This window comes from Salmo trutta, chromosome 6 (assembly GCF_901001165.1).
Source record: "Salmo trutta chromosome 6, fSalTru1.1, whole genome shotgun sequence".
Taxonomy (NCBI): Eukaryota; Metazoa; Chordata; class Actinopteri; order Salmoniformes; family Salmonidae; genus Salmo; species Salmo trutta.
In genome coordinates this window covers 19,128,346-19,198,962 of record NC_042962.1, presented here as the reverse complement: position 1 = coordinate 19,198,962, position 70,617 = coordinate 19,128,346, and the positions used below count along the sequence as shown (strand labels likewise).

The following is a 70,617-nucleotide window of genomic DNA, read 5'->3' as shown; positions in this document are numbered from 1 at the left end:
ATATCAGTGGTAGTGTGGTAGAGTTCAGTGGTAGAGGTCAGTGGTAGTGGGGTAGAGATCAGTGGTAGTGTGGTAGAGTTCATTGGTAGTGGAGTAGAGATCGGTGGTAGTGTGGTAGAGTTCAGTGGTAGAGGTCAGTGGTAGTGGGGTAGAGATCAGTGGTAGTGTGGTAGAGTTCAATGGTAGAGGTCAGTGGTAGTGGGGTAGAGATCAGTGGTAGTGTGGTAGAGTTCAGTTGTAGTGTGGTTGATTTTAGTGGTACTGGGGTAGAGTTCAGTGGTATTGTGGTAGAGTTTAGTGGTATTGGGGTAGAGGTCAGTGGTAGTGTGGTATACTTTAGTGATTGTGGGTTAGAGATCAGTGGTAGTGTGGTAGAGTTCAGTGGTAGAGTTCAGTGGTAGTGGGGTAGAGATCAGTTGTAATGTGGTAGAGTTCAGTGGTAGTGGAGTAGAGATCGGTGGTAGTGTGGTAGAGTTCAGTGGTAGAGGTCAGTGGTAGTGGGGTAGAGATCAGTGGTAGTGTGGTAGAGTTCAATGGTAGAGGTCAGTGGTAGTGGGGTAGAGATCAGTGGTAGTGTGGTAGAGTTTAGTGGTAGTGGGGTAGAGGTCAGTGGTAGTGTGGTAGAGTTCAGTGGTAGAGGGTAGTGGGGTAGAGATCGGTGGTAGTGTGGTAGAGTTCAGTTGTAGTGTGGTTGATTTTAGTGGTACTGGGGTAGAGATCAGTGGTAGTGTGGTAGAGATCAGTGGTAGTGGGGTAGAGATCAGTGGTAGTGTGGTAGAGTTCAGTGGTAGTGTGGTTGATTTTAGTGGTACTGGGGTAGAGATCAGTGGTAGTGTGGTAGAGATCAGTGGGAGTGTGGTAGAGTTTAGTGGTAGTGTGGTATAGTTCAGTAGTAGTGGGGTAGCATTGTAGAGATCAGTGTTAGTGTGGTAGAGTTTAGTGTTAGTGTGGTAGAGTTCAGTGGTAGTGTGCTATAGTTTAGTGGTAGTGTGGTATAGTTCAGTGATAGTGTGGTAGAGTTCAGTGGTAGTGTGGTATAGTTTAGTGGTCGTGTGGTAGAGTTCAGTGGTAGTGTGGTAGAGATCAGTGGTAGAGATCAGTGGTAGTGTGTTAGAGTTCAGTGGTGGTGTGGTTGATGTGGGTAGTAGTTAGTGTGGTTAGAGTACAGTGGTAGTGTGGTAGAGTTCAGTGGTAGTGTGGTATAGTTTAGTGGTAGTGTGGTAGAGTCAGTGTAGTGGGTAGAGTTCAGTGTAGTGTGTAGAGTTCAGTGGTAGTGTGGTAGAGATCAGGTGGTAGTGTGGTAGAGTTCAGTGGTAGTGGGGTAGGTTCAATGGTAGTGTGTGTAGCGTGTGGTAGTGTGGTAGAGTTCAGTGTTAGTGGGTAGGTTAGTGTTAGTAGGGTAGAGATCAGTGGTAGTAGGATAGAGTTTAGTGGTGGTGTGGGGTAGTGATCAGTGGTAGGGTGCAAAGGTTAGTGTAGTGGGTTAGATTCAGTGGTAGTGAGTGGTAGTGGGTTAGAGTTCAGTGGTAGTGGGTTAGATAGGATCAGTGGTAGTGTGCTAGACTTTAGGTGTAGTGGGTTAGAGTTCAGTGGTAGTGTGGTAGAATTCAGTGGTAGTGTGGTAGAGTGAAAGGTGGTGGGGTAGAGTTCAGTGGTAATGTGGTTGACTTCAATGGTAGTGCTGTTGAGTTCAGTGGTAGTGTCGTTGACTTCAATGGTAGTGTGGTTGAGTTCAGTGGTGATGTGGTTGAGTTCAATGGTAGTGTGGTTGAGTTCAGTGGTCGTGTGGTAGAGTTCAGTGGTAGTGGGGTAGAGTTCAGTGGGAATGTGGTTGAGTTCAGTGGTAATGTGGTTGAGTTCAATGGTAGTGTGGTTGAGTTCATTGGTCTTGTGGTAGAGTTCAGTGGTAGTGTGGTATAGTTCAGTGGTAGTGTGGTAGAGTACAGTGGTAGTGTGGTAGAGTACAGTGGTAGTGTGGTAGTGGGGTAGAGTTCAGTGGTAGTGTTTTAGAGTACAGTGGTAGTGTGGTAGAGTTCAGTGATCGTGTGGTAGAGTTTAGTTGTAGTGTGATATAGTACAGTGTTAGTGTGTTAGAGTTCAGCTGTAGTGTGTTAGAGTTCAGTGGTAGTGTGGTAGAGATCAGTGGTAGTGTGGTAGAGTTTAGTGGTAGTGTGGTAGTGGGGTAGAGTTCAGTGGTAGTGTTTTAGAGTACAGTGGTAGTGTGGTAGAGTTCAGTGATCGTGTGGTAGAGTTTAGTTGCAGTGTGATATAGTACAGTGGTAGTGTGTTAGAGTACAATTGTAGTGTGGTAGAGTACAGTGGTAGTGAGTAAGACTACAGTGGTAGTGTGGTAGAGTTCAGTGGTAGTGTGGTAGAGTTCGGTGATAGTGTGGTAGAGTACAGTAGTAGTATGGTATAGTTTAGTGATAGTGTGGTAGAGCTTAGTGGGAGTGTGGTATAGTTTAGTGGTAGTGTGGCATAGTTTAGTGGTAGTGTGGTAGAGTTCAGTGCTAGTTGGGTAGAGTTTAGTGGTAATGGGGTAGAGATCAGTGGTAGTGTGGTAGAGTTCAGCTGTAGTGTCGTACTGGGTAGAGTTCAGTTGTAGTGTGGTAGAGTTCAGTGGGAGTGTGGTAGAGATCAGTGGTAGTGTGGTTGAGATCAGTGGTAGTGTGGTAGCGATCAGTGGTAGTGCGGTAGAGTTCAGTGGTAGTGGGGTAGAGTTTAGTGGTAGTGGGGTAGATATCAGTGGTAGTGTGGTAGAGATCAGTGGTATTGAGGTAGAGTTCAGTGGTACTGGGGTAGAGTTCAGTGGTAGTGTGGTAGAGTTCAGTGGTAGTGTGGTAGAGTTCAGTGCTAGTTGGGTAGAGTTTAGTAGTAATGGGGTAGAGATCAGTGGTAGTGTGGTAGAGTTCAGCTGTAGTGTGGTAGTGGGTAGAGATTAATGGTAGTGGGGTAGAGTTCAGTGGTAGTGTGGTAGAGTTCAGTGGTAGTGTGGTAGAGATCAGTGGTAGTGTGGTAGAGATCAGTGGTAGTGTGGTAGCGATCAGTGGTAGTGCGGTAGAGTTCAGTGGTAGTGGGGTAGAGTTTAGTGGTAGTGGGGTAGATATCAGTGGTAGTGTGGTAGAGATCAGTGGTAGTGTGGTAGAGTTCAGTGATAGTGAGGTAGAGTTCAGTGGTAGTGCGGTATAGTTTAGTGGTAGTGTGGTATAGTTTAGTGGTAGTGTGGTATAGTTTAGTGGTTGTGTGGTAGAGTTCAGTGGTAGTGTGGTAGAGTTCAGTGGTAGTGTGGTTGATTTTAGTGGTACTGGGGTAGAGTTCAGTGGAATTGTGGTAGAGTTTAGTGGTAGTGGGGTAGAGGTCAGTGGTAGTGTGGTAGAGTTCAGTGGTAGTGGGGTAGAGATCAGTGGTAGTGTGGTAGAGTTCAGTTGTAGTGTGGTTGATTTTAGTGGTACTGGGGTAGAGTTCAGTGGTAGTGTGGTAGAGTTCAGTGGTAGAGGTCAGTGGTAGTGGGGTAGAGATCAGTGGTAGTGTGGTAGAGTTCAATGGTAGAGGTCAGTGGTAGTGGGGTACAGATCAGTGGTAGTGTGGTAGAGTTCAGTTGTAGTGTGGTTGATTTTAGTGGTACTGGGGTAGAGTTCAGTGGTAGTGTGGTAGAGTTCAGTGGTAGTGTGGTAGAGTTCAGTGGTAGTGGGGTAGAGTTCAGTGGCAGAGTTCAGTGGTAGTGGGGTAGAGTTTAGTGGTAGTATGTTAGAGTTCAGTGATAGTGAGGTAGAGTTCAGTGTTAGTGCGGTATAGTTTAGTGGTAGTGTGGTATAGTTTAGTGGTAGTGTGGTATAGTTTAGTGGTTGTGTGGTAGAGTTCAGTGGTAGTGTGGTAGAGTTCAGTGGTAGTGTGGTTGATTTTAGTGGTACTGGGGTAGAGTTCAGTGGTAGTGTGGTAGAGTTCAGTGGTAGTGGGGTAGAGTTCAGTGGCAGAGTTCAGTGGTAGTGGGGTAGAGTTTAGTGGTAGTGTGGTAGAGTTCAGTGATAGTGAGGTAGAGTTCAGTGGTAGTGCGGTATAGTTTAGTGGTAGTGTGGTATAGTTTAGTGGTAGTGTGGTATAGTTTAGTGGTTGTGTGGTAGAGTTCAGTGGTAGTGTGGTAGAGTTCAGTGGTAGTGTGGTTGATTTTAGTGGTACTGGGGTAGAGTTCAGTGGAATTGTGGTAGAGTTTAGTGGTAGTGGGGTAGAGGTCAGTGGTAGTGTGGTAGAGTTCAGTGGTAGTGGGGTAGAGATCAGTGGTAGTGTGGTAGAGTTCAGTTGTAGTGTGGTTGATTTTAGTGGTACTGGGGTAGAGATCAGTGGTAGTGTGGTAGAGTTTGGTGGTAGTGTGGTAGAGTTTGGTGGTAGTGTGTTAGAGATCAGTGGGAGTGTGGTAGAGTTTAGTGGTAGTGTGGTATAGTTCAGTAGTAGTGGGGTAGCATTGTAGAGATCAGTGGTAGTGTGGTAGAGTTTAGTGGTAGTGTGCTATAGTTTAGTGGTAGTGTGGTAGAGTTCAGTGGTAGTGTGGTATAGTTCAGTAGTAGTGGGGTAGCGTTGTAGAGTTCAGTGGTAGTGTGGTATAGTTTAGTGGTCGTGTGGTAGAGTTCAGTGGTAGTGTGGTAGAGATCAGTGGTAGAGATCAGTGGTGGTGGGGTAGAGATCAGTGGTAGTGTGTTAGAGTTCAGTGGTAGTGTGGTTGATTTTAGTGGTAGTGTGTTAGAGTTCAGTGGTAGTGTGGTAGAGTTCAGTGGTAGTGTGGGAGAGTACAGTGGTAGTGTGGTAGTGGGGTAGAGTTCAGTGGTAGTGTTTTAGAGTACTGTGGTAGTGCGGTAGAGTTCAGTGGTAGTGTGGTAGAGTTTAGTGGTAGTGTGGTAGAGATCAGTGGTACTGGGGTAGAGTTCAGTGGTACTGGGGTAGAGTTCAGTGGTAGTGTGGTAGTGGGGTAGAGTTCAGTGGTAGTGGGGTAGAGTCAATGGTGGTGTGGTAGAGTTCAGTGGTAGTGTGGTAGAGTTCAGTGCTAGTAGGTTAGAGCTTAGTGGTAGTGTTTTAGAGTACAGTGGCAGTGTGGTAGAGTTCAGTGGTAGTGTGGTATAGTTTAGTGGTAGTGTGGTAGAGATCAGTGGTAGTGGTAGAGTTCAGTGGTAGTGTGGTATAGTTTAGTGGTAGTGGGGTGGAGATCAGTGGTAGTGTGGTAGAGTTCAGTGGTAGTTTGGTAGTGGATAGAGTACAGTGGTATTGGGGTAGAGATCAGTGGTAGTGTGGTAGAGATCAGCGGTAGTGTGGTTGATTTTAGTCGTCCTGGGGTAGAGTTCAGTGGTAGTGCGGTAGAGTTCAGTGGTAGTGGGGTAGAGTTCAGTGGCAGAGTTCAGTGGTAGTGGGGTAGAGTTTAGTGGTAGTGTGGTAGAGTTCAGTGATAGTGTGGTATTGTTCAGTGGTAGTGTGGTAGAGTTCAGTGATAGTGAGGTAGAGTTCAGTGGTAGTGCGGTATAGTTTAGTGGTATTGTAATATAGTTTAGTGGTAGTGTGGTATAGTTTAGTGGTTGTGTGGTACAGTTCAGTGGTAGTGTGGTATAGTTTAGTGGTTGTGTGGTACAGTTCAGTGGTAGTGTGGTTGAGTTCAGTGGTAGTGTGGTTGATTTTAGTGGTACTGGGGTAGAGTTCAGTGGTAGTGTGGTAGAGTTTAGTGGTAGTGGGGTAGAGGTCAGTGGTAGTGTGGTAGAGTTCAGTGGTAGAGGTCAGTGGTAGTGGGGTAGAGATCAGTGGTAGTGTGGTAGAGTTCAGTTGTAGTTGGTTGATTTTAGTGGTACTGGGGTAGAGATCAGTGGTAGTGTGGTAGAGTTTGGTGGTAGTGTGGTAGAGTTTGGTGGTAGTGTGTTAGAGATCAGTGGGAGTGTGGTAGAGTTTAGTGGTAGTGTGGTAGAGTTCAGTGGTAGTGTGGTATAGTTCAGTAGTAGTGGGGTAGCATTGTAGAGATCAGTGGTAGTGTGGTAGAGTTTAGTGTTAGTGTGGTAGAGTTCAGTGGTAGTGTGCTATAGTTTAGTGGTAGTGTCGTAGAGTTCAGTGGTAGTGTGGTATAGTTCAGTAGTAGTGGGGTAGCGTTGTAGAGTTCAGTGGTAGTGTGGTATAGTTTAGTGGTCGTGTGGTAGAGTTCAGTGGTAGTGTGGTAGAGATCAGTGGTAGAGATCAGTGGTGGTGGGGTAGAGATCAGTGGTAGTGTGTTAGAGTTCAGTGGTAGTGTGGTTGATTTTAGTGGTAGTGTGTTAGAGTTCAGTGGTAGTGTGGTAGAGTTCAGTGGTAGTGTGGTAGAGTACAGTGGTAGTATGGTAGTGGGGTAGAGTTCAGTGGTAGTGTTTTAGAGTACTGTGGTAGTGCGGTAGAGTTCAGTGATAGTGTGGTAGAGTTCAGTGGTAGTGTGGTAGAGTTTAGTGGTAGTGTGGTAGAGATCAGTGGTACTGGGGTAGAGTTCAGTGGTAGTGTGGTAGTGGGTTAGAGTTCAGTGGTAGTGGGGTAGAGTTTAGTGGTAGTGTGGTAGAGATTATTGGTAGTGTGGTAGAGATCAGTGGTACTGGGGTAGAGTTCAGTGGTACTGGGGTAGAGTTCAGTGGTAGTGGGGTAGAGTTTAGTGGTAGTGGGGTAGAGTTCAGTGATAGTAGAGTTCAGCTGTAGTGTGGTAGAGTTCAGTGGTAGTGCGGTAGAGTTCAGTGGTAGTGGGGTAGAGTTTAGTGGTAGTGCGGTAGAGTTCAGTGGTAGTGGGGTAGAGTTTAGTGGTAGTGGGGTAGAGTTCAGTGATAGTGTCGTAGAGTTCGGTGATAGTGTGGTATAGTTTAGTGGTAGTGTGGCATAGTTTAGTGGTAGTGTGGTAGAGTTCAGTGGTAGTGTGGTAGAGTTCAGTGGTAGTGTGGTAGAGTACAGTGGTAGTGTGGTAGTGGATAGAGTACGGTGGTAGTGTCGTAGTGTTGTGAAGATTAATGGTAGTGGGGTAGAGTTCAGTGGTAGTGTGGTAGAGTTCAGTGGTAGTGTGGTTGAGATCAGTGGTAGTGTGGTAGAGATCAGTGGTAGTGTGGTAGCGATCAGTGGTAGTGCGGTAGAGTTCAGTGGTAGTGGGGTAGAGTTTAGTGGTAGTGGGGTAGATATCAGTGGTAGTGTGGTAGATATCAGTGGTAGTGAGGTAGAGTTCAGTGGTACTGGGGTAGAGATCAGTGGTAGTGTGGTAGAGTTTAGTGGTAGTGTGGTAGTGGGGTAGAGTTCAGTGGTTGTGTTTTAGAATACAGTGGTAGTGTGGTAGAGTTCAGTGGTAGTGGGGTAGAGTTTAGTGGTTGTGTGGTAGAGTTCTGTGGTACTGGGGTAGAGTTCAATGGTACTGGGGTAGAGTTCAGTGGTAGTGTGGTAGAGTTCAGTGTTAGTTGGGTAGAGTTTAGTGGTAATGGGGTAGAGATCAGTGGTAGTGTGGTAGAGTTCAGCTGTAGTGTGGTAGTGGGTAGAGATTAATGGTAGTGAGGTAGAGTTCAGTGGTAGTGTGGTAGAGATCAGTGGTAGTGTGGTAGCGATCAGTGGTAGTGTGGTAGAGTTCAGTGGTAGTGGGGTAGAGTTTAGTGGTAGTGAGGTAGAGTTCAGTGATAGTAGAGTTCAGCTGTAGTGTGGTAGTGGGTAGAGATGAATGGTAATGGGGTAGAGTTCAGTGGTAGTGCGGTAGAGTTCAGTGGTAGTGGGGTAGAGTTCAGTGATAGTGTCGTAGAGTTCGGTGATAGTGTGGTATAGTTTAGTGGTAGTGTGGCATAGTTTAGTGGTAGTGTGGTAGAGTTCAGTGGTAGTGTGGTAGAGTTCAGTGGTAGTGTGGTAGAGTACAGTGGTAGTGTGGTAGTGGATAGAGTACGGTGGTAGTGTCGTAGTGTTGTGAAGATTAATGGTAGTGGGGTAGAGTTCAGTGGTAGTGTGGTAGAGTACAGTGGTAGTGTGGTAGTGGGGTAGAGTTCAGTGGTTGTGTTTTAGAATACAGTGGTAGTGTGGTAGAGTTCAGTGGTAGTTGGGTAGAGTTTAGTGGTTGTGTGGTAGAGTTCTGTGGTACTGGGGTAGAGTTCAATGGTACTGGGGTAGAGTTCAGTGGTAGTGTGGTAGAGTTCAGTGTTAGTTGGGTAGAGTTTAGTGGTAATGGGGTAGAGATCAGTGGTAGTGTGGTAGATTTCAGCTGTAGTGTGGTAGTGGGTAGAGGTTAATGGTAGTGAGGTAGATTTCAGTGGTAGTGTGGTAGAGATCAGTGGTAGTGTGGTAGCGATCAGTGGTAGTGCGGTAGAGTTCAGTGGTAGTGGGGTAGAGTTTAGTGGTAGTGTGGTAGAGATCAGTGGTAGTGAGGTAGAGTTCAGTGGTACTTGGGTAGAGTTCAGTGGTAGTGTGGTAGAGTACAGTGGTAGAGTGGTAGTGTGGTAGAGTTCAGTGGTAGTGTGGTAGAGTTCAGTGGTAGTGTGGTAGAGATCAGTGGTAGTGTCGTAGTGGGTAGAGTTCAGTGGTAGTGTGGTAGAGTTCAGCTGTAGTGTCGTAGTGGGTAGAGTTCAGTGGTAGTGTGGTAGAGTTCAGTGGTAGTGTGGTAGAGATCAGTGGTAGTGTGGTAGAGATCAGTGGTAGTGTGGTAGCGATCAGTGGTAGTGCGGTAGAGTTCAGTGGTAGTGGGGTAGAGTTTAGTGGTAGTGGGGTAGATATCAGTGGTAGTGTGGTAGAGATCAGTGGTATTGAGGTAGAGTTCAGTGGTACTGGGGTAGAGTTCAGTGGTAGTGTGGTAGAGTTCAGTGGTAGTGTGGTAGAGTTCAGTGCTAGTTGGGTAGAGTTTAGTAGTAATGGGGTAGAGATCAGTGGTAGTGTGGTAGAGTTCAGCTGTAGTGTGGTAGTGGGTAGAGATTAATGGTAGTGGGGTAGAGTTCAGTGGTAGTGTGGTAGAGTTCAGTGGTAGTGTGGTAGAGATCAGTGGTAGTGTGGTAGAGATCAGTGGTAGTGTGGTAGCGATCAGTGGTAGTGCGGTAGAGTTCAGTGGTAGTGGGGTAGAGTTTAGTGGTAGTGGGGTAGATATCAGTGGTAGTGTGGTAGAGATCAGTGGTAGTGAGTTAGAGTTCAGTGGTACTGGGGTAGAGTTCAGTGGTAGTGTGGTAGTGGGGTAGAGTTCAGTGGTAGTGTGGTAGTGGGGTAGAGTTCAGTGGTAGTGTGGTAGAGTACAGTGGTAGTGTGGTAGTGTGGTAGAGTTCAGTGGTAGTGAGGTAGAGTTCAGTGGTACTTGGGTAGAGTTCAGTGGTAGTGTGGTAGAGTTCAGTGGTAGTGTGGTAGTGGGGTAGAGTTCAGTGGTAGTGTGGTAGAGTACAGTGGTAGTGTGGTAGTGTGGTAGAGTTCAGTGGTAGTGTGTTAGAGTTCAGTGGTGGAGATCAGTGGTAGTGTGGTAGAGTTTAGTGGTTGTGTGGTAGTGGGGTAGAGTTCAGTGGTAGTGTTTTAGAGTACAATTGTAGTGTGGTAGAGTTTAGTGGTAGTGTGGTAGAGTACAGTGGTAGAGTGGTAGTGTGGTAGAGATCAGTGGTAGTGTGGTAGAGTTTAGTGGTAGTGTGGTAGTGGGATAGAGTTCAGTGGTAGTGTTTTAGAGTACAATTGTAGTGTGGTAGAGTACAGTGGTAGTGTGGTAGAGTTCAGTGGTAGTGTGGTAGAGTTCGGTGATAGTGTCGTAGAGTTCGGTGATAGTGTGGTATAGTTTAGTGGTAGTGTGGCATAGGTTAGTGGTAGTGTGGTAGAGTTCAGTGGTAGTGTGGTAGAGTTCAGTGGTAGTGTGGTAGAGTACAGTGGTAGTGTGGTAGAGTACAGTGGTAGTGTGGTAGTGGGGTAGAGTTCAGTGGTAGTGTTTTAGAGTACAGTGGTAGTGTGGTAGAGTTCAGTGATCGTGTGGTAGAGTTTAGTTGTAGTGTGATATAGTACAGTGTTAGTGTGTTAGAGTTCAGCTGTAGTGTGTTAGAGTTCAGTGGTAGTGTGGTAGAGATCAGTGGTAGTGTGGTAGAGTTTAGTGGTAGTGTGGTAGAGTTCAATGGTGGTGTTGTAGAGTTCAGTGGTAGTGTGGTAGAGTTCAGTGTTAGTAGGGTAGAGTTCAGTGCTAGTAGGGTAGAGTTCAGTGCTAGTAGGATAGAGTTTAGTGGTTGTGGGGTAGAGATCAGTGGTAGTGTGCAAGAGTTTAGTTGTAGTGGGTTAGAATTCAGTGGTAGTGTTGTAGAGTTTAGTGGTAGTGGGTTAGAGTTCAGTGGTAGTGGGTTAGAATTCAGTGGTAGTGTGCTAGACTTTAGGTGTAGTGGGTTAGAGTTCAGTGGTAGTGTGGTAGAATTCAGTGGTAGTGTGGTAGAGTGAAATGGTGGTGGGGTAGAGTTCAGTGGTAATGTGGTTGACTTCAATGGTAGTGCTGTTGAGTTCAGTGGTAGTGTCGTTGACTTCAATGGTAGTGTGGTTGAGTTCAGTGGTGATGTGGTTGAGTTCAATGGTAGTGTGGTTGAGTTCAGTGGTCGTGTGGTAGAGTTCAGTGGTAGTGGGGTAGAGTTCAGTGGGAATGTGGTTGAGTTCAGTGGTAATGTGGTTGAGTTCAATGGTAGTGTGGTTGAGTTCATTGGTCTTGTGGTAGAGTTCAGTGGTAGTGTGGTATAGTTCAGTGGTAGTGTGGTAGAGTACAGTGGTAGTGTGGTAGAGTACAGTGGTAGTGTGGTAGTGGGGTAGAGTTCAGTGGTAGTGTTTTAGAGTACAGTGGTAGTGTGGTAGAGTTCAGTGATCGTGTGGTAGAGTTTAGTTGTAGTGTGATATAGTACAGTGTTAGTGTGTTAGAGTTCAGCTGTAGTGTGTTAGAGTTCAGTGGTAGTGTGGTAGAGATCAGTGGTAGTGTGGTAGAGTTTAGTGGTAGTGTGGTAGTGGGGTAGAGTTCAGTGGTAGTGTTTTAGAGTACAGTGGTAGTGTGGTAGAGTTCAGTGATCGTGTGGTAGAGTTTAGTTGCAGTGTGATATAGTACAGTGGTAGTGTGTTAGAGTACAATTGTAGTGTGGTAGAGTACAGTGGTAGTGAGTAAGACTACAGTGGTAGTGTGGTAGAGTTCAGTGGTAGTGTGGTAGAGTTCGGTGATAGTGTGGTAGAGTACAGTAGTAGTATGGTATAGTTTAGTGATAGTGTGGTAGAGCTTAGTGGGAGTGTGGTATAGTTTAGTGGTAGTGTGGCATAGTTTAGTGGTAGTGTGGTAGAGTTCAGTGCTAGTTGGGTAGAGTTTAGTGGTAATGGGGTAGAGATCAGTGGTAGTGTGGTAGAGTTCAGCTGTAGTGTCGTACTGGGTAGAGTTCAGTTGTAGTGTGGTAGAGTTCAGTGGGAGTGTGGTAGAGATCAGTGGTAGTGTGGTTGAGATCAGTGGTAGTGTGGTAGCGATCAGTGGTAGTGCGGTAGAGTTCAGTGGTAGTGGGGTAGAGTTTAGTGGTAGTGGGGTAGATATCAGTGGTAGTGTGGTAGAGATCAGTGGTATTGAGGTAGAGTTCAGTGGTACTGGGGTAGAGTTCAGTGGTAGTGTGGTAGAGTTCAGTGGTAGTGTGGTAGAGTTCAGTGCTAGTTGGGTAGAGTTTAGTAGTAATGGGGTAGAGATCAGTGGTAGTGTGGTAGAGTTCAGCTGTAGTGTGGTAGTGGGTAGAGATTAATGGTAGTGGGGTAGAGTTCAGTGGTAGTGTGGTAGAGTTCAGTGGTAGTGTGGTAGAGATCAGTGGTAGTGTGGTAGAGATCAGTGGTAGTGTGGTAGCGATCAGTGGTAGTGCGGTAGAGTTCAGTGGTAGTGGGGTAGAGTTTAGTGGTAGTGGGGTAGATATCAGTGGTAGTGTGGTAGAGATCAGTGGTAGTGAGGTAGAGTTCAGTGGTACTGGGGTAGAGTTCAGTGGTAGTGTGGTAGAGTTCAGTGGTAGTGTGGTAGTGGGGTAGAGTTCAGTGGTAGTGTGGTAGAGTACAGTGGTAGTGTGGTAGTGTGGTAGAGTTCAGTGGTAGTGTGTTAGAGTTCAGTGGTGGAGATCAGTGGTAGTGTGGTAGAGTTTAGTGGTTGTGTGGTAGTGGGGTAGAGTTCAGTGGTAGTGTTTTAGAGTACAATTGTAGTGTGGTAGAGTACAGTGGTAGTGTGGTAGAGTTCAGTGGTAGTGTGGTAGAGTTCGGTGATAGTGTCGTAGAGTTCGGTGATAGTGTGGTATAGTTTAGTGGTAGTGTGGCATAGTTTAGTGGTAGTGTGGTAGAGTTCAGTGGTAGTGTGGTAGAGTTCAGTGGTAGTGTGGTAGAGTACAGTGGTAGTGGGGTAGAGTTCAGTGGTAGTGTTTTAGAGTACAGTGGTAGTGTGGTAGAGTTCAGTGATAGTGTGGTAGAGTTCAGTGGTAGTGTGGTAGAGTACAGTGGTAGTGGGGTAGAGTTCAGTGGTAGTGTTTTAGATTACAGTGGTAGTGTGGTAGAGTTCAGTGATCGTGTGGTAGAGTTTAGTTGTAGTGTGATATAGTACAGTGTTAGTGTGTTAGAGTTCAGCTGTAGTGTGTTAGAGTTCAGTGGTAGTGTGGTAGAGATCAGTGGTAGTGTGGTAGAGTTTAGTGGTAGTGTGGTAGTGGGGTAGAGTTCAGTGTTAGTGTTATAGAGTACAGTGGTAGTGTTGTTAGAGTTCATTGATCGTGTGGTAGAGTTTAGTTGCAGTGTGATATAGTACAGTGGTAGTGTGTTAGAGTACAATTGTAGTGTGGTAGAGTACAGTGGTAGTGAGTAAGACTACAGTGGTAGTGTGGTAGAGTTCAGTGGTAGTGTGGTAGAGTTCGGTGATAGTGTGGTAGAGTACAGTAGTAGTATGGTATAGTTTAGTGATAGTGTGGTAGAGCTTAGTGGGAGTGTGGTATAGTTTAGTGGTAGTGTGGCATAGTTTAGTGGTAGTGTGGTAGAGTTCAGTGGTTGTGTGGTAGAGTTCGGTGAAAGTCTGGTAGAGTTCAGTGCTAGTGTGGTAGAGATCAGTGGTAGTGGGGTAGAGTTTAGTGGTAGTGGGGTAGAGATCAGTGGTAGTGGGGTAGAGTTTAGTGGTAGTGGGGTAGAGATCAGTGGTAATGTGGTAGAGTTTAGTGGTAGTGTGGTAGATTTCAGTGGTAGGGTGGTAGAGTTCAGTGGCAGTGTGGTTGATTTTAGTGGTACTGGGGTAGAGATCAGTGGTAGTGTGGTAGAGGTCAATGGTGGTGTGGTATAGATCAGTGGTAGTGTGGTAGAGTTCAGTGGTCGAGATCAGTGGTAGTGGGGTAGAGATAGGTGATAGTGTGGTAGAGTTCAGTGGTAGTGGGGTAGAGATCAGTGGTAGGGTGGTAGAGTTCAGTGGCAGTGTGGTTGATTTTAGTGGTACTGGGGTAGAGATCAGTGGTAGTGTGGTAGAGATCAGTGGTGGTGTGGTAGAGGTCAATGGTGGTGTGGTAGAGATCAGTGGTAGTTTGGTATAGTTCAGTGGTAGTGTGGTAGAGTTCAATGGTGGTGTTGTAGAGTTCAGTGGTAGTGTGGTAGAGTTCAGTGTTAGTAGGGTAGAGTTCAGTGCTAGTAGGGTAGAGTTCAGTGCTAGTAGGATAGAGTTTAGTGGTTGTGGGGTAGAGATCAGTGGTAGTGTGCAAGAGTTTAGTTGTAGTGGGTTAGAATTCAGTGGTAGTGTTGTAGAGTTTAGTGGTAGTGGGTTAGAGTTCAGTGGTAGTGGGTTAGAATTCAGTGGTAGTGTGCTAGACTTTAGGTGTAGTGGGTTAGAGTTCAGTGGTAGTGTGGTAGAATTCAGTGGTAGTGTGGTAGAGTGAAATGGTGGTGGGGTAGAGTTCAGTGGTAATGTGGTTGACTTCAATGGTAGTGTTGTTGAGTTCAGTGGTAGTGTCGTTGACTTCAATGGTAGTGTGGTTGAGTTCAGTGGTGATGTGGTTGAGTTCAATGGTAGTGTGGTTGAGTTCAGTGGTCGTGTGGTAGAGTTCAGTGGTAGTGGGGTAGAGTTCAGTGGGAATGTGGTTGAGTTCAGTGGTAATGTGGTTGAGTTCAATGGTAGTGTGGTTGAGTTCATTGGTCTTGTGGTAGAGTTCAGTGGTAGTGTGGTAGTGGGTTAGAGTTCAGTGGTAATGTGGTTGAGTTCAGTGGTAGTGTAGTTGAGTTCAGTGGTCGTGGGGTAGAGTTTAGTGGTTGTGTGGTAGAGTTCAGAGGTCGTGGGGTAGAGTTCAATGGTAGTGTGGTAGAGTGCAGTGGTGGTTTGCTAGAGTTTAGGGGTAAAGTGGTAGAGTTCAGTAGTAGTGTGGTAGAGATCAGTGGTTGTGTGGTAGAGTTCAGTGGTAGTGGGGTAGAGTACAGTGGTAGTGTGGTAGAGATCAGCGATAGTTTGCTTGGTGACCCCTTAGTGTCTGTGGACCTCATAGCACACTGACTAAGCTACATTAGAAGACTATACACCTCAACCAAGTGCCTTTGCTCCTCGGACTGAGTTACAGATAGGCTTACTACAGGCTGTAAAAGTTTGCTTCAGTTGCAGGTCTATGCTGTCTAGTCCGTTTCTATATCATTGGTCTATATGAAATATCTCTAATTTATCTGGAATTAGTTTGTCTGAGTTCATACAAACAAACCATCCATAGCAATGTCTAGTTGTGCTAATACTTGAGATGTCTGGAGAGACTATCTCAATATTGCCTTAAAATTACAAGGGCACATTCAAGGCAGCGATGGTAGACTAGTACATTTCAGTTGAACTCAATCGATGAATTGGTATAGAAACCTTGAAAACCCCATGGCCTGTCTGTCAGAGAAGTCGGTATAGGGCTGCAGGTGGTGTTACGTTCAAAGCTGCTCCTGCACACTTTCTCACGGTAAGTGCTAAAACAATGTGGGCTCCACAATGAACTAATCCGAGGTGTCTGCTTTCACCTCGGGGGCAAGGGGAAAAAAGTGTCAAGACGCACCATATTTTAACGTCTCGAAAAATTATGACGCACTATTTGTTGACTTGTTGGGGCATCAACCAGACTCACAGTGGAGCATATACATTTTGTTCCTGCCACCACCCTGTCTTTTTTATCTAATTTCCTTTCCTGTTTTTTTTCTCCCCCTTTTCCTTTCCCCCTGAAATTGATTTCTTCTTGTTAGGTTTGGCAGTAATAAGATCAACAGAAGGATTACATTTCAATGGCATACTACCTTCAACCCGGGGCAAATGATTTGTCCAAACTTAATAATAGAATACTTAGGATGTATTGTCAGATGTAAACAGTAGTCGTAATAAAACAGAGCCCCGGGTAAAATACTTATTTAAGTTGTAAAGCCCCTGTACTGCCTTGTGTTGGCCTATTCAACACCCGGGCTGAGGGCTCCCCCAAACATTATGATAAAATGTATCCCCATTTACCCTGATGAAAAGTCACTATAAAAGCCATGCGCTAGGCTAGCAGAGGCTAAGAGAGGCTAAGCCCGCAGAGTGAAGACATGTTTATCTCCTCCCCGAGCAAGTCAAACAAGCAGAGATTGCGGGTTCTGAGTGACACAAGAACGGGCTACTTCAACGTGCTACGTTAGCGTTAGCAGCGATGCTCAGTTGGGTCTGTCACTGCTTTGATGAACAGGGGCAACACTGGGGCAGTGGATCCTGTCTGCATGTTATCTAGATATCTACAACTATTCTGGAGGATGCCTGTGTTTGCATCGAAATTCAACTCTGCTACCAAACTCAGCATATACTGCCCTCACATTTGCAAAGAAAATGGTATCTTGACTTAGTTAAACTTTGCGTATGTATTTGCATGTAATTATAACTGAAAATCTTTAGAGTAAGCCTAAAAAACAGCTGTTTTACCGACTTCGAAAATCCAAACAAATGGGTCATCCTCAGCCTTTTTGTAACTGTTTATATGTTTGAGTTGATACTTAGAACTAACCAATGTGATTGTGGCATACTTGTTACAGATATATCCATGCTTCATTATCATGCATCTGTTTTGTTGTCTGGACTGCTGTAGGCACCACATGAGTCCTTGTGACTAAGGCCTTCTGAAGACATCAAGATAACAACTCTTGATAGTCAGCAGCTCTTGGTACTTCGCCTGCTCTGCAAGCACCCAAATCCTGGGACAGTAACAGTCCCTCTGACCCTGTTCCGCCATTAAAAAATGCACTTCATGACATGCAGCTGCCGGTTTACAAAGATCTCATTGACCTGCAGGGTGTGAATCACTCCATCAAATTTTTTGGGATAAATGACTCAAACTCAATCTCGAGCCAAATCTAATTTGTTGTCATGCCGCTTTTTTCACACGTTCATCAAGATCTGTACTGTAAATGTGACACGAATGTTGACGCAGGGACATTACGACAGCTGGAGTCTGGACACAAGGTGGCCTTTGATTGTGTGACCCTAAATGTGACTGAGTATGGGTTTCTCCTTAGAAATGGAATGAAAAGTGGGTCGATGTTGGAAGGATTTGACCTTAATAAGAAAATACAGACCTCTTTTTCTGACTACTGACTATTTCAGGTGTACGCACCTACTGTCTAAAAATACTAGGATTTTTATTTTTGAACTGATTCGTAAAACACCTGTTTGCCGTGGCTGAAAGCAGGAGCCTTTAATAGCCTGTCATAAATCACTCACTCTATTGTCCTGCCACCCCTCTCTACAAGTCCACTTTTTTTTCAGTTAAAAACTTTGCTTCTGTTTTTTCCGAAGATGCCACGTTTTGCATTCGTCATGATCACCGTGCTGTCACATCTCACTCATCTTTGAGTGCGTTGAAATAATTGGAGAGCTGATTAACCCCAGCTCAATCTCATTTGAATTTGCCCTCTTGCACAAGTTCTCTAATTTGGTTCTCGGTTAAGAGTGCATTCCAATATTTCTCTGCTTTGAATTACAAACGTGGACCCTGCCTGCACTCTTATGGTGCTTACAGGTTGACTCCTTTTTAACTGCACCCTTTCAACAGACCCCTTTTTGCTGGAGTTTGATAGTGTGATTCATTTATGCTAAACAAAACCACCAGCTTTTTTTAAAATCAGAGTTTAACTTCTGTTGACCTTTCTAATTGCTACTCCAAGCAGGGAGGGGTCATTTTTCTTAATCACTCTTTTGACAACAAACACAGTCTGTTTTGGCCAGGAAGGCCCTGCAACGGATTTGTGTGTGTGTGTATGTTGTGTGTATGTTGCGTGTGTGTGTGTGTGTGTGTGTGTGTGTGTGTGTGTGTGTGTGTGTGTGTGTGTGTGTGTGTGTGTGTGTGTGTGTGTGTGTGTGTGTGTGTGTGTGTGTGTGTGTGTGTGTGTGTGTGTGTGTGTGTGTGTGTAAATAATGTGATGCAGGCTGGCCTGACAAAGAGAGAGAAAAGAGCAGTCCACAAACTAGCCTGAACGTGGAAGGTGGCCGCTATAGCCCTTTAGATGAAGGGCTTGGTTGACAGTAAGAAGCTCCACAAAGACAGAGGAAGGAGGGGGAGAAGGTATGGAGAGCACCTGAGATCAGATCAGTTGGCTACAGTGAGGGGCGTCTCTGTAGCTACTGAAAGGGCCCAGTCTCCATTATGAGGCCAAACATCAAGGGGTTAACAAAAAAAAGACAGAGAAGAAACAGAGAGCCACACCAGCTTGTCTGCATTCTCTGTCTAGTTAATGTGGGGAAGCTCTAATAAAAATCCACCATGTGCCAATTGAGCGCCTACAATTAACAGATTAGGGTGATAAAGAGGTTGCATGGCTGCGAGGCAAGGCCCCCCCCCCAGGCCCCGGGCAGAGGGTAGAGGGGAGTGGGCCCAGCACCGCTGATGAGGGGGCCAGATAATCTCTCCTTCTCCTCCCCTCACCCCTCTCCCCCTGTGCCCTGAAGCACCTTCAGCAAATACCTGCTCAATATTCTAGTACAGAGGGGATAGGGAGGAGGGTAGGGGAGGGCATGTGGCGCGTCTGCAGAGGGGAGATACACAAAAGCCGAGCAAAACAAAAACCGGAACATCTGCTAAAGCGATTGCGGGTAAATATGTTTGACAATTATTGTTTACAGTGACAGTGGTAACAGTTCACGAAATCAAACCCCATTTCTATTTGCAATGAACCAGATGGGCCTACAGCGATCCATTAACGGGCTGTCAAGAGCTTAATTTTGAAGTTACTTTTATGTCTTTGCTTCGCTGTCGCGCAAACGAAGCGTTATTATTTGGGATAATGATTGTTATCCATTTGCTGGGCTTCAATCAAGATACCTAGCGTTCATTGTGCCTTTTTGTCTTTCAAGTTTCTTTCACTGCTAGTGTTTACAGTGGAATGATGATTCCCTCCTTGACTCTGTATTTGTGTATCGAGGCACATATTGTGTTATATTATTGATGGTGGAATCTGTTTCACTTGAAAGCACATCTCTGCAAAGACAATGATTTTTCTGTTTGTTTGGCTTCAAAAAAGCCTCCACATTAGGGGCATTTGGGTTGGTAACTTGTGAGTAATTCTATCAACAACACAAATGATTAATAGCAACTGCTTGTCTTTCATCATCCAACAGGGTTTTTCCTGCTATCTAGTCTGCATAAACACTCAACACAAAGGTACCAGCCATTGTTTGCATGCAATGCACTCATTTTGAATAACACGTGCAAAACCACAGGGCTTGATCAAATAAATAGCAGTGGTTTTGTCGTGGGGGCCTTTACGTGTCAGTATTTACCAATGCGACAGGAAGGGGGGGGGGTGAGTGGTGTACACACATGAAGACGAACGTGTTATCTACCGTTACCCCTTGTCATCGTTCCTCCCAAACACTGTACATTCTAATGACGTTCAATCAAAATGTGTTGAGGCATAATTAACCCCGGCCTCCCGTCGCTCTAATTGACGCTTATTAGAGGGCCCACGTGATTCTATGATAAATTAGAGAGAGAGAGAGACAGAGAGAGAGAAAGAGAGAGAGAGACCTGTGATTGGTAAGCAACGTTTGGAAGCGATGCATACCGGGGTAACCAACACTTAATTATCAATGAGGTTTTTTGCAACACTTTGAGAACCCCGGGGCACTGTTTCCCCTCAGTAATAGTAATGGGCTCTTTTAATGGAACTTGTGTTAAACACAGTGCTGCTGCTCGCTAGATGCTGGCGTTTCGTCCCCACCAGTTGAGGCTGCCATGCTAATTTGGGTGATTAGAAGGAGCGGAGGCTCATTTTGCTCATTTCGCCGCAACGACTTTTGAATGTGGTTGGAGGCTGTGGTGAATGTGGTTGGAGGCTGTGGTGAATGTGGTTGGAGGCTGTGGGGAATGTGGTTGGAGGCTGTGGGGAATGTGGTTGGAGGCTGTGGTGAATGTGGTTGGCGGCTGTGGTGAATGTAGTTGGAGACAGTGGTGAATGTGGTTGGAGGCTGTGGTGAATGTGGTTTGGGGCTGCGGTGAATGTGGTTGGAGGCTGTGGTGAATGTTAATGCAGGCTGTGGTGACTGTGGTTGGAGGCTGTGGTGAATATGGTTGGAGGCTGTGGGGAATGTGGTTGGAGGCTGTGGTGAATATGGTTGGAGGCTGTGGTGAATGTGGTTGGCGGCTGTGGGGAATATGGTTGGAGGCTGTGGTGAATGTGGTTGGAGGCTGTGGGGAATGTGGTTGGAGGCTGTGGTGAATATGGTTGGAGGCTGTGGTGAATATGGTTGGAGGCTGTGGTGAATGTGGTTGGAGGCTGTGGGGAATATGGTTGGAGGCTGTGGTGAATATGGTTGGAGGCTGTGGTGAATATGGTTGGAGGCTGTGGTGAATGTGGTTGGAGGCTGTGGTGAATGTGGTTGGAGGCTGTGGTGAATGTGGTTGGAGGCTGTGGTGAATATGGTTGGAGGCTGTGGGGAATGTGGTTGGAGGCTGTGGTGAATATGGTTGGAGGCTGTGGTGAATGTGGTTGGAGGCTGTGGTGAATATGGTTGGAGGCTGTGGTGAATGTGGTTGGAGGCTGTGGTGAATGTGGTTGGAGGCTGTGGTGAATGTGGTTGGAGGCTGTGGTGAATGTGGTTGGAGGCTGTGGTGTGGTATGAGATATGTGGCCACCGTGTGACGAGAGGAGTGACAGTATGTGAATGAGGACAACCACAGATAGTGTCACCGTTCTGTCACTGTGTCATCGGTCAAACTCAAGGCTGCAGGAGTAGTCGGACTGTCGTCAGATACTGTCTACGTGGTTTTGAATGTATAGTATGCTGTGGAGACCAGCATTTGACCTTCTGTGACCAGTTCCAAATATGCATTTTTACCTCTATCTAGTTTCACGTACCATGAACAGTTTGAACCCTTTCTAACTGACTGACTGAATGATTGACACTAGTCCACCAGTCCCACTCACAACATGAGTACTTCCTGGTTTAGCTAGCTAGCATCAGACCATACTCACTCAGCTCCTTTCTCCACTCAATACCTTCCACCAACCAGTAGAAAACAGGTTTTGGTGACAGATTGTGCACACCAACAGCCCACCTCACTCTTTGAGGAGCGTGGCGATGCAGGTTTGGCAATTAAATTTACATTTTTTATTTTTTAACCTTTATTTGACTAGGCAAGTCAGTTAAGAACAAATTCTTATTTACAATGACGGCCTACCAGGGAACAGTGGGTTAACTGCCTTGTTCAGGGGCAGAACAACAGATTTTTACCTTGTCAGGTCAGGTCACCGCTCTAACCACTAGGCTACCTCCAGCCTCTCACTCAGGGCATAATGCTGGAGGTGTGGGCTGTGAATGGAGCATGTGTGGGCAAGGGCTGAGTATGAGGCTGCATTGGCTGGAAATGGGGCTGAAGCTGGGTATGGGGCTGGAGCCGAAGCAGGGGGCCCCAAGAGCCAGGCGAGTCCCAACTGACCCACTTTGCTGAGGATCCTGTCATGAGGCTCCTGGGTCTGTTAGGGAATCAGGGAAACCCTCTTCCATCAATGCTAGCTGCCATGATCTGGGTTAGCACGTGCCAATCAACCCGGATGGGATGACAAGTTTGTGATGACACGGCTAGAGAGCTCCCTCTCCTCTCACTGCCTGGCTATGTCAAAGACAGGAGGATGTCTTGATGGTCATGGCATTTCAATGTCAACTGGCAGACTTGGTTGGATAGTGCATGATTGACTGAGACAACAGCACGTGTTTGTGACAACAATTGTTTATGAAGTTTGGGAAGTTTATTGGGTAGGGGTGAATCAGACAAACAAAAGGGTCCGCACTCAAAAAGATGTCGCTTAAGCTTACTTCCTTTTTCAGGACAGAGAATACAGCACACTATTAGCACACAACAACATTTCTTAATAACGAAACACAATACACACATCCAATTTGATGATTCATTGTGATTACTCTTTCTGTTTACATGGTAAATGCTATTTTTTTGGTACCTTGATTACCCTACAGTCATATTCAATGTTTCACTCCAAATAGTATTGACATGGTGTTCCTCCATCTAAAGAATGGGAAAATCAAAGTTTTTGTTTTTTGCAAAAATAAATCTCCGCCATTTTGAAAATGGCCTCTCCCTTTAGCAATGGTTGTCAGGGAACTCTGACTGTCACAGTCAGTCAGACTAGCAGGAGCAAGGAAGAAATACATCTGACAATTCACTGGCATGAAAGCGATCCCCTCAAGCTAACAAATTCAGAGAGAAAATTACAGTTTTGCACGTTTGTGTCAATATGCATGTCAAAAGGTAATTGGGAAATTGTTCTGCAATGTCAAGTCCTGTTGGAAGTGTTTAGCCTGTGGTTAGATCTAACCGTTTCTTCTCACACTCGAGAGGTCGAAGCAATCTCCCCTCCCCTATAGGTTTCCTCTAATAAGTTAATAATGTAGCAATTCATCATAAAAAGTTATTACACATGATCTACCCCTTTCCCATGTACTGAAAATGACATTTCAGGCAATATTTATATCAAGTCATAAACAATTGCAATTTGTTATAAGTACATTTCTTATTATCGTAAGGGATTTTTAGGAGTAGGTTATCAAACTATACTATCCAAGTGACTCACTCTGGCCTCCTTTAAACTTTTAGTCAGACATAAGGTACTCTGTCCTAGGGCTAAACTCACTTCTCCTGTGTATCCATTTTTTTATATTTACATTTTTTGTCATTTAGCAGAAGCTCTTATCCAGAGCGACTTACAGTAGTGAGTGCATGCATTTTCGTACTGGTCCCACATAGGAATCGAATCCACAACACTGGCGTTGCCATGCTCTACCAACTGAGCCACACAGGACCACATCCTTTGCCTATAGGGAACTAGACAGCCATAGCATCTTTATCTGTACAGACAGGATTAATAATGATGACCATGAGAATGATGATCAGCATGATGATGATGATGAGGATAGTAATGATGATTTATATGATGTTAATGTGAAGGTGTTAATGTGAACAGGTTCTATTTAGACAGCATAGTTCAGTCTTCACAACATACACATGGGAGGGCTAGACACACACACACACACACACACACACACACACACACTGCAACACCTGGGGCTTAGAGTCCACCGCTTCAGACAGCCCAGGTAGAGAGACATTTGGAGTGTCAGTGCATTGCAATTCACAGCTTTAGTGTCCATTCAGATTAAAGTGGGAATACATCTTTGGCTCAATCACAGGCACACAAACATTTATAAAAATGTTCCAAACAGCAAGAAATACAATACATTGGAAAAGTGTAAAAAGACAATTGGGGAAAACATCAGTGCAATGCATCAATATACTCTTCTTATTGGCATTTAGAGTGGAAATGACTTTGTAAAAGTGATATAGGCCTACCTTACTGGATAAAGTTTAAACCATCAACCTTAAAGGCAGATGCTCAAATGAGCTGTAGACAGCATGGCTCCGTTCCTACCATCAAGTCTTTGTGTGTCTTGTAACTTGCTTAACAACTGCACTATTTCATTATTTTATTTCTAAATAAATGTATTTTAAAACAATTGTTGTGGATTCTAACGATTTGTGAGCAAATTCACCCTTACAGCATTTCTATGTCCCTCAAATCCACTCCTTTAGCAGGATAAATAAGGAAATATCCAGGAAATGTGCAATAAGCCAAAAGTTAGCTGTATTATGAAAAAAGGATAGAGGGAGGAAAAACCGAAAAGCAGTATAGGCCAAGCCTGCGAGTTGATTAGTCTCAAGTGAAAGCTGCTCTCTTTCTTTGCGCACAGAGTAAGTCCTTTATCACCGGGCGGCACTGGCGTTGCCTCGAGCTATTGCTTGCCTCGAGCAAGGTACTAGGATAGCAAACGGGATCCTATCATCAAACTTCATAATAACGCTGGGTTCGCCACAGCTGCGCGGTGACCCTTTGTGATGGAACTGATAGCAGCTTAGATGAAATAGTGTTCTTCTTTGGTGCGAAATAATCATGTCTATTAATTCAGTCAGACATCAGCGTCTCTCCCCTCTCTTCCACTCTCTCTCTTATTCCATTCCTTATCCGTGAAAATATGCGATTTTCTAGCAAATGGTCCATTTTACTCAAGTACTTTTTCATCGTTGATTCACAGAAAATAAGGCTGGGGGGTGTGAGCTTCAAAAAAGGGCAGCTTCGTTGAAGGCACAGTACAGGGGGCCTTTAAACTGTAACAAAACATATGATGCATTTTGTCATTATCTTTTCGAATTTGCTGGACTCGTTCACATTGAAGGCTATGCCATAAATTCATCACAGAAAAATAGGCAATAGAGAGTGCTTATCGAATAACCTAGTTCTCTTGTGGATTCATGTATCTCAGTTAATAGATGTAGGCTGAGGTTGCTGCTGTAAATTGTCAATATGATCAACAAATCAGGTGTAAAAGTTAGAAAGCATTAATAGTTATTTTTTTATGTATATACTTTCATGGTAATGTCACTATGGTAATATTATAGTCTAAAATAAGGTTGCTTCGCAATTAAATTAGATTTTTTTTCACTCCATAAAAAATTACACCAATAGGCTATTCCTTTGATTTAGATATAGGCATATACGTTTTTTGGTATGAAAAAAATCGAACACGTAAACATTATTCTATTATTATTAGGTCATTTTGCCTGATATTATTGTTGTTAATATTATTACACCAATAACACCAACTTCGATCATAGGGTATCATTTTAGCAAGCAGTTTTGAGCATGAGAAAGATTTCCACTTGTTTTGGACATATAGGACGTGTTACCATGGTATAAGCCCGCGAGAACCCCAAAGCGTGTTATGGGGTCAGCATCGCTTGAGGCTTTGGTTCTTTTCAAAAGTTGTATATCTTCAGATTGCACACTCCAAGTCTTGGTGCAACTGTTCGTTTGGGTAAAAACTGTTTCTCAATACAAACCATTCGTAGCCTTTTCTAATGTTATGTTAATATTTACTTATAACCCAAAAGCTGATGCTCCTGAAGCCAGAACTTTATGAGGCCAAATTGATGGAATTTCGTGTTTGTTATCTAATTTCATTGAGTGTGATAAAATTCAAATTTTCCCATTGACCAAATAAATATACATTGTGGGCTAGGTTTCTATATGTATAATGCATAATTAAGATGCGCAATAAAATAGATAGGCCTACCACTCCCCACTTTTACCAAGTTCACCATCTAGGTGACCTACGCAGACAAGTCGTTCTACGGGTCCCCAAAAATCTGTAACTAACGTCATGTGATCGAATGACCAACATAATGACACAATAACTAAAGGGGAACAGACTGCATGAGACCAATAAATAAATAAATGGATAGATTAATAAATTAATAAACAAATGAATAGTCTTTTGGGGGTGTTGTTTATGGAGCGTGAAGCCGTTTGGTTAAATGTTCGCATCATTTTCGAGGTCTAAGGGTTTGATAAAAAAGAGACAGCCCTCAAAAGGCGTTTGATTGAAATGGCGTGTGCCGGGCTGACGGGAGCCAGCGAGGGACAAAGCCCCGCGAAGCCATGGCCACTCGAGCAATTATTCCTCCACGCTGAATTTGGATTAGTGCAATGGAAAGAAGCATATGTTTGGCCCGGGGCGACACTCCCCCCGGCTGCCTTCAGAGAATGCGGGGAGAGAGAGAGACGGAAAGACTGAAAACTAGAATATAAACTATATAAACCGACAGGGGAAACATTAACAACATTTTTAATCCCCTCTTTTTGTATATTTGGGAGACACAAACCCATGAAATTAGTCGACCTCCGCTTTTGACAGGTGATGGAAATGATCGGAAAACAACCTTGCAGCCTATGTATGAATTGTGATGAGCATGAGTAGTCATCACACCGCTAACATGTTTAAGATACAAAGTAAATACATGCCCAGATGACACCATATAAACATTATATTATTTTAAACTTAACAAAACGTAATCAATATCATGTAGGCCTATTGGGCTATTATTGGTCTGAAAACAACATTCATGTTTATAAGCCAAGATAAGACCATCTAGTTGAAATATTGTCTTTTGATGTTAAATTGATGTTATCTCTGACAATTTTGTGTACATAAATTAATTGGATAATCTAATTCTGGGTGAGATTGTTTCCCTTCACATTAAAGAAATCAGTGGTAGCCTGTGCACATATATGCTAGGCCTATATATCTATATACTTCAGATGTTATGTGGGCGTGTGTGGTTTCAAAGTTGTCACCCCAAGACTCATCCAACACCTATCATTATTTCGGAATGACCCATATTGCGTTGGAATTATCGACATATCGAGCTTACTTGTGAGTCCTTTTGTTTATTCAGTTAATGTTTTCTAATCGATTACCTGATGTCCCAAGTAATCAAGAACGATTTGGTGGAGTCGTTGACCTTTCGTGGCTTTTGAGCCCCGGCTCGCACAGTGGGGTGAGGTCAGTGGAGGGGTGTCGGGACCGAAATGAGGGTTGATGTCAGACTTGACGACAATTAGCCATTTTGCGCTTCATTGCAAACTTATAGAGTCACATAATTCTATTGCACCGGTCCGCGTTTCAATGGTCATTTTAGTGAACCCTATATGCATAGAAGATATATTTCTCTACTTGTAGAATGTCCTGCAGTTTTCAATTCGTCATTAATAAGATATAAAGAAATTAGCAATTTGGTAAACAGATGTGTCCATGCAGGAACTAAAAGTAGCTTGAATACAATAAAAAAATTGATTTACATGGTATACTCTCCAAATAACCTATATATCGTTTGCATGTTGCAGATGGAGGGTTACACTGTATGCATGCTTGACACAGACGGTTTTCAGTCCGGAGGTCAATTATTATAAGGTTACTTGTGTACACAGCACATGAATGACGAAAACGAATCTTGTATTCCATCTCTATGGAAACTGCATGGTTCAAAGCTATAGTTGCAAGTGACTAAATTGTGTTTTTTTTAGTTAGCTAGCCATTCTGATGCAATGGCATTAAATGCAATGTTAATTATTTTAGGCCTGTGTTAGTCTATTTCATCATTTTTCATTTTTGTTAACCCTTGACTTTGTATTTGGGGCCATTCACACTTGAAGGGTCAATTAATTACATTTCTGTTATTTCATGCATTGACTGGTATCGAAATGGAATTGACCCAGCACCGCACATCAAACCAACGCTATGTATAGCCACTAGTAACAGTCTTTAATCTATTGCTAAATCTGCCAGCTCAAAGTATTGTATTGCCATTAAACATGTTGGATGTTGTGAGTTTGGTCTTGTCTATTTTGAAGAACGGATCGTGGTGCAGTGACGTCAGCTCACCAACCAATGGCTCCCAACAACATCTCATCAAAATAGTTTCTGACTACGATCAGATAATGATGCGTGTGGAGTGTAGGCTATGCGTGCCTGAGCGCATGCATCTCTGCATATTCGTGTGTATGCAATCAAGGGTATGCTGATGCATGGGAAGATCAGATTTTAAAAAAAGTAAATTGTAGCCTAACATTTAAGAATAGGCTATTTAATAACAACTCGGGGAACAGTACACAGCAGACGCACGTATTAATTATTATAGTGGAATCAAGTGTAATTGATGTAGCTGAAACCAGGGGTTACGGATTGAATTAGCGAAATTCAGTTGGGTATTGCTGACTGGCTCTTCAAATTTCAGGCCTCTTCGTTGTTGCAAATTACTTTAGCTGTAAGGCATTATGTTAAACTAGTTCTACCTGTTTAAGATCAAATTATGGCAAAATTAAAAAAATCGTATTAAAACAGTAGCCTATGTAAATTACAGGTTTGTATCAAAGTAAACAAACGAAAGAAAATGTTTTTTTTTCCTTCAGAAATGGGGCAATGGCATTGCATGTTCATTCCTTGATAGGCCCATAGCCTTCACGTGCTTTCGATAGCTGCCATTGTGATAGACATGTATAATGCTTTCGTTTCGCTCTCAAAAACGCTTTCATTTACCCCCGATACATTTATTAAATAACATTAGCATTAATGACACACGTGAGGGGCTTCCTAATACCAGTGAATGCTATTTAATACGATTGTTTCCTTTAAAGTGACTATTTATGCTTTTTTTAATGGAAGGCGCAGCCGGGTATTCCTCTTTATGAGTGAGCTATTGTGCCTGGGGTTAGGATCCCACACACAATCTGAGATGCAGCCAACAAAAACAGCCCTGACAGACAATGGCTCGCTTCACCTGCTACAGCACTGCACCGCAATTATACCAAGGACATGTACAGTTAGGCTTCATTCACCTTATTTGAAAACAACTGCTTCGGAATAAAACAGACCGTCTGGGCTTAAAATATGCAGATAATAAATAACCGCTATTTTGGAAAATGTAAAAGAAAAGGGGGGGGGTTGAAGAAAAGTTGCTCAGTAGGCCTAAATCTATCTCGATGTCACAACATCCCCATGCCACAACGCTCTCGACTAGAACCAGAGAGTGGAAAATAGAACAGAGCACAGACACAGGATATGCATATACACATCCACCGACTCCACTCCACCATGCTTCAGTAGAGATTGATTTCGAGGTGCATGCCATCAATACACAATCAAAACTCCATTTGAATTCGCTTATGTAATGCATCGTCCCCGTGGCTTTGGGCAAGCAAAACAAGGCTACAGCAGGTGTGTTAGAAGCATACATGATCATTTGCATCGATATGACTACAACGAAGCCTATGGGTAGAGATGTGAGCAAATATAAGAGATATCCACATGCCAACTTATTTGTCATATCATTTAACTGAATGCAGTTGAAATAGGTTTCCCACATTTTATTCCAACTGAATGCTGTCAAACAACACCAATAATTACAGACAGGCTAGTAATAACAAATATTTGATGCATGTCTTAAAAAAGCTTTAACAAAAACGAAATAAAAAACAATAGAATGGTAGGGAAAGGCAAATGTAATAACCTTCAACACAGCCATATACATCTCACTGATTTTAAAGAACGGTTTTGCTTGAGGGCTGGCGCTTCACACACACACTTCAAACACCAATGAATTCATTGTTTTCTGTGTCATTTGGCATGGTAAAAAAGCTCGGCTCCGGGTTTGAATGATCCTGTGCTCTGAACTATGAGTTGAAAGTATAAGTTGTTTTATTATACTTGAGGGAAACAATGGGTTCAGCTGCTTATTGCAAGGAACACTCGTCAGGGGAGAGTTAAACTCAATTACTGTAACCGTGCTGAATAGAAAAAAATGGCAAGAACGAAAATACACCCGGGCGTATCAACCACTGAATAAAAAATGAAAATATATGAATAAAAATCAACATGAAGCGTATCAAATGTTTATTTTTTTCTGGGCAACAAAGGACTATAATACATTGACAGGCATGGGAACTATTGCCAGCACAAGTCTATACAATACAGCTAAAACCGCCTCCAATCTGGACATTGGACATACAAGATATCAGATGGTCCCAAATGCTTAGAATTACTTCGAACATAAAAAAAATAATCAAAAGACAATATCCATTTATTGCTTTTATGGTGCTTCAAGGGAAGAACAAGTGAAACGTATTCTGATTGGCACAACACATAAAAGCTTGTATAAAAACAAGAAAGTAGAAACACAAAACAGTTCTCTTCGGGGTCTCGATTATGCACTTTTCAATTTAAAAAACTGAATGGAATAAGGATGATATAGCTAGAGAGAAATGGAGGTTTATTTCTATTAAATTTGTTTACTTGCTTCAATGTCGCCTCAACATGCTACAAGAGGGCTGAATTGAAATATCCCAGAGAAAAAATACCCCAAACTTCTGTTTTCTAAGAACCATAAAACCACATGAAGAACTAACCGAATATTTAAACCCACTAAAACAGGAGGCACCAGATAAATAAAAAATAAGTTTCAACAGACGCACCATATTTACAATTCCCATTAAATTACACATAAATAAATATATACATACATGAACACAGATTCCCTTATATAACCGTGAATCGTGTTGAAATTCAAAGTTCAAGTTGGTCGCTTGGAGTGAGAGTCTACAACTGAAGTCATGACATGGAACTGTGTGGATTTTTTTCAAGTTTATTATTCACAATACTGATAATAATTCATCCTCTTTTAGCTTCTTTTTGTCACATGGCTACAATCGTAAATTGAGAGATATAAGGGTCGCTCGATTTCAGTCCGTTGCAGCTCATAAAAAGAGGGAGTACATAAAAAGTCATAGATGTGGCAGAGATCTTTCCCTCTCTGGATCTGTTCCTTTGCGCCTTTCAGCATTTTTTTTCTTTTTAATTATTGTGGGGATCTTGCGCATCACTTCCCGTGAATCCAAAGTTGAATGGTATTAAAAACAAACATGTAAAATCATCGCGAGATCAGGAAGTGGCACGTTTACTTGATCAATAGTATTTATATGTATTTATAATATTTATATTGGGCTTTCAGGTGGGAATCACTTTCTGTGCTTCTCGTCTTTGTCTCCGCCTTTAGTGCCGCTGTCTGAGTGACTGTTGTTGTTCAGGTACATTTTGTCCATGGCTTTAATCGCCTCGGTCAGATAGTTCTGGAGAGCGGTGAGGGCCGCGCACATGGCTGGGGTCCCGAATCCGTGAGAAATGAGACTGAAATGGGTCAAGCAACTCTGAATCCCTGGCTCAAGAATAGGTTGTGGTCGAGAATTCCCCAAGGGCGTACGGTCCTGGGAAAGCAGGTCTGTGAATTCTTTGCAGATTTGCCTAAAATGGGGAGACAATATATATGTTAATTACAATCATAATGCCAGTCTGCCCCTAATATGACGTATAGGCCTATACAAGACATGGTCAAAGATCCTATTCATTTTATATAGTTAGGCCACATTCTAATGTTGTAGTACTATCGGATATTGCTCAAAGGGACGTATAAGTATAGTGTCATACTATGTCTAAATGTTATAATGCATTGAGGAAAGGTTGATGTTGGAATAAAACCAACTATGTTTCAATGCAATCCCAATCACAGCAAACAAAATGGTTGCATATGGATGAATCTGAGGCCTGTTAATCGACCAATAACAGTAAACTCCATATTGGATAGTCTCAGATAGGCTATTCGTGCACGTGTTTTATTCAATGCTTACGCAACGCGAAAATGCTTGGCATGAATCGAATACAGAGCATGGATATCAAATTCAATAGGCCTAATATTAGTTGAAAGTGTCAAATTCAAGAAGTGTTTGTTCAATGTGGCATTTTGTCGTGTGCATAACATCACCTGATGACCTATCTGGCTTATTAGAAGGACAAATAATTTGACATTAGTCGATTAATTTGTATCCAATTATTTTTTTGTCAGTTTTAATGTCACATCCATTCAATAGCCTACTACAATGTAACACAAATAACGAATCCATAAATCAACATTTTAGAAATGCATGTGAAATATATAGGCCTATGAAAAAGCCTACAAAAAAATTTAAAACGAATTTATAGAATTGACCACGATCATCCATTTGTGTTTGCAAACACTGTCGATGTAAACACGAGAATTCCAATTTTTTTTTTTACATATGAAATGTAATAATATAGCACTTACTTTGTTGCCAATAACATGTTTTTCCTCTGGACTTGTTCGTTTGGGTCGGAGTGCTGACGGTTTGTATATTCAGCTACTGCCTTGGCTGGAAACTCAGTCTCGCATACGTAACCAAAATCTCTGGCAAGATGCACGGCTTCGCCTGAGAAGGAAAGAATGGATTGAGTGTATACTATATTGCTCTAAATTGGACATCAAATATAGACCAATTAACACTTCCATTTAACACATGATTCATCTAATGAACGTCCTCGGCCAAAGAGAAGGCCTTGTCTTTGCATCAACTTCTAAATCAGTAGGCTATAGGCTAGCACTTGTACCTTCCATCACATGATGGATTATTTTATTTTTGTATTTTTTGTTGTTGTCATTTAGCAGGCGCTGTTATCCAGAGAGGCATTTGGGTTAAGTGCCTTGCTCAAGAGAACATCTACATATTTTTCACCTTGTTGGCCCGGGAATTCGAACCAGCAACCTTTCGGTTACTGGCCCAACGCCCATAACCGCTAGGCTACCTGTTATCAATAAGAGTCAGGCCCCCATTCCGTGAGAAGAGTTAAATATCACGGAAGCAATATAAAATGTCATAAGTAGCGTCATGCATATCACCATGTCATTGCTTAGCCATCCCTAAACATTATTGAAAGTCCAGCAGATCATACAACGAAAGCAATTTTAAAAGGCTATATGCAAATCTCGCTCCTACATACTTTAGCCATGAGAATTATAGGTTCATTCCATTGAGGTCTGCCTTTTTTTGTAGATTTTTTCAAGTCTTTGGTTTTAATTTCCTGAAACAGTTGGGTTTTTACTGCGGGGCTTCCTGCCATAAGCCTCAACTCCGGAAGAACGCATGCGCCAATTAGCATCAAAGCTCAAGTCCAGTAAACTCGTTTCCATAAAATGGAGCGGATCATAAACAATAACAGCACTTCAGAAAAACGCAGTGTCTCTTCACTAAATAACCGAGTGTCTTCATATCCCCCCCCCCCCACACACACACTTTATCGCAAAGAATCCTATATTTCTTCAACCTCATTACCATACAGCACCCAATTTCAATGAAGTACAATGAATATTGCATTCGCTCTACGGCTGTAATGATTAACAGGAACCAATGAACCGTCCCAGGCTTTCACCTTTAAAATCCACAGCTCACCAAATACCACCGCACTGAATAATAAGGTTCAACTTTGCAAGCAAAATGGATTTATTCAATAGCAATGGCATCCTCATAGTGTGCCACAATTACCTAATTTATTATTTAATAGTCTCACAACATATAGATCTTCCATAGGTCACTTCCACTTCAATCACAGAGCAACAGAAAGTGTCCCTGCATGTGTAAATAATACAAGTCTAATAGCAGTAGCAGTAGCTGTAGCTGTTGGCTAGTAGGCCCACTACTACTAGTATTACTATAACTATGATTATTACTACTGTTACTATAACTATGATTGTTACTACTACTAATACTACTATAACTATGACTATTACTACTGTTACTATAACTATGATTATTACTACTGTTACTATAACTATGATTATTACTACTACTAATACTACTATAACTATGACTATTACTACTGTTACTATAACTATGATTATTACTACTGTTACTATAACTATGATTATTACTACTACTAATACTACTATAACTATGATTATTACTACAACTACTACTACTATAACAATGATTATTACTACTACTACTACTACTATAACAATGATTATTACTATGACTACTACTATTACTACTATTACTCCTATTAATACTACTACTACTATTACTATAACTATGATTACTACTACTACTACTACTACTACTACTAGCCTAATATAGGCCTTATAATAATGATCATGATAACAAGCCACTATAGGGTTAATAAATCAATCGATCCACCTCTGCCAGAGGTGAAACAGCTCCACACTCACGCTAGACAATAAATAAGCAAATGCCCATAACCCTGCTTCAACAAGGAGCCTAGTTCATCTGGCACAAACTAGGCCAGCCAGGCTAACCGACCCCCACCTCACACTGTAGTAGCCTATTCTAGGACCACTTTCACGAGAGGGTTGCACACATGAAGGCTAAATACACAGGCCAATGTTGCGAAGAGCCTTTTAAAATTATTACCATCATCCTCTCTTTCAAAAACACACATATATCCTTCATGCCTGACTGGTTTGCAAGGCAAAGTCAGTCCAAATGACATGGATGAGCGCATATACTGATTTCGAATGTCCCCCCTGAAACCGTTCAAAGCACCTGCTATCCCGGGAACCGGAACTCAGATCATTTACAATGCAACTTACCTTCGACTAGTGACGTCAGCAGGGTAACGTTTGCGGCTTTGCGTCTACCAGCAGGTAGATTTAATCCGATTTTATCCAATTTCTCTCTGAGGGACCTTCCGCCATTCTTAGACTTGGCCCTGTGACAAGAACAGAAAAATAGTTTGTATGAATAGGCTAATTTGTAAAATGTAAATTTGTAAAATTTTTACCATCATTGTTACACACTATCTGATCCAAAAAGGTCTGAATGAATAAGTATGTTATTAATCATATTATTGCATCAAAGAGGTAGCCATCTTGATTTAAAAAATAACAATGCCATAATAGCATCGTCTTCCTTCCATACACTTCTATAACACTATCGGTGTCTACAGGTCTATGTGTGTGCCAATATAGGCTATGTATTTTCAAATCACTGAAACTACTTTATTTGAATGCACAGTGTATACCCAAAATACTGGCTTTGTGTCTAGTTTGGAATCTACAGACTAAACACTGAAGTAGTTTACTGTTGTAGGTGTAGGCCTATATATGATGTGCTTAAACTAGTCTTCCGGGGTTGAGGGTAAGGCCAAAAGGCCTACATTAATTTGTGGGCAACATTGTGAGTGTAAAGTTAATATGGAATTTAACAGTCTGGCTTTTGGGCTGTTTTAAATGCAGGAGGTGTCACGCTTGGTCGATTTTAATTATACCTGGGATAAAGAATGAGGAGCGACATTAAAGTCCGGCTCACCTTCTCAGCACCCCGCCCAGCAGTGACGCGTTGAGGCACTCAGGCGGCGAAAGGCGTCTCTGCACTTCCGCCACCGTGACCTTGTATTTTGATGTGGAGCTGAGCAGAGACAGGCGACCCGGAACAGAGCAGAACACCTCGTTGGGGTTTACTACACCGCCAAAAAGACCGTCCTTATTTATCGGAATGGCGGAGACGTTGTTGTTCTTGGATAAAGAAACTGGACCTATGGAAGAAAGAGAACAAGTTCAGTGAATCTTATTCAATGTAGACCGTTAATCAGATGAGATTCATATCAAACGCGGTGTGGGTGTAGAGGCCTACACACAATTAAAACAATTGGCATAGGATATGACAGGACAAATAATAATAATATTAACACGAATAATAAACATTAACAATGATAATATAGGCCTATTTATTGTTTTCTTGTTTTTGTTATTAGGCCTACGCACAAAGGCCTAACCATTGCTAAATGTTGTACCATATTGTAGACCTCGTTTAGGCCAATATTTGTTTAGGGTAGGCTATCTATGCAATTTGAGCTCTGAAACATCGCAAGATTTTGCAGACGCGCGCGCACACATGTTGCAATACTTAAAACACACACACAGACACAGCACGCGAAGAGAAGCCTTTTTTCAAATATCCATGGTCTCCCCAAAAATACAGTCGCGCGTGTGATTTCACTTTGCAGGGGTTACCGTTTTGTGTGCAGTAACCGGAGACAAAGGGACTAGCGCTTTTGGATAGATCACTTGTGACATTAATAGCCCAGGGGAGGCTAATAGAGACGATAGGAGTTAAACGAACTCTTGAGATTACTAATATAAGAGCCAATTATCATGTTGATGCGGAAAGAGCATCTCTCAAGATTTATCCCCTGCGCATCTAATTTGAACTGACAAAAGACTCCACATAGCGAGAGGAGTAACGTTCAACCTGACCATGAAGTAGGCCTAGCACGCCAGAAATGGTCTTATAGGAGTAAACAATCGAATTCACACGCAATTATGCTAGGCCCATATATGATAATACAACACTGAACGCATTATTCCATAATCAACCGAAGCCAAACACTGATGGAATGAGACTCTATAAATGGTTTAAAGACCTTGCCTATTTTTGCAGTCTATATTGTTTTCCACCTTTGATGCAGGATCTGGTATCATCCTGACACTTAATACATAGAGCATTACCAACTGCCATTTTAGATTTGCTCCCGAACGGGACTATATTTACGATATATAGCGAAAAGATGCGTCAACACATTAAAACCACTAGCTTAAACAGCATAGCCTATATAGGGCATATTCGCATCTGACTTGGCCTACTCTGAAATGCTGACATTGGCATTAATTGATGAAAAGGTGCATGCAGTTAGTTTGATGCACTCAAGCTCACGTAATAAAAAACACTGCGCATTAATCCACTTGGTTCAGTGAGGCGCTGACTACCGCACAAGCTCCGGAGCAGAGTGGTGGTGTGGTGTGGTGTGCAGCTTGTGGAAACATACATGGCATCTCGAAGGAAATTGCTTACCTTTTTTAATTACAGTCTGATCTGGGATGTGAATTCCTTGATCCTCAACATGCTGCAACACACAGATGCAAAATACACTATTTAATATAGAATACAATATAATTAATTTTACATGTCATGCTGTTTGCAAAAGACTGGCATGTAGCTCACAATCCAAATATATGATGGACCTCTTATTATTTTCAATGAGGGTGATAATGGCTATAGCTGTTGGGCAGTGCCCGTCATGCATATCAGACTTAAATAATGAGGCTCTGTCGCCCAATAATCATGACCTAATTCCATCCGCAGAATGGATACTTACGAATAACTATGATTCCAAATTGTATTCGGAATAAAGGTGGTATTACACGTCGTGCACGCTAATTGGGGATTAGGCATTTGTTTTAGAAAAAAAACAAACGCGTCATTGTACAGGCCTTTACTTACTCGATGTATTCGTATTACCTGCGGAGCGATGGAACTTAATCTAAAACATGGTGCTCACAGTGTGCCTGCATGTGCAAAACTACCGAGTGGACATTTTATTATTGCTCTCAGCCTCCTGCTCATATCGGGACTTGAGTATTTTCAATGAGCACAATTAAATTAAAGATGAAGGGAGGATATCCAGAATCATGTCCAAAATGACAGGGATTATTAATCAACAAGCGCGGTATACCATCCATTTTGTGAGAGGGGTTGCAGATCATATTATAGTTCCCAGAGCTTCAGCTTTGATCTGTTTGCTTAGGGCAAGTGTTTATAACGCTATGCATCTTTTCAGTGGAGAGAGGGGGTCAACAAAAATAATACGGCTAATAAAGTGCAAACACAGCTGGAGAATATAGACGGAATAATCCATGCAAATAGGCTTTTATACAGTGTTTCACTCGAGAGCCGTTTGTAAAATGTAATTTCTGTTGGAACATTTACATAAAAAGGGCTCTTGTCAATTAAATGCAATGGTTATGGCCATAATCTTTGACCATTTCTGCATTTATAAAATGGCATGCCATGCACTGAGTCATTAAATGTAGGCCGTGACATTTCATACAGAGCTGCCAATTTACAGCAGCAAACACTTAGGCTATAGAAGGCTACGTGTGTAGGCCTAATAATAATTTCAAAATAACAATAAGAAAATAATAACAACAACAATTATTATAATAATAACAACAACAACAATAATGTAATAGTAAAAATGTAATAGTAATAATAATATAATTACCAAATAATGCTGAATTACCTGAACATCTTCTAAAGAGTGAGGTATTCCATGGATTGGGATAGAATCTGAGAGTCCCGTATCGATTCCGTGGCCCGACGGCAGGAGCACTTCTCTACGGTACTCCCTACAGAGCTGATGGGGCAAGCCACGGTGCTGGTGCAGCAAACTGCTCTCCTGACTTTGCCTCTGGCCCGGCCAGCCAGGGTGTTGTGGCTGCGGCTGAGCGTGCAGGGAGTTGAGGGAGTAGGGGTCGTTGACGTGCGAGTATGGGTCCTGAGACTGGGGGTAGATTGGCTGGTAGGGCGGAGGAAAGTACGGTGGCTGGAAGTCGGAGTTTGGGGTATGGGAGAGTGGAGGGGCGCTATATGGAGACTGGCCCACGCCTCCCAGCTGAGGTAGCCTGGCTGTCCCATTGCTGGTACCGTCGTGACGATCCTGCAGGAAAAAAGAATCGGAGAAATTAAACCTATACACCAACCCTCCATTTTACCCGTTTTCACCGGGGCTTTTATGGACTGTCACCTACCATAATTGAATGTCTATTCAAAGTCGTTGGTTGAAATAAAATCAACAGTATTTATCTGTTGAACGCAGCAATAATAGCCTAATAATAATAATGCTAACAATAATAACAGTGATAATTACTGTAGGCTAATAACACACCCGTAGGCATATTTGATCATTTTCAGGGGGAAATGATTACAGTTAAAATATTTAGATAGGCCTACTGAAATGAAATATGAGAGCAATCTTGCATTTTTTCTCTTTTTTGTATGATCGTTTAGCAAAACTATTTGACTAAAAAAGGCAATAATCGGAGTCTGATTGCTGCATGAAGTAGGCTATAACTCAGTCTTTGCCACCGAGTCCAACTTACCATCGCGGAAAAGCTGTGCACTAACATCTGCGAAGATTTTCGAGCGATTCAAAAGAGAATTTTCAGAAGAAAAACGTTGATAAAACAACGAAAATTTACGAGCAAACAAAATAATGCCAGCAACAACACTATTGAAAGATCACGGAGCCCAATGTTCAGATAAGCACCACCGAAGAACGATAATCCATCAGAATTTGGTTAAATTCCCACTGCCCTTCATTCGATTCTAAAATGCAATGTTTGGTCTTGCGGATTTATGTTTAAAGTTTCTTGTATCCCTGTTCCGTCTTCTGTCTCTATCACTGTGCTGTTCCCTCGACTGAGCTCATATTAGCAAAGAGCTGCTTCTTTCCTTGGACTCCTAATAGCAGATATTCATGACTATTAATATTACACGAATTCTTAATAAGGGAAGAATGGTCGGAAATCGAGCGTGAAGCGAGGAAGCAACTCAAGGCAGAGTCTGCACTAAATGACGTCCATTGAATGAGGAATCAGTATATCTATCTAATCAGAGATGGGGAGAGAAAGAGGGAGTGAGTGAGGAGGGGAGAGAGAGAGGGAGACAAAAAGAGGGACATTCTCTTGCGTCTGACGAATCAGAGAGAGGGGGGAACATTTTAAAAGGTTCGAAGGCAAGCACAAGTGAAAGAAAGGCAGAATGAAGGGGGGACCAGAGATAGAGGAAGAGCCATGGAAGGAAACAATGTGCACCTCTGATTCGTGTGAAAATCCAGCAAACGCTGAGGGCATCTCGGCTGGCACATTTTTACTGTTCAGAGGGCGGTTGTCTGCTCGCCATGTCCCTTTGTTTTTCACTTCAGTTTCCGACGCCTCGCTTTCCATGGCCCTTCCCGAGTCTCTCGAATGAAATAATCCACGGTTATTTGATTTCAAACTACGCCAGCCGAGCTAACTTTCACTCCGAGCAAATATATTCAAAAGTTATTATACGGATACGCAAGCTTAAGACATCCACTTTCCACTTTTAACCTATTTGCACGCGACCATTTTGACAAAACAGCAAAATAGTAACCATTATGAAAACACGGTAGTTAACACTGATTTCAAAACAGAAACAGGTCTATTAGCCTAACCGTAAACTAAACTTGAATGAGAGAATCACAAATTCAAACACGGGCAGCGAAATCCAGCCCAGCGTTTCTCCCCTGCTCTTTGCTTGCGTATTCTCCAGACGCGGTTAAAACACGTTCAACTGGCTGCACCACTCCTAAACAACTCCCTGATATGACTGCCAAACTTTCTATTCTATAATAACAATAACACAGCGTGTGCAGTGCACACACACCACTAAGGGCTCGAAATGCACCGATTTATTTTAGAATAATGTAAGGGATAGGCATCCTATTATTTAAACACATTATTTTCAACATACTTATTTTTCGATGATACAGTCAACACATGCATTATGGGTGTCTCCCTAAGTGCATTCTCTTACATTCTATGTACATTTAGCATGTTTCAGCAGTGAGTTTTGATAAATCCTATTTTATACAATTACGTTTTAAATTATATAAATATATTTTTTTTTTCCTATGGATTTGCCATTTATTACTTTAATTTATTGATGTGAAAATGTATTATTATTATTACTATTACTTTATTTGCTCTGTTAATATTGAAACTGTGTAAAATGTATTTTTCTACACAATTAAAAATTGCATTACTCCATATCAAAATAGCAAAATATCTAACACATGAAATAAACCAGTATGCATCTGTATATCCTTCAATGAATTAAATATGTTCCCAGACAACTGTCAAAACAATTACAGATTGACAAAATGAAAATAAAGCAGTATACCCCATTAATTACATGAAAACAACAATAAATCAAATATGAGCCTCTTACCTCGCAATCTTCATATTTTATATTATCAGTTAATTTCCAAAGCATTTTCATGGGTTGTGGTGGGTATTGAGAGCGCCTTTCCTTGTTTTACACAGTGAATTGTGCTCTAGCTGAAACTATTTTAGTTGAGCTTGGCTGTCTGCGCTCTGAGATCTCCCTCTAATGGTGAAAGTAAAAGGCTCGCGCACCACTGTAATAACATTCGCATTCCCTCATTAGCATATCAACAGCCGCTTGATTCCCATCTGCCCAACACCAATGGACAACACAGGTAACACTGGAGCGAGATTTCACATGTATTTACTTCTCCCACATTCAATGAGAATATACAGCAGGAATTGAGCGTACATTTTATAAGCATTCTCTATGACAAAAAGGCAACAACACACCCTGCACCTGGGGGTGTGAACGTTCATTTGATGGCTATGATAAAACAAATAATTGGATAATACATGTTATGTATTAATTTGCTTCCTTTGTCGTGCATATTCGTTTCTGTAACAGCTTCATAAAAACAAGTTCCATCATCTCACACCCTATATGGGCCTATGGTATAATCTGTCTGTGCTTACATTTTAGGATGGTTAACTTGCTCTGAAGAGCGTGCCACACGCAAATACTCTATCTAGTGCTCTTCATACTTTGTGGCCAAACTGATTTTCGTAAACTGTTGTTTTAGACGTATTGAGAGTTGAGACCATGAAAAGCTATTCTGTCACTGTCATGCAAAAGAAGAAACACTCTAAAGTGGGTATACATCTCCATTGACGACATGTAAGAGCGCCGTATTTGGAATGTAAATAATTAACACAACAACATAGCTTGTTTAATGTGAATGAGGGTCTGAAGTATTTGGGCGGGTCAAGAACCAGGTCGCCAACTCCTAGGCGTTGGCCTCTCCTAGTTCAGATTTACATTTTTGGTGGGGTACCTTTACAACCGGTTGTTATTAATGAGAGGGCCCATGAATCTAGATCACAATGACAACTATCAGCGGGGTAAAGGTGCCTTAAAAAATAAATCGTGGGGTGTGTGGGTCTGTATGTGTTTCTATATGCTGCTGTGTGGATTTTAGAGGTTGTGTGCTTTTGGAGAGTGAAACCAAAAGGCTCAATCTTGGATTGTTTCGCCGACTTCAGTTTCACCGCGTTAGAAAGTTCTGTTTTACAATCGACATGAAATGATTCTTTAAAAATCAATTGCATTAGGCCAACATGCCCCTCAAAAGTAATAGGCCTACATCGGAGAGATTTGTTTTGACATTTTAGATGACAAGAACCACAACTTCCGGGCGAGCTATAACTTTAGTATGAGATGCCATTTATCATATCATAGACGAATTAACATCTAAAATGATACATTGGAGCATCCTATGTATGATTTGTGCTATTTTTATAGATTTTATTCACATTTCAATAAACACTAGCCTATAGCAAAACAATACGTGTTATATCCTAAAGAATACTCTATGGGCTATTATTTGCTTCTATATAAGGAACGGTTTTCTATAGTTGCATGATATATAAAGTGATGTAGCCTTCTATGCAAGTTAAACCTGCTTTCCCCAAGTTATTATGAAAGCCAATGCGCTATTGTTAATCAGGCGTAAATAGGAACATAATCGACTTTTGCGAGAAAAAAGAACACTGTCAAAGGAAAAATAATTAAAACTGTTGAATAACTGTATAATATTTAGGCTAAATATAGTGCTAGCCTACTAATTCCACAATGAAAAGTTGATGGCAATGCATTTACCAATTGTGGCCATATATTCGACATATATTACACTCCTGTAGGCTAGTTAGTAGCCTACCCGTTCTTTGTCTTGAAATAAACAGCACATACCTGCCAATCCCCCATTTTGCCCATTATTGACATCATTGTTTCTTCAATTTGCCTGGATATGGTAGATCACACGTCGTGTTATCTCATTGAGGCTTCCGTCCATAAGCCAATTTTTGCTTTTACTTGTGGTGAACGAGATCAGCTCACCTGGCCATAAAAACCCTCTGGGCCACCTGGTGGCACATGCGCAATAGACCGGATGTGTTAACCTACCTGAAGTAGAGGTAATGCTCTTTTGTGAATATGCTTTTGGGGCTTACTACGTTCAATTGTGAATGAACATATGGCTGGAAAGTGTGTGGACGAAACTTTCGCACAGAATCGCAATTTTTTTTTCATCCATGGGCTAACTGTTGTGAATACAACAATATAACAATATAATTTGCATACCGTTTATATATGTAAAATACAAAAGTAAATGAAAAATCTATATATTATTGAATATCAACATCATGTCAATAAGTCGGCTATATCAGTTGATTATAAAATATTTATTCACATTAAAAATGAAACTGTGTCAAGATCATATCTGAAGGTTAACTGTAACATCATTACTTAAACACAATCTACCAGATTCCCATACGTGTATTGGGGTCATGGTTTATTTATCATCTGTTTATTTCTAATACATACTTATGAAGACGCCTCAGGCCAGAAATGAATGAGCTCAGCTTTTCACCAGGCACACCAAAAAATAAAAAGAGCAACACGTGCGCTCACCGAGGTGTTAATGGTAATGATGGTCCAAAAAGTATTTTCTTTCTAATTCTAACCGGACACATGTCGACTCTACCTATGGGGCGCTCAACAACATGGTTGCACTGCACTGTCAATTGCAGAATGGAAAGATATATCTGGCTTGAATTATGATGTATTATTTAGTTGATATAAATATGACAAATAAACCATAACGATAAGTATTCCCTTTCAAATTCAACAAATTCAAAGCTATATAGCCTATTTTAAACAACAGGCCTTTTCCTGAGAAAACACAGCTCAGTTGAATTACAGTCACACAATTGGGCAAATATTGAAATATTTTAGATTACATGTTTGTTTTTGTCTTGCATTTGACTGTGGTGTTTGGCAACTGTGCGGTCTATAAACTTGTATTCTATACATATTTGTACTATATTTGGGCAACTTTAATATTCCCTCAATGTTTGACTTCAAAGTCAATCGATTTGAAAAGAATAAAAGTGCAGGCAGGAATACAGATAAAAAGAACAATCTAAAACATATATTCAGAGCAACAAGGTGTAGCTAACTGCAGTACTGCGCACAGGGAACGCGAGCAAGTGTGTTAAAGAGTTCTGGACAGGATCCGTTTCCATGTGAATATCCAACCTGTTTGTCTAAGGCTTGGTTTCAACCACTTCCACCCCTGCCAGGAGCCCCCGGCACAATTTCAGTTAAGCATCATAAAACCGTACAAGATGTTTAATAGGCAACGATACTGAAACGACTGGTTGCACCTTTTGGGCATTGATATATCTCACAATTTAGCAAGGATAATGCGCAATGCATTTTGCCAATATCATCTCAAATGTATTATTATTATTATTATTAGTAGTAGTAGTAGTAGTATTTCAGATGTTTACTGAATTATTAGTCCTATGATAAATAAATGGTCTACTTCAAAACATGACATGTCATAGAATATTACAATGGCTAGAGAAACGCGTCCTCGTGCGTAATTCTTATTTGTTCAAACTTTGGCGCATTACTTTATTAATTATTTAACAAGTTAGGAGTGATGAAACGCTAAGCCGTATAGCTAAGTAAAGAAATATCTAATGGTTTGAAGCACTATAAAATCACTCCGCTGCAAGGTATTTACCATTATCCAGGAGTAAAACATCATTTACACAGAATTTGCCTATATTATATTCCTCCGCAAATCTATAGAGAGGCCTCTCACATAATGTTATGAATTCTGGATTTCTGGTCGTGTAGGCCTACCCTATGCGTTTCAAGTGATGAAACAATCGTTGGTTTTCAAATTATGATCCCCAGAAGAATAAACTGTGGTCTGGCGCCATCAAGTTCTAAAAGAAAGAAAAGCGCTGCAGAAAGGCAATAAAGTTTCAAATTCAACTGTAATTGAACCCAAATGTATCGAAATTGAAATACTGGAAGAAATAATAAGCTAAAAGCCTACCAGGTCTGTGCAGTGCAGTTCGCAACATGAGTTTTCATATCACTGCAAGGATAATTAAACAAATAATAATAATCTATATGCCAAAATTAACTTTAGGTTATATCGATAACCTATAAGAGTGATTTATGCGTTATACTGGAATCGAACACATATTCTTCTTTCAAATTAACCCTTTGATCTCAACCTAAAATCCTTCATAATGATAATCATCTCAGATGTGGCCCAATCTGGACACAGACGTCAACAGGCATAAATCGTTATTGATCCTCTTCCGCCATCTTGTGGCTGAAATTATACAATTTAAAGGGACCATATCGCTCCCAAACTAAAATGTAGTCAATTCACCTGGACAGTTATTACATATTTCCCTTACTTAGGTACTTGATAGACCTATTCTGTTTTGGCAGTAGACCTAGTTGGCTATAGTGCTCCATTCTGAAAATATGTCAATCTAAAACACCTTACAAGCACTCAAATTCAACTCATATTAGGCGTATCTCTGACTGAGGATATTCTTGTCTGCATTAGGCCTACATTTATGAAAAGTAATACACTCAATACATAGCATTGTTAAATAAAAGTGGTAGGCCTAATGTGTCACAATACATTCACTGAAAATAAGGTCCCACATATATTTCTACTATCAGTTGTTTTTCATCCATTAATTACAGTCCTTTCATTGTAGGGTTTTACAATTCATTGTAGACTTTTAACAGAGCTCGTGTGACTTTAAAGCTATTGGGCGCATTCCGGCAGATCACATTTGTCAAGTCGGTGACATGGTCGGACTACTGCATTTGGCGCCCACCCATAGTGAAGAGAGAGAAATGTGCAGTTTTATAATGCTATTCTACACATTTTGTCATAAGGCTAAGAGAAAATGTTGCGGTTTTAAAGAACATTTCCGCAATTCTACACTTTTTGCCATGGGGCAGGTCATTTTTGTTGTTGCAGTTTTATAGTTCATCTCTTGATTTTGTTCATATTTTGCCATTAGGCTGAGAAAACATTTTGCAGTTTCAAAGCAAATTTCCTGCTATTCTACATATTTTCCCATGAGGTTGAGAGACAATTTTGCAGTTTTAAAGCAAATGTCCTGCAATTCTACAAATTTTGCTGTCATATGCTATCTGGGAACACTTCGTGCCCCTTCGGTAATCTGGCCCTGGTCAGTCACCACCTTTCAGAGTGTGTTGCTTTATGGGGATATAAATTGTCCGATTTGCATCTACTGCAAGTTTCTGCAGATGCACTTCAATGTCATCCTGCAGCCATTGCCTGCATTGTGGGAGGCTTTATTGTCAACAAATCATTTTTATTGTATTTTTTACTCACACGAATGTGACCAAAGACATGATTGAAACATGAACCAACTTTGCTGTGAATCATGTATAAAGTGGATACATACAAATGAATGTGATGTTTGAGGCTCTCTCACTAATTGATTGTACAATGTGCACACATATTGTATGATTTCAGTTTGTGAGTGTGTGATATGTGGGTTGGAGACATGTTTATTTCGACATTATAAAGAAAAACTTTTATCAATAATGGCAACACTGCCATGTTGGATCTGAGCCTTGCTGTTGGAAAACCTCCCCCGACTTCACTTCTCCACATTCATCTACCATCAGTTGCTTTAGCCTTACAACTCAAATGCTCCCATTTTGAAAGGGTGTCAGTCATAGAGATAGAAGAGGACTTATGCTACGTTCACATGCTAGTCGGGACTCAGAAATGTTCGACTTGCTATCTGGTTGAACGTGGCACGTGTATAACTACAACCAATTTGCAAGTTGTAAATTTCAGCGTTTCCTAGTTCCGACTAGCACGTGAACGCAGCACAATCTTTATATCTGTGCCATTATAGAGGCTGTGACAGCATGGGCAGCTCCATTGAGGCTACAACCCACAGGAATCTTCACCCAGTTGACTACTTTGACTACTTTAAAATGGCGGAAGCATGGTGGATGCCCTCAATGGCGCTGCCCATGCTAATCGGCCTTTTGGCAACCAGAGGCCTCTATCATTCTCTATGTTGTCACTTTTTAAACGTTTTGGGTTTGGGTAAATGGGATACGAGTTCTAGTTGTGTGCCAGACAGCTGACGGTATACTGGCTATGATGTTGAGAAAAACTTCACTTCCCATCAGTTATTTGGCAACGCGTCATTGCTACGATTTACGTTGTGTGTGCGCCATCATTGGTGGCTCGGTTGTCACTACGAAGCAGCAGTAAAGGACATATCGAAAGCAGCAAGGTTGTACACAAACTAGTGTTTTAGTATTCAAATGTTTCCAAAGTTTGACAATGTATCTGCATATAAATTAATATTGGTAGCAAACATACATGCTAGTCGAGATTCTAGTATGCATGTAGGCTACTGTGGTGCACTGCTCTCATAACATTGATGCTAGGCTATGTTGCTCTGACTTACTCTTGTGGGACTGGCTTAGCCTACTAGTTACCCAACCGACACAAAGAATGTACCGAAGAAAGTCAAATATGTGTTCAATGTTGAAATGGGGAACATTGTAGTAACGTTGGGGAAATGAACCACGGTGTTCCCCAGAGGAATTCAGCTAAACTAGGACAGGCTATTGTATGGAAGAACAGTTTAGCTGCAAATACCATTGGCCCATGTTTTTTATATATTTTTTTTTACAACATTCATACTGTATGTACAGTCATTTGTTATGTGTTTTGCAACTATGTAAAAAAATGACAGGCACATCGCAACAGAATGATCGTTTAATCTTCTATTACTAATTTGCTACGTTTGTATCATCGGCACGTGCCCACTGCCAATTGTTCTGCAGTGGGTGTGTGGGGAATGGCGATAGTAACGGTCTCCCTCATTACTTCATTATGTGTTCTAATCTAGATGACTGATTGGGTTGGATATGGGTATGCAGCCCTCATTGCATCCGGGGGAGCGATGGGCTATGTCAAAGCAGGTAATTTTATTATTGTGCCATCCGGGTTTACTCAATTATATAGTTATGCAGCCATTTACAGGTGAGTTTAATGCATTCTATGATATTTCTACTCTTGTGCTTGCCCATACTTGATAATGAACTGGTAACCAAGTTACCACTCACCCTGTACTTATTTTTGTGTCTCCAGGCAGTGTCCCCTCTTTGGCAGCAGGTCTTCTATTTGGGGGCCTAGCTGGGGTTGGGGCCTACCAGATATCACAAGATCCCAAAAATATTTGGGTGTCACTAGGTTGGTGAACTTAGGTGTTGGCCCTTACTGTTTTATGAATGTGAAAGCATGCTTGCAACAGGCCTCCCATCGACCAGATCTCTTTTGATCACCGCTAACCAACTTCTAGATGCTCATGATGATTAGGTTTACAATAGACAAAAGTTGTAATGGGTCCGCACTCAAAAAGATGTTACATAAAGCTTACTTCACTTTTCAATTGTAATTTTCACTGCGTCGGGGATAGCATACACAGACGTGCGACATCTTTTTGAGTGTGGACCCATTACACCTTTTGTTTTTCTGAATTTGCGGGTTTTACGCACCAGCCATGCTTCTGGGAGAGCATGGTGGTCCCCTATTGAGTAGGTCTACAATAACCGTACTATACTGTACTGAGAGTCATTTCCCCCCTGTATCACAGTCACATCAGGAGCCCTGGCAGGTGTGATGGGAAAGAGATTCTACGGCTCCAGGAAGATGATGCCTGCTGGAATGATGGCAGCAGCAAGGTAGCTGAGATGACCAACTCCTTACTTTGTTTCAGGAGTAGGTCATAGGTATGCATGTAGATGATACAGTACATGGTCTTACAGTACTTAACGTGTTATTTTCTCTACTTTGTCTAGTATCCTTATGATGGGAAAACTCGGTGTTGGAATGCTGCTGCAGAAGCCCCAGGAGTCATAATACACTGATATGAACACTTTCAGACACTGATGTAAAAATCATTATCCTCTTTCTTTTCCATTGTCTTGTATTATTCAGGAACAAGCGGTCATCAGTCATATGTGGATGTTATTTTGTAAAAATGTATAATTGAACACTGATTATAATATCTTGTTTATAAAATTACAAGGATGGCATGCGTTTGTTCATATTGTTACACAGATTGTTGTTACGAGAGATGAATGAACCGTGAAGTTGTGTAAAAGGTTTTAAAAAATGGCCAGTGTTTAATAGCTGCATCTTAAGCGTGTATTGTCATAATACATAATATAACTAAAGTCAACACTTCTTTAGCCACTGATACAGTAAGTAGCTATTCAAGAGATTACAATGAGTGATAAACCTTTACAATAAGTTTTAGGAAAAATTTCCTTATAGAATTTCATTTCAGTTGAGTAATGTAAACAAAAGTTAAAAAATAGAAACAGAATATAACTACATTATAAAAATCTAAAATACAAAATCCATTATTGGTTCTAATCGTATCATAAAACCGATTGTAAGACGAATGTCATGTTTCGGCATCAGACTCAATCCAGACAACACCCAATGGGCTTCAGGACATGGTTATCTTTGAGGGATACTTTAGAGCAGCCATATCAGCCAGTCTATCAACAATTACCACACAGTAGATCAGTGTTTCCCAACTCTGGTCCTCAAGTACATATTTGTTGTGGCCCAAGACTAGCACACCTGATTCTACTTGTCAACTAATCATCAAGCCCTTGACAAGTTGAATCAGGTATTTTTGTCCAGGGCTACAACAACAGTATGTACTGTTGAGGGTACTGAAGGACTGGAGTTGGAAAACACTGCGATAGATGGCGCCGGGTCTTCTTCTGAAGTTACAGGGATCAGGCCTCCTGGCGTATGTCTTGCCTTCATACATCGTCCAATGATTCCAGTATAAAACAAACAACATGTATATATCTCCTTGGACATCCTAGTACATGTGTTACTTAGTTGTAATAATGTATTGGAGGTCTTTCAGAAGTACTTTCACTGAGGGTAGTAAAATTCAGAGCACAGCTACAAAAGGTTTTCCTTCTCAGTGCAAAGACTGGCTAAACCTGTAAGTTGGTTTAATAGCATCTCTTGATGCACTACCGATTGCCTCCGTACTTGGATGCCCAGTCTACCCTCCCATGGACTGGCTGTACAGGTGGACCTCTAGTCAGAAGGTTGCCAGAGGTTTTCCCCAGGGCAGAGTAGTCCTGGCCTTTCATTTGAGGCTTGTCTGCCCTCCTTTTCCAGCCGTCATAATCTGAAGAGAAAAAAGATCTGAGTGAGTGACAGCTCCATGTGCTGAATTTACTATTCCATATTTACAGGACTCCCTCTATTAACAGACACCCAGGTACAATCCTGAAACAACACCCCTACCACCCATATAGGCACGTGTGTAGATCAGAGTATTGTGCAGGTATATGCAATATTCTACGCAACTTATCAGTTGGCAAGGTGGAGCAACAAATATATTTTTATACCTGTCCAATCCTTTCAGATCTAGGCAAGTGCCCTGGCGTGAGAGGGTTGTTTCTGGACAGGGATATAGCGTCTACTGGCATGAGGGGGTTGTTTCTGGACAGGGATATAGTGTCTACTGGCATGAGGGGGTTGTTTCTGGACAGGGTTATAGTGTCTACTGGCATGAGGGGGTTGTTTCTGGACAGGGCTATAGCGTCTACTGGCATGAGGGGGTTGTTTCTGGACAGGGCTATAGCGTCTACTGGCATGAGGGGGTTGTTTCTGAACAGAGATATAGCGTCTACTGGCATGAGGGGGTTGTTTCTGGACAGAGATATAGCGTGTCTACCACAGCCTCAATGTAACCGTCTTCCTTGTCTACTTGAGACAGATATCCCTGGGAGACCATCTGGTCACTTTGACTGAGCCCAATAAGTGCTCATAACAATGCATCAAAATGGCTCTAGTTAATGTAATGTAGATTAATGTTAATGTTGATTAAGTGCTTCAGATCTTTAGCAATGCAGATCCCCGGTTCACGGTGCGTATTCGGGCTCCCTTTCCAACTGTGGCCTAACAAAGAATCACATGCTTCTTATCAGGTTTAAGGGCAGGCTATTGACTAACAGAGGATTGCTATAAATAAATAGACTTCAAATGGCACCTACATCAGTACCTGTGTGGGTCGGTATTAAGAGCATGGTGGTAACAACACCAAGGTAGTGGGTTCAATTCCCAGAGGGATCGCATACACACATATAAACTGTATGCACTCATTGTAGTGTAATTTGCTCTGAATAAAAGCCTCTGCTAAGTGGCGTATTTGATATTATTAGCCTGGGACTGAAACACTGCATTACCTTCAGTGTTTTCACTCATGGGCGTGGTGGAGGTGGACTTTGTCTTTGAAGGTTTTGGTTTGACATTTTTGTTATCAGGAGTAGCAAGATCAACTGAGAGGGACAGCAAGAGATGAGTTTAATGCAAAAACAAATGGATAGAAAAAGAGTAAAGAATGATGAAATGGCAGAAAAAGAGAAAGCATGTAATGGTATCAATCCCTTCCAAGTGGCCTTATCTGTGTTTGCTGACTGCTGCGCCATCTAGTCCAAAGACCAGAGCCTTTTTATGCCAATTAAAATGGTAACTATAGGATCTTACTTGTGTGCTGGCCGGCAAGAGGAGCAAGCTGGATCCTTTGACCCACAGAGCCGACCTCTTTCTTCTGAAAGGAGGGAACATAACCTCCGGACAGATTGTACTTTGTACTGACAAAGTTTCCTGAAAGACAAAAAAAACGAATTGATTTAAATGTAGACAAACGTTATTCATAACAATGATTTAATACAGACAAATTCTATTCATAACAAATAACGCTTCACTTGTACATCTTTAGCAGCAGTTCATTTGTTATTCAGCGTTCGGGCATAAAAATGACCATGGTTCCAGCAACCTTAATCTATTTAGTAATCTGGAGCATGGTTCTCGAGTAGCAGTGTGTGTTTGGGCTCTCTCCTGCTGTGTCATAATTGGCTGGGCTCATCAACATGTTGACCCACACCCACAGTATTAGGAAAATGGTTGCATAAGCAGAAACACTTATTTCACTTTAGTATAGCCTCCATAAAACAGATACTTAACATGTTACTAAATGTTTATGAAAATTGGGCATTATTGCTAATGATTATACTTAATAATAAACCACTTCAATTAATTTTACTATAGATCTTAGCTAGAGGTCAGCAGAGGTCAACAGCAGGAATCCATGAACATGAACATTCAATTCTAAAAGTCTTTACAATTAAAGTACCTTTAGCTGAATCAGGTATTCTTTCTTTTAGAACAGATTTATCCGTAGATTTATCAGAAGGGTTATCAGTGTCTTCTGCTCCCACAGTTAAAGACAGGGGGATAAGACAATACACACATGCAAGCAGAGGGAAAAGAGAGAGCGGAAAGGAGAGACATTGGTGAAATGAAGCAACAATTTATCGAGTCATTAGAGAAGCACAGTGAAATATAAGTCAGAAATAGAGAGGAAGATGAGGAAGGCTGCTGTAGATTTCTGCGAGAAATTGAGCCATCCAGTCCATAAACTCAAGATGCAGAGTGGGAGGGTGGGCTTGGAGACACTTGATCCCAAGCAACTGTCTTAATAGTCCTCTAATCTCATGAATAAGGAAAGTGGGGGGCAGAGGGAGAGCACAGAGGCACATATTGTGTGTCTGTCTACATGACAAATGAATAATGGAGGCTCCCGTCTCCAAAGTGGCCCAGACGCTTAAAAACAGTAGCATACTCCAAACAGTTGCCTTTTTTGTGCCGAGCCAACACTAAAAGATCAGGGCGAATCAGAAAATGAGCATTGTGGAACTAAAGCACATGACGTTTAGGCCCTTTGTGATATGGGGGCATAAGAGTAGGAGGGCAAACGTGTAATATAAAGCGACAAAGGGTTACCTGCGTTGACTCTGGTGACGGACAAACCCGCTCCAATGGGGCCGAGGGGTTTACTGTTGACATTGGTGGAGTTGTCCCACAGATCTCGGAGTGTCGGCCCACTGGGCTCCTTGTCTACAGAGTTCTTGCCGATCAACCCTGAAAGGAAAGAAGAGCTGGGTCTGAAAATGTGGATGGCTGAAACCGACATAAGAGGACCAGTTGATACATGAGAAAATATACCTCCTAAAAATGACTTGCTTATCTCACATTCTTCTTGTTTAAAACAAACACATTTTCAGTTGGTCTTACCAGGCAGATATCTTGATTGACTAAGGTAATGTTGTCTGGCTGAGGAGCCCGGGAGACTGGAGTCCATTTGGCCCTTCTTAATATTGCTTGGTAACTTAGTAACAGTGCTGAAGGAGTATATCGGTTTTTGCTCTTTGGATCTGATAGAGAAGAGAGGCAGAAAATCAAACAGTAGGAACAACTCAGACGATTAATCTCAGCCTATGAAATATTTCAGTTAGATTGAATATGAACCTCCTACAGGTAAATCAACCTATAATAGGGTAGCTAACTGTAAAGGCCACTTTTCTTTATCATCGTTTGCACAAATAGTATAACAGTCGTCACAGAAAGGGAATTGGTTTGTGCCATAATACATGAAATGTAAACATAAGGTTACAGGTAAATCAATACCAGGAGACATCTATGCAGGGAGGAAGGGGAGAATGGTCCCCCGCTGTAATATAATCATTGATCTTACTGCGGATTACTATGGTCCTTGGGGCCCTTCTCCTCCTCTGAGCCCAGGCTGGGTTTCTTGGAGTGGGACACGGAGGTCTCAGAAGGTTCTGACTCATCCCAGCTCTCTGTTGCCTTTACCACTGTCTGGCCCCAGCGCCTCCGCCCGCTCTTCAGACCCACCGCTGCACTGTTCTCACTCCCAGTCCCCACCACGACAGATGGCTTCTGCCAAACGCAATACATTTCATAGGTCATGAGTCATTCAGTTACAGTTGAAGTCGGGAATTTACATTTCGTCTCTACGTTATATTGGCATCGAACATGTCACCCTGCCTAGGAGAGGGGGTGACCTCGACAATTTATTGTTAAAACGAGAGGCTGCCTGGATCTTTAATTTAAACACCCTTGCTCCCTTCGGTCTCAACATAGACTTTAATCTGAAGCCATTCTTGTGATTATTGTGATTTTGCTATTGTAAATGTTTGTAGGCTTATGTAGCCAAATTGTATCTATGATCGTACGTTATCCATTTATGTTTTTGTCATGCACAAAGTAGATGTCCTAACCGACTTGCCAAAACTATAGTTTGTTAACAAGACATTTGTGGAGTGGTTGAAAAACAAGTTTTAATGACTCCAACCTAAGTGTATGTAAACTTCCGACTTCAACTGTATATGTCCAAGTCCAAATAGATCCACAGACGTCTCTGAGTTTGATTTCAAGGGGGGACTGTGTAATAATTTTACAATTGTTATATAACTGCTACTGTTTTTAACATGTTTAGCAGCTATTCCATGTTTCCTCAGATCTCTTTGTATGGACACAGTCCTACCACTCACTGTGTTGGAGTTAGTGACTTGGCCATGTGGAGATGTCTGGTCAATCTGATGGTCTGTCTGCTGGAGGGGCTGTTGGGGGGCCTGGTGGTGTCTGCTGGAAGCTTTGGGGTGGTTGCCCTGAGACGTCCGGGCAGAGGAGTCTGCTGAAGAGGACTGCAGCTCACCTTTGGGCTCTGATGAGCCTCGGGATTGAGTCCTCACCGTGGCTTTGCGTATCTCACTCCCGGGCCGAGGCCCCAACACCTGACCCACCTGGAAGTAAGGGTACCGCAGAGCCTAGAACACAGAATGGGGATATGAATAGGATGAATGACTTATCATTACTGACTCCGGCACATAAAGGACATATGCTGACCAGCCATAAACAGGTATTGCATAAGCAGCACACAGAAGAGCCCCATGATGCTCTTGGGGTAATCAGCCTTTGTGGGGCATGACTCACAGCACACCTAGCCAACGACTATGTAACAGGTGTTACGGTGCTGCTTAACCGTACCTCTTCCTCCCTCACCAGCTAACACAGAGACTGGAACTCAGGACCTCAGTCTCTTGACAACATCTTAGCCAGCTATGCCACCAAAAAGCTAGAAATTCAGTGACGTAGATAGAGACATTTCAAGATGAGGAGTGAGTTTGTATCATGCCCCATCAGTTACATATAGGAGTTGAAACAGATCTGGGACCAGGCTACAGCACTGTGATGACTGAATACCTGCACGGCCGTGGGTCTCTTCTTAGGGTCCCACATGAGCAGGTCCTTCATCAGGGCGATGGCCTCTGTGCTGGCGTTGGGGATGAGGGTCTTCAGGTGGGTGGGCACACACTGAGGGAAGCGGAAGTTCATGGCTGAGGCAAGCTGGTATCCTTCCGGCCAGTCAGACTGGTAGAACAGGAGAGGAAAGTTCATTTAGAGACATAACTACTGTATGACGTTTCATGAACTCTCAATGCTTCACAATATCTGTGTATATTGAAAGCAATACAGTATGTCAACTATTCATACCCATTAGAGCTAATTCTAATAGATTTTGATTAGAAACAGATTCCATTACACAAATGTCAATAGAAAACTGTATTATTCTAATCAGCTTAAATGAGCATGAATAGCTGGTTTACTGGATTACTTCCAACACACACATTTTCACCAGGCCATCATTTAAACTATAACACACTAGTACTATATCTCTCTGTAGACAGAGGATTGGTTGCTCTTCCCTCTCTTACCTTCTTGACTGTCCCCAGAACCTGGCAGATCTTAAAGATCTCGTCCACCTCGCTGTTCCCGGGGAACAGAGGCCTAAGTGTGTAGAGCTCAGCCATGATGCAGCCCACTGCCCACATGTCTATGGGAGAGCTGTAGATGGACGACCTGAGCAGCACCTCTGGGGCACGATACCTGGACACGACGACAGTGTGACGTTTTTTCAACTTCGTTATGCATTGTTTAAAATAAGAGGGGACCAAATGTTCCCACTAGACTATGGAGGGTACCTCACCATCTTGTGGACACGTAGTCCGTATATGGGGGGCGGGAGCGGATCTCTCTGGCCAATCCAAAGTCGGCTATCTTGACTAGCTCTGGGCCCATGCAGAGCAGGTTTTCAGGTTTCATATCCCGGTGGAAGAATCCTACGCAAGGGGTCATGGAGAACACTCAGCTCAACCTCTTCACAAGTCATCCAGAAGGACGTTTTAAATATTTATATTGACCATGGAGTGTTTAGATGAAGACCACATTTCATACTTGATTACTGTTATGGATTTTAGTTTTACATTAATCATTCAGTCAAAATAGATTCAAATGGCTTTAAATTGATAGTTCAGTACATTTATTTGGGATTGAGATCTATAGATTGATTCTAATATACTGGGATCTACACACAACAAGCATACAATAAGGATTTTGCTTGACTTAAGACCACTTTTGAGGAAAATATCAGACTAACTTTGAACCAACCATCCCTTTAATCCCAAGACAATGGAGTGAACCATCCCTTTTTAATATGCATCATATGGGGTTTTGCTTTTCGTAAATTAGCATACTACTCCATGTCGCAATGTCACGCAAACGATAGACAAAAGAGCAGCAGGAGGACAAAGCATCTTACCATGCTTGTGCACAAACGCCATACCAGACAGCACTTGGAACATGATGTTCCTAATTTCATTCTCAGTGAACATCTTATTTTCCCTGGCAGCGCAAAGGAAAGGCACACAAGAGGAAAAAAGAAAGGAGGGAGGAGAAAAGAGACAAAATAAGGAGAGAGAGAGATGAGATAAGGAGACAGCCCCCAGGATGCATGCAACCCATAGGACTAGTGGAAACCGTGGCCGTGTTGGACAAGCACAGACTGAGTTAGCGTGGTGTGAGAAAAGAACAACTCTTGCCAAGTCACTCACGCTCTAACAGGCCAGATGGACTAGAAACCTGTTTACCTCAGAGTTTAAAGTGCTTTTCAACGCTGGGTTGCACAAGTGAGGTATCCACATGTCCGTTCACCGAAACAGCAAGACAACGGAGGTCTAACCAAGGGTGACAGCCAGCCAGGTGCTAGCTAGCGTGTGAAAGGCTAAATATTTGTCAGTGTTTACAGACAATAGCCAACTCTATGAATGATGGGAGTGCCCGTGACAGCAGAGACCTCTGTAGCCCCAGTTGTCCTTGGTGTGTCAGAGGACAGAGTCAAGTGGTTCTTATGCGGGAGACCTACCATGTTTATGGATAAATGATAGGCCTTGAAATATCTGAAAGCTTATGTTTCTGATCGCTGATTCAGGGAACAATTTATTTCTGCAAATGAAGAATTGATAGAATTGTCAACTGATAAGACTCTATATGAAACTTCAAATAAATGTTGGGTTGTATTCATAAGTGCATGGAACGAAAAACATGTTTAAATGTTTTGTAACGGAAAACGAAAATACGGCTTTTTCCATTTTCTTCTGTTTGGTGCCTAATGAACACAACCCTGTTTTTTCCCACTCTTAAATAAATTACTTGCCCAACAAGCATTATCTATTAAACCATTTTCAGGGTTTCAGGGGTTTGTCGTTTGAAATGAAACGCCCTTACCTGTCCTTCATGAGCTGATAGAGATTTTCTTTCATGTATTCAAAGACAAAGTACAGGTGGTCGTTTTCTCTGATGACTTCCTTTAACTTCACCACGTTGGCATGATTCAGCTTCTTCAGGGACTGTGGAAATACATCATGGGATGGACCAAGATGATGAAATATGATCATGTCTTTAAATTAAATATAGTGACAAACATTCTCTTGAATATAATCATCATAAAATATAAACTGAAATTGAATCATCGAATTCCATAAGCAAGACACGGTTGTCATTGCTGTTAGTGATAATTGTAAGCACTTCCAGCTGATACCATCCCGTACGAAACATGAAATGTACCTAAAACATTCTGTTAATCATGTGTTGTGTACCAATCTTTACCTTTACTTCTCTCAGATTCATGCACTCTTCCCACGAATAAAACTTCCTCTTCATTCTGTAAACGAGACAAACGACATGGTGTTTACAGTTTCAACACCATTAATTCTTTACTCTGCAGCCCACTATTTACATAGAAATCCCACACTAATATATAACATAAGAATATCCTAATCGTTACATTTCAGTTTCTTTGTAATCTATACAAGCACCACTACTAAATTTGTGATGCTAAGATATTAATTATTATTAGGCCTAATTCTTTCAGTAAAAGTGCCAAAAATGTATCCATCTATATAGTGACCACATCTTTTCAATAAATGCTAGATAAACACTAACTGAAACAGGACTGTAAAACAAATCATTAATGCATCGTCGAGGCGTCATTTACAGATGTACTCTACATGAAATGAAACCTTATTCCCAATTAACATTGGAGGTGTCCATTACGTGTCAGCTAATACATGTTGCTATACTTGGTAGATAGTAGGTCCACCAGCTGGTATAACTGACACTCTAGTACAACCTAATCCGTCGAGGACCTTTATTCTGACACTCCCATCTGATATTATGTAACTGGACACTGGGACCTGCAGATATCACACTCCTCCTCCCGTGCATCCGCCAATGCGGCAACACAACACTGCAGACTACTTTCACTCCTTTCACCGTCACCATGGCTATCACTTTGCATGGTAACGAAGCGTTCACCCCCCCCCCCCCCCCTCCGTATCCATTATTCAACCTACCCTCCATGATGAAAGGCAGAGTTGTAAGCTGGCTTGCCTTAGTCATGGGGAAACCTAAAGTGAGACTTCAGCCGGATTTGTTTGTAGTTAGGCATTATACAGCCAGAGAATTGTGTATGGTTCCAGAGTGTGGTTACCTTAAACCTAACATTAATCCTGAACTTAACCAATATCGATCCCTATGCTTAACCCTTCCCTTTCTGTCGGCTGAATATACACTTCCTTGTTACTACTTTGTGCCAGGCATGAAGGTGTTTCAGTCATCATGACTCATGAAGGTGTATTTCAGGATGGTAGTGCACTTATGTGCTTCAAAATGGCCGCTTGTGAGAACACTTAAGGCGTCTGCATGCTTCCCTCCCGAAACAGTACGGAAGAGTTTGTGCATATATTATGATGACATTTTGTGACGTTTTTGTTAGTTTTGGACATCGGTAAGGGTTTTTTCAGCTGTTCGGGCACACAACATTTTTCTTGAGGCAAGCCAAAGTCGGTAGCCGAAGTCGACACCCCTTCGTCAGTGATAGGTCAACAGTAAGGATTCTTCAATAAGGATTCTTCAATAAGGATTCTTCAATAAAGTCTTTCAACAAGAGACTACTCGTTTTCATGCACATTTTTTAATTGAGAAATACTGCACCAAAGATCTTAATGTAAAATTACGCGACTAAGATCTCTTATGCAAAAACACCAAAATTAATGACAGATTTCTTGAGTTATATTAGATTAATTCTGACTATTTTGAGGAAGTGTATACTGGCTATGGCGTCTCAAAATTGACCAACAGTACTATTGCTGCTTTTTTCTTGTTTTTCAAGCGAAAGTCTTTTAAGGGATTATGTGAGCACACTCGTTCGGTTTCGCCTAGCCGAAGCCAAACTGAAGCATACTGACGCCTTTAGCCTCTCAGAACAAAGCCATGTGAGTAAACAAACAAACCACCCAGACCCTTGACTAGTTTATTAGTACTATACGCATGTACCTGTTGATGGCCACCAGCGTAGGACTATACGTACCTCTTGATGGCCACCAGCGTAGGACTATACGTACCTCTTGATGGCCACCAGCGTAGGACTATACGTACCTCTTGATGGCCACCAGCGTAGGACTATACGTACCTCTTGATGGCCACCAGCGTAGGACTATACGTACCTCTTGATGGCCACCAGCGTAGGACTATACGTACCTCTTGATGGCCACCAGCGTAGGACTATACGTACCTCTTGATGGCCACCAGCGTAGGACTATACGTACCTCTTGATGGCCACCAGCGTAGGACTATACGTACCTCTTGATGGCCACCAGCGTAGGACTATACGTACCTCTTGATGGCCACCAGCGTAGGACTATACGTACCTCTTGATGGCCACCAGCGTAGGACTATACGTACCTCTTGATGGCCACCAGCGTAGGACTATACGTACCTCTTGATGGCCACCAGCGTAGGACTATACGTACCTCTTGATGGCCACCAGCGTAGGACTATATGTACCTCTTGATGGCCACCAGCGTAGGACTATACGTACCTCTTGATGGCCACCAGTGTAGGACTATACGTACCTCTTGATGGCCACCAGTGTAGGGCTATACGTACCTCTTGATGGCCACCAGTGTAGGGCTATACGTACCTCTTGATGGCCACCAGTTCTCCCGACTCGTTGTTTTTCCCCATCAGCACGCTGCCATAAGTGCCATCTCCCAACTGCTTCAGCTGCGTGTAGCGATTCATTGTCTCAGAATCATCAGCTTGGGGGAGTTGTAGGGTGCTTCTCTCTCCTAAATGATAGTTCTACCAGTCCTCTCGTTCTCGCTCACTATGTCAATATGTGATGTTCTTCATTGGTGGGATTCACAGTAGGTCACATAGGAACGGTGCCATTGCTCTCTCCTGATCGCCACACTGGAGGTCAGCCAAATGTTACACTCCTTCCTGATGCTGGCATATCTTCAACAACACAGGAAAAAATACAATACTGTCAACTTTAAGGTAACCAGTCACCTACAAGAAATCATAAAACAACAACAAAACAGGACTTTCAGTAGTGGAAGCTCCCAAAGTATAGTCCTAAATATCTCAATGAAAGGGCTGTTAACTGAAAGTAAATAAGTAGAGAACATCCTCTCTTCCTCCTCATTGGGAAAGAGGTGAGGAGGATTAAGTGTGTGACAGCAGGGCTTGAGCCTGAGCTGACGCCGTCGTCACACTACCCAGGGACATGACACATCCATGGCCAGGCGTGGCCTGCCGGTGATTAGGTCCACTGGGATATAAATAGGGCATTACATCACCACCATGCTCACTTACCAGCACTCACTCTATCCCAAGCTCCCAACTCTGCATGACTGGCAATTGGATTTCAAGGGGCACAGCAACAGTAGTCAGAGTGCTGGCTGCTATAGTACAGAGGTTTGTTTGAGGTAAACATGTCATGTCATGTCATGTCATGTCATGCTTATGACAGGGACACAGCATTGCCCATGTAGGCTATGACCCCAGTTCCTTTGTGTTATATTCTGAGGGGCCGATACAATATATTCTAAATATAGCAAACCATTATCAAAATACTAAAATGACAGAGAGGCTATACTATAAGTCTACCTCAAACTAGAGTTTGTTCAATAAAGGAGACTAAAACGGACATCTCAAAGCAGATTTCTATCTGGCTTAGACAATGCAGAATTGACAAAGCCATTTAGTCTCTTTGGCTAATTCTGATTTCAGATGCAGTTATAGGTGATCATTGTTCAGTGTAAATTTGAATATTCATATCACCAACAGCTTTCTAAAAAGCCATATTTGCACAATAAAATGGGCACATCTAGGGTAAATAATAATACCACTACATGTGTATACTGTCTGTATTTAGGCTAGTCGATTCAAGGCCACGGAATTAGATTATTCTCTAGGATTAAATAAGACTGGTCCACTCAATTAAATTTCAAGACAGGAAAGAGACTGCTCTCCATCAAATATGAAAATAATGTTTTGAAAATACTTTGCACTCTTCTTGTAGTAGACAAATGTCTGCCCTAAATCACTTTATAAAAGAACTGAAAACAGAGAAAACTGCATAAAAGTATTATGTTCTATCTTCTCTATAATTTCATTGCTTGCTCCAGTCAAGTCTATAACAAAACTCCCTTTCTTAAGACCATATGCCTCAGTCTAAAACAGGCAGGGAATGGTGAGCAAGGAAAGGGCCTCTGTAACAGATTGTAGGAGTCCACTAAGCTTTCGCAGTATTGTAATCTGTTAGAGAGGGGTTTAGGAGGATTTACAAAGATGTATTAAGGGCACATGACATTAAGAAGCTCCTGAAGGTCAATGATAAAGCTGAAATACGCACACGTTTTATGATACCAAAAGTGCTAGGATAAACTAACAACCACAAGGGAATTAGAGTTTTGAATTGGGAGACAGTCTTTTCTGGGTAAAAAACTACTGTCACTGACATGATAAAATTGGACACAGGTCCAATATGTCAGGATGCCTTGCATTTCAAATGATTAAAACTCAAATTATATTAGAACCTAACCTTAAATTGAAAGCTATGCTGATATCAAGTGTTTCACACTTCTATGATTAAATAATATTTAGGCCTTGAATAATACTAGATTTGACAAACTTCTGTCTCTTAATTATTATAGCCTATTATACAGGCCTATTTTTGGCTTACAATTAACCTACACAACAGTAACGTTATATGTTCTGTCATGTGTGGACATGTGTTGACATATGCCCATAATAACAGCCCTCTCAACTGTCCCTCTTTCTTGGCCAAAACGTTTCTTCTTGTCTGTCGTTCTTTTTTAAATATTTTCTAGGAACTCACCATTTTAGGGTGTTGTTCCTCCCACTGTTTTCTGAGCTTGTAGATAGCGCCGAAGTTTCTTGAGATAAAATGCAAGTAGCGTCCTTAGTGTTCAGATAAGGTGTGTGGCGCTTCTCCTTGGCAACGTACACAGACCAACGATGTCAGGTGGAAACGCAATGGTTTGTGGGACTTATTGTCGCGTGCCTTCAGAGTCGAGGCCTTCCACCAAGACTAACCAGGGGCCGACGAAACCATAGGCTTCTGTATTTGCGTTAGCTTTTAGTTTCCTCTTTTTGTCAACCATGGCACACAGTACACCAGTAGTCAACCAAATACCAGTAAAATTGTCCTCACCATAGCCCCGTTGCCACCAGATGGCGCTATTATCCTTTACATATTCTGTCACCAGCAGAGCAGCATACCTAGGCAACATTGCAGGCTTATCTCTGCGCCTTCAGGTAAGTATTGACAGCCATTTCGCACAAAAGTGTACTTCGTTTCCGACGTTTGAATTATTTTTAATAATGCCAATATTCAGAAAGAATATAGAAGGCCGTATTTTCTGTTGGCTTCTTCATGCACGGTGTTTTACAATTACACGCATGTTTAATTCATTTTGGCGCTTTCAAGACAACTTGGAACTCTGGAGAAAAAAAAACGAGGTAATATCATGACGTCAGTGATCTTCAGGTTAGACCTCTAGAAAGATGCCCGAATTTCGGAGTTGGATGACCGCTCAAAACTATTTTTTCCCCAGTCGGAGCTCGTTTTCTTCCGAGTTTCCAGTGGGTCAATTGGTGCTTTCAAGGCATACTGGGTACTCGGAAAAAACGAAGTCAAATCATGACGTCAGTGATCTTTGGAGCTTTAGAAAGATGCTACTGCATTAATAGAGGCTAACTTCTTTAGCGCCTATTGATGGAATTAACTTCTGACCTGGGGAGTTTTGTTAAAAGCCCCAACACTGGCTCTAAACATTAACAGACATCATTTTCTGTACGTTTTTGGAAACATAAGGAACATATTTCAGGTCAGCAATAAATGTTTGTTTTTTTCAACAAAAGGTTAAACTACTACACACCTTTATAAGGTTAGTCTTCCCACAGGGTCATATCTCCATGTTACATGGCTTGTTTACTGAATACAGATGGAAGACAATGCGGTTTCATGCACACAATAATGTGATATTTGTGGATTGTCAGATTAATATAATAGTTCCATTTAAAACGTTTACATGCTTTGCAAGAATAACAATTTCCCCAATAATCCTGTTTACATGGAGACCTTCTGATAAATGCAGAAAATCACCAATCAAAATAAACATTCTACCACAGCGAGAATGTTATTTTTCAGAAGTATATTTGATTCGGAGTTCAGACATATAACGTTTGCGTGTGAAAATTACTTCTAAAATGCATACGTTCAGCTGTTCCGAACAGAGCTAAAGAGGGAGGCTAGCTCGGCTGGTGCTAGCACATGCGCAGATCAAATACACTGCTGGACCGCCGATTAAGGTGTTTACTGTCTTAATAATTCAAAAGATTGCTCAGAAAGAGAAATGCATTTACATGACTATTGCATAATCTGCCTACTGCCATAGTCAGTTCGATATCTAATTATTAGTGGGCATGTAGACCTCCTCAGCGGTGGCCACCTGTGCTAATTAGCGATCTAACGTTCTCCGAACACCTGTGTGTAAGTGTAACTGGGGAGGAAGTGTAGTGCATCAACTGAAGGCATGCAGCTTGTGGATCTGTGCAAAACAGCTACAGTAAGTGTATATTTTTTATTTGAAAGATTATTTCTCTGATATGCTGACATGCACCTTATTTTTCATATGTTTTTCGAAAACAGTTTTGAAAGCAATGATTTATTTTTCTAAACTTTAAAACATAGCTTCATAATTGTAGTAAACGCTGAAAAGATTTTTCCCAGTTGGTGCTCGTTTTTTTCCGAGTTCCATGTGTCTTGAATACACTGAAGTCGGAAGTCAGAGATTTCCGAGTTCCCAGTTGTTTTCAACGCGGCAATGCTCCAACAACTAAAGAACGTTGACGCGCAAGGCTAAACTTCTCAGCTGTTTTGGTGCTGTACCTACCACGCCATACAGCGTGAAGCGAATCCATGCACCTGCGCAGATACTGTATGAAAGCGAAGTATTGCACCTCGCTCATCGCAACATCTGAGTCCTTAGAATCCTACATCGTTTTTTTGGCTTCTAAATGAATGATAGGTAGGCCTACCCATTGATTCTTGAAGAATATAACGTATAAATGCCTCATGTGCTTAGTTCAACTGTCGTACCCCATCAAAACCCAACATAATGCCTAAGCTTGTTTTTGAACAATGCAAATGTAAACAAACACTTTATAGCCTCATGGTTAAAACTATAATTTTGATATCATAGATTGTCTATGAATTTGAAAGTGATTACATTTCTCCAGGCTCATTCCTCAGCTTTTACCCGAAACAAAGACGACTTTGTTATTGTTTCAATTAAGGGCCCTAGCCTTAAACAACTATTTTGTAAAAATCACATCATTAGTCATTGTGCTTGGACCCAAATAATTATACAGTCGTTGGCATGGAGTGGAACTGTACTGAGATAATGTATACGGGTTGTTTGTTTCTCAATTCACAAGGGTTTGTGATACACAAATTGAAATTCACAGTAACGTTTTCCAATACAAGGAATACAGGACCCAGTTTCCTGACCCAATATAAGTCATTTAAAATGTCTAATCTAACAAATAAAATATTGACCCTCCTATAATACTTTTCAAAACGTACCTCTAGAAAAGCATTCAATTGTGTGTACTTTTTCAGTCACATTATATTTATCAATTTGTCCACTATTCCATTGTTTCTTTCACCTATCATAGCAAAACAGAGTCGCACGGATCTGACAGTGGCAGCAAGGGACCCAATTGTCTCAGGCTAAGGCACTCAGTGTCCAAAGTAACACTTCAGACAGACCAGTCAAAAGGGACAAGGAGGAAAGGCACAGGGAAATGGATTTTTTAACATCCCCATCCTCTAAGTGATTTTAGCATGGACTGAGCTCTCTGAGTAAGAAGCACCAGCTGACTACCAGCAGCACTCTACTGATTTGAAGTTTCATCCTTTATTTGACTAGTGTTTGGAGATGGAGTGTCTGCCTTTTTATTATAAGACTCAGGTGCAGTGGACATACACTGAGTGTACAACACATTAGGAACACCTGCTCTTTCCATGACAGACTGACCAGGTGAATCCAGGTGAAAGCTATGATCCCTTATTGAAGTCACTTCGATCAGTGTACTGTAGATGAAGGGGATGAGACAGGTTAAAGAGGGATTTTTAAGCCTTGGCACAATTTAGACATGGATTGTGTATGTGTGCCATTCAGAGGGTGAATGGACAAAACAAAATATTTAAGTGTCTTTGAACGGGGTATGGTAGAAGGTGCCAGGCGCACCGGTTTGAGTGTGTCAAAAACTACAATACTGTTGGGTTTTTCATTCACAAATTCTCGTGTGTATCAAGAAGGGTCCACCACCCAAAGGACATCCAGCCAACTTGACACAACTGTGGGAAGCATTGGAGTAAACATGGGCCAGCATCCCTGTGAAGCCCCTTTGACAACTTGTAGTCCATGCCCCAACGAAATGAGATTATTCTGAGGGCTGAAGAGGCTGTAACTCAATATAAGGAAGCTGTTCCTAATGTTTTGTACACTCAGTGTATAGTCCTCCTCTATACTGGTTCTCCGGTCAAGGCGACATTGGGAGAATTGTCGTAACTCCGCATTGGAAACACTTCAGTGTCTCTGTGTTTGTAATAAGTGTCACATACTGACACTAATTGATGGATGCTGTTCAAACTGTTTATTTAATGAGGTTGTTGTAATAACACTTCTTGGGAGAGATGGTCATGGGTCATCTTCACCTAAAAATATGTTTGCCTACTGTTGATAATCTATTCCTTTTGGCACAATATACCTGTGCAGAGCTATTACTGAGTATTATGATACCTTTTGTAACATTATTAGCAGTGTATAACTCCCCTGATATTATTTTTTCCCCTAGGACAAGTCTTCCCTCACTCCCCATCCACCCCCATGAAACAACACCTCTGATAAGGGCGTCTATGTAAGCATGTGTTGTTAGCCTTACTATTCACTTGTATATTATTTCCATCTTATATGCTTGAAACAAAGTAAAAAATTGAATCGAATTTAAACATCTATAATAACAAGATATATCCTGGATTTCAAGAAAAGTTTAAATACTTATTTGGGTCTTTCCATTTGATTTCGATCACTTTTTGACCGCACCCAGTTCGATATGGACAAAACATTCCATACATATTTGCCCATGGTAGAAGTGGTCAGAAATGTACTTTTTGGACCTGAATGCCAAAACATTTACGAGATAGAGGTACTCAAAGCTGACCCATTTTGCATACCCCACTCTACCATCAGACATCAATGTCTTCATCACTGGAAAATATAAACTGTTGGGTTTTATATGATTTAAAAGCTTACAAACAGGGTTGTCTTAACCTTAAATGTCAAATATCTAAAAAAGCATAAACTCCGATTTTTTTTTTGAGGGTTCACATATGTCACGTGAAAAAACTCATTCCATAGAGGACCGAGTGTCTGCGGGTTTTCGCTCCTCCCTTGTACTTGATTGATTGAAATAAGGTCACTAATTATTAAGTAACTCCCCTCACCTGCTGTTCTTCATTGAAAGGAAAAAAGAAAAACCAGCAGACACTAGGCCCTCTATGGAATGAGTTTGACACCCCTGGTATGTGTTGTAGTTTAGACACTATTTTACATAATCTGAGGTGTTTGTTGTGCCCTCCATCAGCTGAGACACAGCATACTCTTGAATAAAGGGTGGGTGTCATTTCAATCAAATAAATATAAATGGACATATCCCTTCAGACCACTACAATTTAGCTGGGACATTATTCAAATTGAATAAAAACCGATTATCTATATTTCTATCATTCCTATGGAAGATTGACAGTAAAAATGTAAAACGACTCCTATATTCCCATTCATGTCAACATTCTCTGATGTGTGGCTCTCCAACCCTCTTTGTGCTACCATTTGAACGTTGAAATTGAAATTGTATCCCCATTTTAGTACATTTATCAGCCAAAACATGACACCCACCCTATATTGAAGAGTATGCTGTGTCTCAACTGATGGCGGGCACAACACAAACACCTTAGATTATATTAAATAGGGTCTAAACTACGACATAAGCTACAACATATGCGTGCTTTAGTTTACATGTTTTTAGATCATTTACGTTTTGAGGTAGAAAATGTCAATTTTGATTTAAAAATATTTTTTCATGGAATTATAAAATAGTTTGACAACCTTGTTTGTAAGCTTTTAAATAATATAAAACTCAACAGTTCATCTTTTCCAGTGATGAAGACATGGATGTCTCATGGTATGGTGGGGTATGCAAAATCGGTCACCATTGAGCACCTTTATCTATTATGTTTAGGCATTCAGGTCCAAAAAGTAACTTTCTGACCACTTCTACCATGGGCAAATATGTATAGAAAGTTTTGTTCAAATCTAAAGGGGTGCAGTCAAAAACTATTCTCTCTCAAAGATATTATTACCTTGGTTTTTAAATTACAACTTGGCAAGTATACACCTGTGAATTCTACTTAGTGCTACAGCTGTAGGATCTTAATTTGATCACCCTGTTGAAAGATAACTTTACTGCAATGCAGGAAATTGAAAACATGTAGTGTATTTGAGGTTTAAAAAGGCTTCAGTTTGTAATTTACACTTTGACATTTCACACTTGATTTTCCCTTAAGAAAATTATTGCAACCCCTTCAAAAATGTCCATTATTTATAATCCACGTAATAATTTACATTTCCTGTTGCTGCAGGATTATTTTCGTGCTGTAACAAACTGGCTCAAATTAAGATCCTACACATGTAGTAACTAATAACATATATTAGATTACTTAAACAGTTGATTAACCTGTCTTCTGATAAGCCTGGTGCCTCCATAACACTCTATTAACCAGCATGCAATTTGGCAAACACCGGAGCTGCATGGGGTGAATAAAAGGATGAGCACGTTTTCATCTGCTTTTTCTCTATGCAGGAGTAATCCATCAATCGGGGAAATGTTCAACATGATTTGGTTTTGCATTGGTATTCATTAACCATTACAGTCAAGGGGGGGATATCCTGCAGATGTGAGGATTGGGTTTCATAGGGGCATACTTTTCCTGGGCACCTCCATGAGACACTGGGGTTTTAAGGGCCACACACACAACGTAACCTTAGCATGACTTACATGGAACCTACAGTTCCCTTTTTTGTTTCCATGCTCAAAGGATCAGATGAACTCACATGTAAATTCACTGTAGCTTATAAAAATCTGGATTGGAGGACAAATAGGGAAAGGGACAGTCTGTGAAAATAGTTTTTAGTAGTGTTTGTATTGCTAATTTGATTAAAGTCTTCTAATGGTGAATAACACTTACTTACACAAAATTATTTTGGATTTATTTAATTGGTTAACTCTTGTGTTTCTTCTTATTTAAAAAAAATCATCATACATTACCATAAATAATTACACTAGTGGAAATCTGGTGGGGTATTTATTTACTGTTACAGTAAAAGTAATGATGTGTTGCCATAGGTGATTTTTGCACTTGCATAGGAGAGGAGACGGAGTGATTCCAACGGCACTTGACACCCAGCGGGGCAAGGTGGTCACTGACCTGGATGACTTTCAAGCAAAAGGTACAGCACCTTAAGCAAAGCAAACAGTGTTTGGTGTTTGGTTCATAATAAGTCAACATCTTCAAGCATGAAATGGACCACGTTTGTTTCCCCAACAAAAGCCATGCAGTGAGAAGGTGTCTGCATTTTACAGCCTATAGGCCTTGCGCATATTCCGCAAGAAATGTTTGAATTACAGTACCCCAGAAACAGGTTATCTATCCACCATCTCAGTGAATAACGAACAGGACGGATCATAATAAAAATGAACAATTGTCCCCAAAAAACAACTTTACCAATGTTGGCACTTTCAAATGTAATGGTCTGAGGGACATCAAGTAAAATAAAGACAGTTGACAAATACATAAACAATGAGATTGTTTGGAATAGGTGGACATTTCTCCTGCTTTAATCTCCATATGTGACAAGAACTTAAGTGTAAACTTACCATATTTTCACCTGCTGAAACCCTCCAAAAAGATGAAAGAAAGTAAAGGTTTTGACTTGAGTGGGAAATTGGGGGGGCTGTTTTTTGGGGTAAAGGGGTAAAGATCACCCCTGCAGAGGGTAACACCTGAGATATGTGTTATTACCCACAAGGGAAGCACTCTCAGGGCTCAGTGACAAGCACTTCACACTCTACAGCGCTCAAAGGCCTCTGCTTGCAGTTGACAGCACACACCAGTGGTGAAGAATAGCCCCCGCCCGATGCTTATCTATCCACCCAGTTCCTCCACCCGCCTGTAGTAGTGGGCCTCCCACAGCTGCGTGGGGCTTTTTGTGTGAGTGTGTGTGTGTGACTGCGTCAGTGAATATGTGTGTTTGTGAGTGCGTGTCAGACTGGATCCAAAAGCGCTGATCCTAGTGGGTTTTCAACACACACCCGTGGGAATAGAGCTCTCAAGGTCTGTATCCCGAGGCGTTTTCCATTTGACCTCTAATCCCCCATATCTAACATGGCTGTGACTGTAGTAGCTATGTGTCACTGGTTCACACAGTCATTGTTTATCAAACATTGGATTTACTATACCTCTCGCTACAATTTTAGATATGTTTTGTAAGGACAAACTGAGAATGCTATTGTGTGCATAAGAAGTGATGTTTTGGGATAGATTTCAATTTCTGACCTCAGAAACATTTATTCCTGAATATCTGTATTTAATTTAGCTAGGCAAGTCAGTTGAACAAATTCACAATTACGTCCTACCCCGGACGACACCGGGCCAATTGTGCGTCCCCCTATGTGACTCCCAATCAATCCCAGCCAGATGTAATTCAGCCTAGATTCGAACCAGGGACTGAAGTGTCTGTCACCTCTTGCACTGAGATGCAGTGCCTTAGACCGCTGTGCCACTCGGGAGATACTTCAATGGTGTCTCCTAGTTCAGCTCTGAATCTGTAAATTACCCCTAAACTAGATGTAATCGTTTTCAATTAAAATGGTCAAAAATAGCTTCTTAGCAAAGAGCAATTTCTCAAGCATGAACTTAGCTAGGACTCTCTGGAAGTGGTGTGGGTGGGGAGAGGAAAACTGAGAACTAGCTGTTAATGGCAGAGAGGTTTGGAACTCTTTTTTTATTGGTCTATTAACTAATTTAACACCTGGTGATGTCACCAGGCAGGCCAAAACTCCATCCCACCAAAACAGGCTGAAACTTCAGGCAGTCTTTTCAAACACCTCATACACTAAAAATGCATTATCATAATTTATGCAATTTCACACTATTATTCCAACCTCATAGTGTGGAAATATATATAAATCACATTGTTTGACTGCACTGGGCCTTTAAACAATACAATAACTGAAATCTTATGACTTTAAAAAATGTCTGAACGAAACTTAATTACAAAATTAATCACATTGCCCAGAGTTCATTGACATTTAGCTTTAGTAGTGCGTCAGCCAGGCAGGTACTAAGTGACAGGCTGAGGTAAATATCAGTAGCCAGGTGTGCCTAATCCTGCTGAGTTTGGCAGTGTTTATGATGCGTCTCACATTACAAAGGGTAGAATTAAGGTCCGTTGGTTGAGCTCAGCAGTAATCAGCACATAGTTTGCACTGAATACTTTCCCCTCCCGTGTTTGTATGGGTATCTCTGCTTATTTTCTTTTTTCTCCCTCATTACACCCGTGCTCTAAACACTTGCTGGAGGACCTAGGAGTGGTCACAGACTCTTAAAAGGCTCCTTTGCTTGTTTACGCGCAACACTGAGGATCCACTGGGCACAGACGTCAGTTCAACGTCTACTTTTGATTTACATTTGGTTGAGTTATCAAAGATCTCACCAAAAAATGTCACCATGTCATGGGATTTAGGTTAAAAGTTTGTTGGAAAAAATATGAAATTCCCTTATGCTGATGAATTTTTTCAGATCCAAACAGTTTTTCACGTTGATTCAACATCATCACATTTTTTGGTTGAAATGACGTGGAAACAAAATTAATTCAACCAGATTTTGCCCAGTGGAGACCAACTTTTCTGTAAGAATACTGTCCGCACACTGTTTTGTGAACTAAAATTGGTCTCTTTACAGATGTACGTTTTGTATTACTTGTTCTCAGGGCCAAAAGTAGATTTAATTTCTTCCCGGTACAGGACCTCCTATGTGTGTATGTGCTTGTGAATATTTTTTAAAGGCCAATTAGAATTACATCTAGAAAACCTACCATTTTAAAAGGATCTCTGTGGGCCAAGTAGTAAGAACTGATTGGATTTGCAAAAAGTCGTCAACATAAAAGCATTTCACCCCCCCACACACCTAAATCCAATGACATGGTGAAATGTTTTATTGATTTCACTTTGAATTCACATTATTTGACAACTCAACCAAATGTAAATCTAAACTAGACGTTGAACTGTCTGTGCCCAGTGAGATGTAGGCTACCCGCGCACGTTTGTCCACT

General features: G+C 41.7%; 3 protein-coding genes across 16 annotated transcripts; 1 reads left to right on the top strand and 2 right to left on the bottom strand.

Moving 5' to 3' along the window:
* Positions 1 to 28,706: 28,706 nt before the first annotated feature.
* On the bottom strand, positions 28,707 to 41,538 carry tfap2a (transcription factor AP-2 alpha). Of its 8 annotated transcripts, none has more exons than XM_029755612.1 (7): positions 41,347 to 41,538; positions 36,752 to 37,186; positions 35,542 to 35,593; positions 34,000 to 34,225; positions 33,282 to 33,400; positions 30,966 to 31,107; positions 28,707 to 30,127 (listed from the first exon to the last, which is right to left on the bottom strand). In XM_029755612.1, the coding sequence occupies exons 1-7, from the start codon at positions 41,380 to 41,382 to the stop codon at positions 29,845 to 29,847; spliced, it is 1,293 nt and encodes a 430-aa protein (XP_029611472.1). In that variant the 5' UTR covers positions 41,383 to 41,538; the 3' UTR covers positions 28,707 to 29,844. The 8 variants fall into 8 exon arrangements, with proteins under 8 accessions (XP_029611472.1, XP_029611476.1, XP_029611471.1 ...); XM_029755616.1 differs by having other exon boundaries at positions 36,770 to 37,186; XM_029755611.1 differs by lacking the exon at positions 41,347 to 41,538 and adding an exon at positions 39,502 to 39,789.
* Positions 41,539 to 45,651: 4,113 nt separating this feature from the next.
* Positions 45,652 to 47,580, top strand: tmem14ca (transmembrane protein 14Ca). Its single transcript, XM_029755608.1, has 5 exons — positions 45,652 to 45,767; positions 46,392 to 46,464; positions 46,634 to 46,735; positions 47,139 to 47,226; positions 47,344 to 47,580. The coding sequence occupies exons 2-5, from the start codon at positions 46,392 to 46,394 to the stop codon at positions 47,402 to 47,404; spliced, it is 324 nt and encodes a 107-aa protein (XP_029611468.1). The 5' UTR covers positions 45,652 to 45,767; the 3' UTR covers positions 47,405 to 47,580.
* Positions 47,581 to 47,650: 70 nt separating this feature from the next.
* Positions 47,651 to 61,534, bottom strand: mak (male germ cell-associated kinase). 7 transcript variants are annotated; one of them, XM_029755600.1, is made up of 16 exons: positions 60,975 to 61,534; positions 58,770 to 59,086; positions 56,396 to 56,450; positions 56,015 to 56,136; positions 55,050 to 55,132; positions 54,438 to 54,570; positions 54,166 to 54,337; positions 53,654 to 53,821; positions 52,942 to 53,217; positions 52,122 to 52,327; positions 51,662 to 51,801; positions 51,371 to 51,508; positions 50,721 to 50,795; positions 50,072 to 50,191; positions 49,771 to 49,863; positions 47,651 to 48,707 (listed from the first exon to the last, which is right to left on the bottom strand). In XM_029755600.1, the coding sequence occupies exons 2-16, from the start codon at positions 58,868 to 58,870 to the stop codon at positions 48,547 to 48,549; spliced, it is 2,043 nt and encodes a 680-aa protein (XP_029611460.1). In that variant the 5' UTR covers positions 58,871 to 59,086; positions 60,975 to 61,534; the 3' UTR covers positions 47,651 to 48,546. The 7 variants fall into 7 exon arrangements, with proteins under 7 accessions (XP_029611460.1, XP_029611462.1, XP_029611464.1 ...); XM_029755602.1 differs by lacking the exon at positions 55,050 to 55,132 and adding an exon at positions 55,653 to 55,732 and having other exon boundaries at positions 60,975 to 61,533; XM_029755604.1 differs by lacking the exon at positions 49,771 to 49,863.
* Positions 61,535 to 70,617: the final 9,083 nt, after the last annotated feature.

What these genes read in the sequence shown, in the direction of transcription:
- tfap2a (XM_029755609.1), bottom strand. Translation starts at nt 38,474, where the DNA reads ATGGAAAGCGAGGCGTCGGAAACTGAAGTGAAAAACAAAGGGACATGG. An exon ending in TCAGACTGTAATTAAAAAAG is followed by an intron (nt 34,226 to 35,541) that starts GTAAGCAATTTC and finishes TTTCTTCCATAG; the next exon opens with GTCCAGTTTCTTTATCCAAG. An exon ending in CTGGGCGGGGTGCTGAGAAG is followed by an intron (nt 33,401 to 33,999) that starts GTGAGCCGGACT and finishes TTCTTGTCACAG; the next exon opens with GGCCAAGTCTAAGAATGGCG.
- tmem14ca (XM_029755608.1), top strand. Translation starts at nt 46,392, where the DNA reads ATGACTGATTGGGTTGGATATGGGTATGCAGCCCTCATTGCATCCGGG. An exon ending in GATGGGCTATGTCAAAGCAG is followed by an intron (nt 46,465 to 46,633) that starts GTAATTTTATTA and finishes TTGTGTCTCCAG; the next exon opens with GCAGTGTCCCCTCTTTGGCA. An exon ending in AAATATTTGGGTGTCACTAG is followed by an intron (nt 46,736 to 47,138) that starts GTTGGTGAACTT and finishes CCTGTATCACAG; the next exon opens with TCACATCAGGAGCCCTGGCA.
- mak (XM_029755600.1), bottom strand. Translation starts at nt 58,870, where the DNA reads ATGAATCGCTACACGCAGCTGAAGCAGTTGGGAGATGGCACTTATGGC. An exon ending in TCAATCAAGATATCTGCCTG is followed by an intron (nt 51,509 to 51,661) that starts GTAAGACCAACT and finishes CTTTCCTTTCAG; the next exon opens with GGTTGATCGGCAAGAACTCT. An exon ending in AATACCTGATTCAGCTAAAG is followed by an intron (nt 50,192 to 50,720) that starts GTACTTTAATTG and finishes TTTGTCTTTCAG; the next exon opens with GAAACTTTGTCAGTACAAAG.